This window comes from Nicotiana tabacum, chromosome 21 (genome assembly GCF_000715075.1).
Source record: "Nicotiana tabacum cultivar K326 chromosome 21, ASM71507v2, whole genome shotgun sequence".
Taxonomy (NCBI): domain Eukaryota; kingdom Viridiplantae; phylum Streptophyta; class Magnoliopsida; order Solanales; family Solanaceae; genus Nicotiana; species Nicotiana tabacum.
The window spans coordinates 58,568,142-58,640,230 of NC_134100.1; the positions used below are offsets into that span (position 1 = coordinate 58,568,142).

The following is a 72,089-nucleotide window of genomic DNA, read 5'->3' on the forward strand; positions in this document are numbered from 1 at the left end:
TGAGGAGAGTGTATGGTATGAGTTTGAGGGGTTTTGGAGGTCCACCGCCGCCGTAGGGCGATTTCCGGCGGCGGGGCTAGGGTGGCGTTAGGGTTTCGGTTGTTTTTAAGGGTTAGATTTGTTAATTGTTTACGGGTTTTTGGGGTGAGGTGATGTTTAGAAAGTGTAAAGGGATAGAATAGGGTGGATCTTAGGTGATTTGGGGTGGTTTTAGGTTGGAGGAAGATGGGGGCGGCTAGGGTTTGGAGTGGAGGGTGGAGAGACGGGGGGTCGTCTCTTAGGGTTAGAGAGAGAGATGTGGGGGGGGGGGGGAGAAAAAATGAGGGGGGTAGGAGTCGTTTAGACACTTATATACTAAGTGTCAGGCCAGTTCCGGACCGTTAGATCTAGTGAAGATCAACAGCCAGGATCGCCTGGCACTTAAACGACGTCGTTTGGTTTAGTGATGGGGCGGATCAGATTCTGGATATTGGGCTCAGGTGTTTGGGCTAGATTTTAGGGATTGGGCTGGTTTTTACACTGGCCCAGTCCGTTTTTAGGCTAATTTAAACCCCATTTTGTTTAATTAACTTTTAAAAATCTGTTTAATTTAAAAAAATCCTAAATTTTCTTAATTTGTAAAATTAAACCAACTATCTATTTGTATTATTTACATAATTAGTTAATCTTCAATTATTAAAAGGAAAAATTACTAATAAACTATTTTTGTGATTTTCTTCTAATACGATCAAATCATGTAATTAAGTGCTAAATTCAATTAAAAACCTAATAATGCTATATAATGAGGATTTAAATATTTTTGTTGTTTTCTATGATTTCAAAAATGAAAAATGCAACTAAATGCAAATAATTTCAAATAATTTAACAAATATCTAAAAAAAATATGAATAATTTATTTATTAATTTTGTAGGAATATTTTGGTAGGGTAAAAATTACATGCTCACAGCTGCCCCTCTTTACTCGGAAACACGAAGAGTTTTCGGGTAAAGGCAAAGTGAGTAGTCATGGACCAATTTTACCCGTTTTGATACTCCAGGGAAGCGTTTTGAAAATATTTGATCGAACCTTGCTTCAAAGGTTGCCTACATATCTTTGGCTATAAAGAAATCTGGTCAGTGTAGTTCTGGAAGTTTTGGTAGCTGGGACTACCGAAAAACTATGATTTCACTGTTGTTGTTGCTGTTACTGCTGCTGAACTCCTTATTACACCAAAGTAAAAAATGAAGAAAACTAACTAAGCCTATCAGCTACAAGTTACAAGATTCCTATTTGTAAATTTTTCGAAGCTTGGTCTTGAGTCTTGGCTGGCTCTTTATGCAGACTCTGATCTGAATCTTGATGCTTGTTAGCTGCAGGTGGTAGTTCAATCTTCTTCATCTTTTTGGATCAAGATGGGACATGCAAAACTTGGGACTTCAATCTCGTCTTGAGCAGCCCATATCTTCTCCGCTTCTGTACTTTGGGTTTTTCTATTTTCTTCTTTTCTTTATTCCGAATTAAAATGTCTTCTTTTGGTTGTCTCGAACCCAGTACTTTAAAGTATAACCTGCTCAGGAATCAAAACAAACGAACAAAATTTTCTGCCCCAGTTTTCACTAGGAAAATTTCTTGAATTATTGTAACAAAATTCTATACTACTTTATTATCAAAAACGATAAAAAACGGGAATGGTGTACCCGGAGTAAACGTAGACTAGGGAGTGGAGACTCTATGTCTAAAAAGTAAAATCAACTAGGGATTGGAGACCCTATATTGGGAAAAATCACCAGGTTATGCTGGTATCAACTAGGGAGTGGGACCCTATGTTGGAAAGTCATCGGGTTATGCTGGCATCAACTAGGGAGTGGGACCCTATATTGGAAAGTCATCAGGTTATACTGGCATCAACTAGGGAGTGGGACCCTATGTTGGAAGGTCATCAGGTTATGCTGACATCAACTAGGGAGTGGGACCCTATGTTGGAAAGTCATCAGGTTATGCTAGCATCAACTAGGAAGTGAGACCCTATGTTGGAAAGTCATCAGGATTTGGTGGCATCAACTAGGGAGTAAGACCCTATGTTGGAAAGCCATCAGGTTATGCTGGCATCAACTAGGGAGCGGGACCCTATGTTGGAAAATTTCAGGTTATGCTGGCATCAACTAGGGAGTGGGACCCTATGTTGGAAAATCATCAGGTTATGCTGGCATCAACTAAGGAGTGGGACCCTATGTTGGAAAATTATCAGGTTATGCTGGCATCAGCTAGAGAGTGGGACCCTATGTTGGAAAATCATCAGGTTATGCTGGCATCAACTGGGGAGTGGGACCCTATGTTGGAAAGTCATCAGGTTATACTAGCATCAACTAGGGAGTGAGACCCTATGTTGGAAAGTCATTAGGTTATGCTGGCATCTACTAGGGAGTGGGACCCTATGTTGGAAAATCATTAGGTTATGCTGGCATCAACTAGAGAGTGGGATCCTATGTTGGAAAATCATCAGATTATGCTGGCATCAACTAGGGAGTGGGACCCTATGTTGGAAAGTCATCAGGTTATGCTGGCATCAACTAGGGAGTGGGACCGTAGTTTTGAATTATTTTCAACATTATTTCTTTTTTTCTTCCTTTATTTTTCAGAGGATGAGTGAATGCGGGAACGAATTTTGGAGGAGACTTCCCTTTTGAAGCTGTTGTTGCAAAGCTGTTTCCAGCCTTTGCACGGTTTTCCCTTTGGTTGCCCCTGCTTTTTGCAAGGTTGCTTTCGGGTTGCACCTGTTTCCTGGTTTCTTCAACAAAGAACAATTTTGTCAGTTTGAAATGGCGGTTGGTTTTATGGACTTGATTATTTTGTCACTCGATCTTGGCCCATCTTTTGGACGAAGATTTTGATTGCTTGCTGGCTCGCTGAGGATTGGTTTCATTTCTAAACCTAGAGATCTTGACTTTTCCAAAATCTTACCAGGACGGTTAATCACGTGGGACTTAACCTTCTTTAACTTTATTTTGTCTTTGTGGCACTTTGACTTTAATCCCTTTCCTTTCGGGAATTCTTAATTTCGAAACATCAGCTATCACGACCGGTCGAGGTCGACTCGATGCACCTGCCGAGACTGGGCACTTTTTTCATACTAACTTGTATCAAATTAGAACCTTATAGGTCGGTCTTGCCATCCTTTCTTTGTCTCAATTTAGAATAGAATTTGACCGAAAGGGATTCAAAGAAAATAAAAGACGGAATGGATAAAAGAATGTAGACAAGAGGTATCCCTTTCGGGGAAGGGAAAGAAAGACTTATCTGGAGTGTATGCGGACTTCAATGAACATGACATGCCTCTTGGACTGGATGTCTGATCTGTGCGAACCGTCCAACTCTCATAAATCCACCATAACGTATACTTCAAGATTGAGAAACCTTGCCGAGGACTTTGTCCATATCAGCGACCAATTATCCTTTTTTCGATCAGTGGTGCCCTTTGCGGGTTTTCACCAGCTAACCTCTCTCATTTCTCTTCTCACAATCGCCTTGTAGTGCTCTTTGCGAGTTTTCACTAACGAGGCTCTCTCATTTTCAATTTCTTTGCTTACCGTCACCTCATGGTGCCCGTGTGGGTTTTCACCGATAAGACTCTCTCATTTTATTTCTCTCATTTGAGTTGTATCAGATCTGAGTAACTGTATCCTCCAATTTTGGACATCTTTACCGATTGATCGGAAGGACTTGAACAGGATTTGGGTAGAATTTGAATTGCATTACAACCTTGAAACCTTTCAAGCGAAAGCACCGCCAAACCACTATAAATTCTGCCCCAGTTTCATCTTCTGGGGAATTTGGATTTTTATTTTGATGTGACTGAACCCCAGAGTAAGGCTGCCTATATATCCTTTCGGAATCAAGTCGAACGTAGTTCAAGGAAATATTTTGTTTTTGTTTCATTTTTGTTTTGATTGATTGATTTGATTTGATTTTTTTTTTTGATAATTGAACTTTTAGGTTCCAAGGAGGGTGATCAAAGAAGAGTAACCGACTCAAAGGGTTTACAAAAATTTGATAGTGTTTGGGTAGCAAGAATGAAAGCATTTGTCATCCCAATCGGAGAGTATTAAGACCATGAAAGGGGTTAAACATAATACCTTTTGACCGCATCCGCATTGACAGCTGTTTCGGGGTCATTCCCTTCAATATCTCCCAAGTACAATGCCTCTTTCGGCTACAGTTTTTTATAATGTACAGACTTTTCCAATTTTGAGTAAATTTTCCTTTTGCTTCCTCGTGATGCGGGAGAATACGTCTCAGAATGAGTTGCCCCACTTTGAATTTCCTGGGCTGCACTTTCTTGTTGTAGGCACGGGCCATTCTTTGTTGGTACAACTGCCCATGACAAACTGCGGCCATCCGCTTATCATCAATGATAGTTATTTTTTCCAACCGGGTCTTGACCCATTCATCATCCTCGATCTTAGCTTCAACAATGATTCGAAGAGAGGGAATTTCAACTTCTGCAGGTATTACTGCTTCAATGCCATAAACCAATAAGTAAGGCGTGGCCCCAACCGATATGCGCACGGTTGTGCAATATCCCAATAATGCAAAAGGCAGCTTCTCATGCCATTGTCTAGAACTTTGAATCATTTTCCTGAGGATCTTCTTGATGTTTTTATTTGCCACTTCAACGGCACCATTGGCTTTGGGTCGGTAAGGGGTAGAATTACGATGCGTAATTTTAAACTGTTTGCATACCTCCCTCATCAGATGACTGTTCAGATTTGCGGCATTGTCGATAATGATGGTTTTTAGAATACCAAAATGACAGATAATGTTGGAATGTACGAAGTCCACCACTGCTTTCTTGGTGATGGCTTTAAAAGTGACAACTTCGACCCATTTTGTGAAGTAATCAATGGAAACCAAGATGAACCTGTGCCCATTTGAGGCTTTCGGCTCGATCAGCACAATGACATCCATACCCCAAGCAAAAAACGGCCAAGGTAATGACATAGGATTCAACTCTAAAGGCGGTGCATGAATCAGGTCACCGTGTATCTGACACTGATGACACTCCGAACAAAACTGAAGCAATCCTTTTCCATGGTCATCCAGTAATAACCTGCCCGTAGGATTTTCTTTGCCAGGACATATCCATTCATGTGGGGCCCGTATACTCCTGAATGCACTTCATTCATGATCTTTTTAGCTTCTTTGGCATCCACACACCTTAAAAGATTCAGATCTGGAGTTCTCTCATACAACACTTCTCCGCTTAAGAAGAAACTACTGGCAAGCCTTCTAATGGTTCTCTTTTGGTCTCCATTGGCCTGCTCAGGGTATTCCTTTGTTTTCAAGAACCTTTTAATATCATGATACCATGGCTGGTCATTTGGTTCTACTTCAACTGTGTTGCAATAACCATGTCTTTCTCTGATTTGAATCTCCAATGGGTCAATATGGACGTTGCCCGGATATGGCAGCATTGCAGCTAAGGTAGCTAGTGCATCAGCTAACTCATTATGGAATCGAGGAATATACCTGAATTAAACGCATTTGAACCGTTTGCTAAGATCTTCCACATGTTGTCTATATGGGATAAGCTTGATATCTCGAGTTTCCCATTCGCCTTGTGCTTGCCGAATGATCAAATCAGAATCTCCCATGATTAATAATTCTTCTACATCCATATCAATTTCCATGTTCATGCCCATGATGCAAGATTCATATTCAGCGGTGTTATTCGTACAGAAAAACCGAAGCCGGGCTGTAGACGGATAGTGCTGACCCATGGGCGAAATCAAAATTGCCCCAATCCCAACACCCTTTGCATTTATAGCTCCATCAAAGAACATTTTCCAAGTCTTAGTGTCTCTGGGATTACTTCAATTGAATTTACTTCCTCGTCTGTGAAATAAGTGCTTAGGGGTTGGTATTCATCATCAATCGAGTTCTCAGCTAAATGATCGGCCAAGGCTTAGGCTTTCATGGCCGTGCGGGTGACATAGACAATGTCAAACTCACTGAGAAAGATTTGCCATTTGGCTAGCCTTCCCGTAGGCATTGGTTTCTGAAATATGTACTTCAGGTCTGGTTATGAGATATGTGGTATAAGCCAACAAATAATGTCTAAGATTTTGAGCGACCCAAGTTAAAGCACAACAAGTTCTTTCCAGCAAAGTGTACTTGGCTTCATAACCAGTAAATTTCTTGCTCAAATAGTATATGGCTTGCTCTTTTTTCCCGGTCTCATCATGTTGTCCGAGGACACAGCTAAAAGAATTCTCTAGAACCGTTAAGTACAAGAACAAAGGTCTTCCAGGCTCAGGCGAAACAAACACCGGCAAATTTGACAAATATTCTTTGATTTTGTCAAAAGCTTCTTGACACTCATCCGTCCATTTAATCGCTGCATCTTTCTTTAGCAACTTAAATATGGGCTCACACATGGTAGTAAGCTGATCGATGAACCTACTGATGTAATTCAACCTTCCCAGCAAGCTCATGACCTCTTTCCTGGTTTTCGGAGGTGGCAGATCTCGGATAGATTTTATCTTTGTTGGATCCAACTCAATACCCCTCTGGCTGACTATAAACCCCAAAAGCTTCCCAGATGGAACACCGAATGCACATTTAGCCGGATTCAATTTCAAATCATACCTATGTAGGCGCTCAAAGAACTTTCTCAAATCCTTCACATGGTCTTCCTGCATTCTGGACTTAATGATCACGTCATCCACAGATACCTCAATTTCCTGGTGCATCATGTCGTGAAAAATGCCAGTCATAGCCCTCATGTAAGTTGCCCCGGTGTTCTTCAGACCGAATGACATGTGTAACAGTAAATCCCCCATGGTGTGGTGAAGGCTGTCTTCTCTGCATCTTCTTCATCCATCAGGACTTGGTGATACCCAGCATAACAATCCACAAAAGATTGTATCTCATGTTTGGCACAATTGTCGACAAGGATGTGGATGTTGGGTAATGGGAAGTTGTCCTTAGGGCTTGCTTTGTTCAAATTCCTGTAATCAACACATACTCAGATCTTCCCATCTTTCTTTGGTACTGGGACTCCATTGGCCAACCATGTGGTGTATCGGACTACTCGGATCACACCTGCTTTTAATTGTTTGGCAACCTCTTCTTTAATCTTATCGCTGATGTCTGTTTTGAATTTTCTTTGCTTTTGTTGGATAGGTGGACAACCGGGATAAGTCGGCAACTTGTGTACCACTAGATTGACACTTAGTCCTGGCATATCATCATAAGACCATGCAAACACGTCTTTAAATTTAAACAAGAGTTGGATCACTGCATCTCTAGTTTTTTCCTTGGCGTGAATCTTATCATGGTCTCCCTGACCTCTTCTGAATTGCTCAAATTAACTGGCTTGGTTTTATTTAGGTTTGGCTTAGGCTTATTCTCAAATTATTCCAATTCTCGATTTATTTCCCTAAAAGCCTCATCTTCATCATATTCTGGTTCTTGATTCATTATTTCACAGTTAGATAACGTTTTAGGATCTGGGCATGAAGTCCGCAAGCATGTCATGTTTTTTAAGTGTGCATTATTAGAACTGAAAAGAGAAAGATAAGAAAAATAGCAAAATCAGAAAGAATAACAGGAAAAGATTCATAGACGATGAAATATTGATTTCATTTCATTGAATTTGATGATAGGAGGGTTTACATGGGAATTTAAAAAGACAACAAAAACTAAAAACATTCGAGTTACATTGGGCCTGACTGGGAATGGAGTAGCCTGCCAGTTTTGCAAAAACGAATTTGATGATAACCCGGAATGCAGAAAAGATGGCAAGACTAAACTACCAGGATTCCCGCCTGACTGGGAATGGAGTAGCCTGCCAGTTTTGCAATTTCGCATTGGGCCCCATGTATTGCACCGCAGCAGTGCTCGAGCCTTCGCCCGGTTGGACCATGTGAACTTCATAGAGCATTTGTCTCATTGCTTCACAGATATCCTCAATTTCGTCGGCCGTGAAGGCCTCTTCTTCTTCTTCTTCTATATATCTTGGCTTAACAAACAATTTGGCGAGGTGTGGGATTGGCTGAGGCAAAACCCACCCATCTTTCTTACGTTTATCGGCCCATTTTCCATCGGCATCTGTGGCTTGGAAACGTATGCCAAAGAATTTCTTGTTGGCAGCCAAGGTGACAGGTTCTATGATGCCCTGTAAGGATACCCCGAGCCCTTTTCTAGGCTTGTACCCATGTCTGATCATTTTGCTGGCGACCATGATTGATGCACTTGATAAACAAGGTTGAGGGCATGGGATTCCTTCCTCGCACTGGTCGGCGCGCACAATTTCAAAGGCTTGATAGATGATGTTCTCGCTTCCCTCTCTTGCCTCGAGGTACGGGACTGCCAGGTCCCTATAGATTGACTGTTTATCTTCTCCATGGACCACTATTTCTTGGTTTTCATGTTCAAACTTGACCATTTGATGGAGAGTAGAGGGCACGGCTCCCGCTACATGGATCAATGGTCTTCCTAAGAGAAATTTATAGGAAGTGTCCATGTCCAGAACTTGGAATGTTACTTCAAAATCTGTGGGGCTAATGGTTAGGATTAAGTCAATCTCCCCTATTGTGTCCCTCTTGACACCATCGAAAGCACGCACGCAAACATTGTTTGTTTTGATCATTTCAGTCCCAATTTCCATCCTCTGCAATGTTGATAGAGGGCAAATATCGACTCCGGACCCGTCGTCCAATTTCACATAATATCCTTCACACTTGGCAGTAAAGTGAAGGGCCTTGTTGTGGGCGGCTCCTTCGGGAGGCAAATCGTTTCGGCTGAAGGAGATTTGGTTGACCTCAAAAAATCGCTCTGCCATTTTTTCTAACTGTTCAACCGTGGTCTAAATTGGAACATATGCCTCATTCAGCGTCTTTAGAAGCACCTTTTGGTGTTCGTTTGAGCTCATCAGTAGAGACAAGAGTGAAACCTGGGAAGGGGCTTTTCTTAGTTCATCAATTACAGCATACTCCGAGGTTTTCATCTTTCGGAAGAATTCCTCCGTTTCTTCAGCAGTTACAGGCTTTTTGAGGGGGAAATGCTTCTGCTTAGTTTTGTTCAATTCTTCTGGGTTATGATACTTCCTAGATTGGTTTGTCTCATTCACTTCCCCCTTAACTTACTTCCCTTTATATGTGACAATTGTCTGATTGTAGTTCCAAGGGACGGCAATAGTGTCTTTTATGGGATTTTGTGGCATGCGGATAATGATCAAAGGCTCATCCAGCCTAGGTGGAATGACTGGCCTCCATGCCATGTAAGTCCCTTTTGGTATATACATTTTTGGGCTTAACATGAGCTGTCCCTTTTTGGGGGCTCTTGAGATGTAGAGAATGGCCTCTTTGGCAGGTGTTTCCCCTGTCTTTGCTTCCCCATCCTTTTCTTCATTTTGGGGAGTGGAATTCATCTTTTTCTCATCACTAGCTTGTTTTGCCACCGCTTTGGGTTTCTTTTTGGAGTCAGCGATGGCAATTATAGCTTTTAATGCTGGGTCAAATTCTTTGTCTTCGCAGATCATCCTGATGACCGGCCCGTTTTTGTGGGCCGGTAACTGGTTGTTGTTCACATTAGGGACTTCCTCGTCCCTTAACACTACCCGCTTCTGTTCTATCAGATTATCGACTGCTCTCTTAAGGGTCCAACAATCTTCAGTGTCATGCCCTTCCGCCCCTGAGTGATAAGCGCACCTGGTACCTGGCCTGTAGGATGGAGATTCCGGATTCTGTCTGTTCGGAGGTACAAGCTGTAATAGGCCCATTTGGACTAATTTTGGAAAGCGGCTGGAGTAAGATTCACCAATGGGGGTGAAGTCAGTTTTCCTGGGTGGTTCACGGGGACGGGTGTTATACTGATAACTGTTATGAGGTGGACGGGGATTATACGGAGCTTGGTGATGAGGGTTGTTTCTTGGAGGTGGAGCTCTGTTTTGATTGTAATGTTACTGTGGCCGGGTGTACGGTTGAGCGTTTATTACTGTATAAGGATGAGGGTCCATAACATAAGCTGCATCCTAGTGGGGGTAATAATGTTGCGGGGCCCTGGGAGGTGGACCCGAATAATCCTGGGGTCGCCAAGAGTTTCTTAAGCTCGAAGCCATCATGGCTCCCTCTTCTTTTTTCTTCCGGCTTGCTAAACCACCCAAGACGCTCTGAATGGCTTAGGAAGTGGCTCTTAGAGATGATTGACTTAAGATGCGGCCTGCTTTTAGGCCGTTCTCTACCATTTCTCCAATTTTGATGGCCTCCACGAACGGTTTGCCCATGGAAGACATCATGTTTTGGAAATAATCGGCCTCTTGGGCCTGTAAGAAGACACTGACCATCTCGGTCTCATCCATCGGGGGTTTTACCCTGGCCGCTTGTTCACGCCATTTGATAGCGTATTCTTGGAAACTTTCTGAGGCTTTCTTTTTGAGGTTGGTCAAAGAATTTCTGTCCGGGGCTATATTAACATTGTATTGGAATCGCTTTACAAAATCCCGGGCCAGGTCATCCCATATATACCAATGGTAGATGTCTTGGTCCATATACCATTCAGAAGCAATTCCGGTGAGGCTCTCTCCGAAGTAGGCCATTAACAACTCTTCTTTTCCACCAGCGCCCCTCAGCTGGTTACAGTATCACTTTAAGTGAGTAATTGGGTCTCCATGCCCATCATATCTTTCAAACTTTGGCATCTTAAAGCCCACGGGTAAATGCACATGAGGGAACATGCACAGATCAACATATGACACGCTCTTTTGGTCACTCAGGCCTTGTATATTCTTGAGGCTTTTCTCAATGCTTTTCATATTTTGTGCTATCTCCTCTTGTTCGGGATTCCTCATGATTTTCTCATGTTCTACGAGAGACTCAAATTGTGGGTGCTGAGGATAGGAATTTGGGGTAACCCGAGAGGTGTCCAATTGGAATTGGGGAGCTTAGAAAGTAAAATTTGATGGTTCGAAGGTTTGTCGCAGCAGTGTTGGTTATGCCATGCTAGAGGCTGGTGGTGCTGTGAACACTATAGATGATATTCCTTAAGATGGTGCCTGGGGGAGAAACTAAGAAGGCATACCAGCGAAGTTGGTTGACATGGTGGGGTACCCAAACGGGATGAATGGGTTGGTCACTGGGATAGGGACATTGGTGGTTCCTCCCGTCCTGGGGAGCAATTCAGGGAATTCAGGGATAGTATTGGGCGGTTCCCTATCGTTGGACCAGGCATCCCACATTTCTAGCATACGGTATCGCAGCCTTCTATTTTCCTCAGCAGTTGCTGACTCTGACTGCGGGATAGCCGATACCGGGCTATCCTCGAGCTCAATGATGGGTAGATGACTTTCTGAGGTCATGGCGCTACTTCCTTTAGATCTCATGAAATAAGGGTGTGAAGCCAGATTACTACCAAAAACCAACCACCTAAAAATAGAACCTGTTCTTTTAGCGCACATACAACAAACTGGTTAGTTCGAGACATTTAACATATAAGGAATCGCATATTGGGGAATGCAATGCACCTAAACTGTTAAACGTTTTCCTAAATATTTTGCAACGGCTGTGTGTTTCATCTCGGCTTTATTGTCTCTCTCTTTTGCTTTCTTAATTACTTTCTTTAGGGTTATGATCGAATCATATGTGGATTGCCTACGTATCATGACGCCACATGAATCAAATCATTATGTAGTTCAGGGGATAGGTATGAAGTAGCACATTTTTTCTTCATTTCATTAACAAAGATATCTCTTTTTTTGGTTTTTCATTACAGGGAATTAAAGTACTGACAACTAAAAAGAAAAACAATACAGACTCAAAATAAACGACAAAATAATTTTGAACAAAACTCTACAAAGCAGTAAAGTACAGACTCGAAAACTGGAAAGTCAAAAGTACATGAGAGCCTCTACTGGTTTTCTTGGAGCCTGTGGGGCATTAGCTGGTCTTTGTGCTGGCCTTCGCACAATATCTTCTTGAAGACGGTCTAAGTCATCCATTACCTGGTGGACGAAGGTCATCATAGAAGCGAAAAATATGGACCTAGTCATGTCTTCACACTCGTGACATTTCATCACGACATAGTCAGCTATCCCCTTAATCCTGGTTCTGATAACTCCTTTCTCTTGAAGCAGACGCCCAATTTGTTGTGCCCGGGCCTCCAACACTTGTGCGCTGGTATTGTTTTGGTCCTGTAGTTGTTGGACGCTTTCTTCTAGTTGGAAAATTAGTGTGTAGCAGTGCTCCTTTCCTGTCTTAAAATCTTTGGTTTGCTGGACCATTTCATTCCCAAGGGCAAACAGCTTCTCTTTTAGAATTGTTATTTCTTTTCCATATTTTTGTCTCAAATGGTGGGCCTGTTCTTCTACTCCTTTGTCTAGTTTTGTTTAGCATTTAGCAAATCCCTTTCGGTTTTTATCAAGTCAACTGCATAGTCGTGGACCTTCATTCTTTAGTTGTTGATGATCTTTTCATCCTTCTCGCTTCTTACAGGCATTTCGGCGGCTATCCTCATGTCCCGGAGTTGGGCTCGGAGCGCCTCGTTCTCTCGGGTCAATTTTCTCTTTTCACCTTCGGTTACCTATGCCTGTAAGTCATTGTCAAATGCAAGATTGCTCAACCTTTCCTCTAAGGCATGGATGGTGGCTTGATATTTCTTTTCTTTTTATCCCCAGGCCAAACACTCTCGGATTTTGTCATCAAAAGCCTGAATATGAGGCCTTTTTGCGGGCCTTTCTGGCTCGGGCTTCGGTTCCTCATCAATGCTATTCATTTTTTCAAACCATGCAGTATAGCCCGGATCTACTTCGCCTTTGGCAAGATCAAGTACTTGGGTGTCCTCTTTTAAGTATCGGCACCCATTCCAGATTTGTTGAATTAAAGCTTCGGAAAGTGGGGCTTCGGGATGTAGCTCAATAACTTGGACACTCAAGTCTTCATCCTCAGGCACTACTTGATACCTTCCTAATTGCCTCAGAACCCTTGGGAGTGCATATGGTTGGACACTTCTCAAGCCCATCAATAGCAAATAGTTTTTTGTAGCTGTCATGTATATGAGTTCCCTCACTGGGAGCCATCCTAAAGTCCACTCAATCTGATTCGCCTTTAAAGTTCTCAAGTGGGTGATCCAAGCTTCAACCCCTTCTGGAGAGTTGTAATCTTTTACCCTCTACTCATAACTCTCAATGAAGTTACTCTTTCTTGGGCCATAGCTTATAAATTTTGGATGATTGCGGAGATGTTCAATTAATGACATTTATAGAAGGATATTGCAACCTTCAAAGAATGTCGCCCCAGACTTACACCATGTTAATGCCCGATAGATATCCGACAATATAAGTGGAGCAAGTGTGTGATCTTCTTTGGCAGTTAAGACTTGTGCAATTCTGGCCATACGGATATCAATTGTCCCTTTTTTCATTTGGGAAGACCATGAGGCCCAGGAATGCCACTATGAAAGCAAAGCGACGATGAATTTTCCAAGTATCTTTGCTTTGCTTGTTGTTCAACCCCTTTTCATGCATTTCAAACCCATTTGGATGTCCATACATGGAGTACAGGAAGTAGAAAGAGCAACATCCATCGTTTACTTTGTTCTTCCTCATTTGTTTACTGATGTTCAAGAAATCAAAGAACCGGCGCACAGAGGGAGGCCTTGGGAATATAAGTTGCTATTTTCTCAAGTCCCGGCCGAAACCAGTATATCCGACTATTTCCTCCAGGGTGGGAATGAGCTCAAAGTTCGAGAAGCGGAAGACATTGTAAACGGGATCCCAGAAGGTCACTAAAGCCTTGATCAGATCATTCCAGGGCTTGATTTTCATAATATCCGTGAGAGCACCCAAATATTCTATTACCCAGTCTTGACCATCTTTACCCAAGTCATACCACCACATTTGAAGCTGCAGTGGAGCTTGCTCTACAACATTTAACGGCGGGTTCTAGACAATGTTCATTTTGTACCTGTGAATGGTTAGGGTTAGGGTTGACTCTAGTTCGAAAGACAGACCAGCGGCTTTTGCAAAAACCAGTTTTTGATTTTTCAAAGGGAAATCGCCTGAAGGTGGCTATTTGTGCAGTGTTGGCCAAAATGGTCATCTTTGCAATAATGGCCCCTTCATACTTTCAAATAAAGTTTTGAGGTCGGGGTAAGGCATTTTATGGGAAAAGTGATGCTTTATTGACAGACATGTCCGTTCTTGGCGAGAATAGCCCTTTGACAATTTAAAGGTATTCTAAGGCTATTCCGGCAAAATTGGCGCAGGACTTAACCGAAGCTGGGTCGGTTTTATTTTTTGATCAATGGACATACTTTATTTATTTGGTTGGAAAAAATTGGGGTCGGCACCGATGAGGTTTGCCTACGTATCTCACATCCGGTGAGAATCAGACCCGCGTAGTTCGGTCAGTTTTGACATAACCGGAAAAACATGATATTGACTCATTTTGAAATACATTTTCTTTTTCTAATTTTTTTTGTTTTCAAAAATTTTGGCAGAGTTTCGAGGCATTTCAAATACCGGGATTTTCAGAACCGGGTGAATTTTCTATTCTACCTCACTCTTGGTTTTTCTGTTGTTTGTATTTTCTTAACCGGTCAACAAACAAGCCGAAACAAATCAATGCTCACATAGCACGTAAGATGCATCAGGATGGTCTTTTATTTCGGGTAGACCTGTCCTAGATGGACCCAGCCTCTGTGTTGAGTCCCCAAAGTCAAATGCGCATGATGCAAACAAACGTTCCTACTAGGGATCCGACATGAGGCTATGTTATTCTAGGTTTAAACCTGGGGTGCGTTCTAGACATGGCTTACCCAAGCGGACAGCTTGAGCCGAGGTGGGAGCGACATACCAGGAGCACGAAAGTCTACCCGGCCTAGTGATTGATCCATCCTCGTTCTATTTGATATGACCTCTAACAGAAAAGCGGGCCACGCGTACGTGTGCACCATATTTTTAGAAGACTCAGAAGGGAGGCGTAAGAAGGCAGTTTAATACAGTTCAAATAATATCAAAGCAGTAAATGAGCGGCAATTAGCACATTAGGCCAACAAATACAGTATTATCAACAATGAATAAAGCCAAGTACAAATTACATTACAAGCTCGAATTCAAGACCCCTCCCCAGCAGAGTCGCCAGAGATGTCACACCTCCTTTTTCCCGAGGGGAATATGGAGTTTTTCCAATTTAAATGACATTAATCGAAATTGAATTATTTATTTAGTTTCAGAGTCGCCACTTGGGATAATTTATGGTGTCCCAAGTCACCGATTTATTTTAAATCCTAAATCGATAAAGTTTGACTCCATTTAAAGTTTGCGAAAACCAAAAAACCGGGTAAGGAATTCTGTTAACCCGGAAGAAGGTGTTAGGCACTCCCGAATTCTGTGGTTTTAGCACGGTCGCTTTAATCATACCTGGCTTAATTAGATTGTTTAATTACGTATTTTAGAACCTATGTGTTTTTACCTTTTACCGCTTTTAAATATGGCGTTTATGGATTTAATCTTTGAAACAGACTATATATGTATAAGTCTGCTTTGTTTGGGGCACTAAAATCATGTCACGCGAACGTGTACACAATTAATTGTGCTTTATTAATTTAAGATTGTTTGGCCAAAGTTGCCCGAACGCATACCTCGATTTAATTTTGGATATCGGGATCACATCGCGCGGACATGTACGCGATCACGATAAAAATCCATGCCTAAAGCATTTCTACGAGTGTTTAATTAAGGCATTTTATTTACTAAGATTGTTTGACCATGGTCACGCGAACATGTACCTTGGTTTGTTTTTGACATCACAACTATGTCATGCGTGCGTGTACATAATTATAATAATTAGGTTGATTATAAATACCTTAAGTTATGCTTATGTCTCTAAGCTAAATACTCTATGTCATATGGCTAAGTGTAAAGGTTTGATATTAGGCAATATGTTTGTTTGTATTAGATAGGGGCAGCCTATGTATTATCTGTCAAGCAGGCTTAGATTTAAAGTTTGAGGCCTGATAAGGACGGAGTCCAAATGAACTCTAGCCCAAGACATATATTTGAGTCTAGCTAATGAATTCAGTTCAAAAGAATTTGGGCCTGCTTGAGTCTAATTGATTCTGGCCCAATGCATATTTTAAGGCAGTTAGATGAATTCAGTCCAAACGATTTGGGCCTAGTGATCATGGAGTCCAAATGACCCTGGCCCAATACCATGTTATTAAGCAATCAATCAACTAAACACATTTAATTCAGAAGGATCTGGGCCTGATGATGAGTCCAAATGACTCTGGCCCAATGTTCATTTTTATGGACAACTAAATGAAATTAACTAAAGACATTTGGGCCTGGTGATAATGAGTCCATGTGACGCGGGCCCAACTCAATGTTATTAAGCATTCAATCAATTAAACACATTTAATTCAAGAAGGTTGGGCCTAATAATGAGTCCGGTTGACTCTGGCCCAATATTTATTTGTGGACAAATTACTCAAAAATGATTTGGGCCTAATGATAATGAGTCCAAGTGACTCTGGCCCAGTGCATATTTGTGTGAATGAGTTTGGAATTTATAACAGTAATTATCAGATTTTACCTATATTTGGTTTGTCTTTAAAAACAGAAAACTAAAAAGGGGTCTGGGGATACGAACTAAAAATTAAATTAGGATAATTTTCTATTGATTGCTTAAGTCTCCTATTTCTTATATTAACCTATGTTAAAGTAATAAGTTTTAAAACTCATTTGCATTTGAAAATCTTAAAGTGTAAATACCTCAACTCATTTTATTAGCCAAAGACCCATAGTACAATCTCATGGACCCAATTGATTTGGGCCTGAATTCGTACCCTGATTACTGTTAGGTTTCTTGTAAAATCCATCTTTTTATGATTTTAAACTAATAGTATTGGAATTACTATATTTTAATTGTTTAATGACATAGTAAAACTACTAACTAACGCAAGGCATGAGAGGATATAATATAAAACTGAACTAAATTATCTCGCTAACATGGGCAGTGATAACAAATCTTCCTACTACTCATCTAACAAATTTTTCTAAAAAAATGCTTTTCTTGTTTTTATTATTCGAACGTACCGATCTTATGACTTCATGAAGCTTTCAACAGATTTGATAATTTTTTCAGAACCCTTTAACATAAAGCTAACATAATTTAAATTGCCTAAAACAGTGTAAATGATTAGCTATACATGTTTTCATACACAACTCTCAAACAAACAGCTATATGCAATATTCAAATAGAACACAGATTTTTGATAACCAGTATAGTCATAGTCATGATACAATAAGATTTAAACATTTACATTATTTAAGAAAGTACCTTGATAGCAACAAAAATAAATAAGTAAGAAAATAAGTATCTGAAAGCTTGAAGTAAAGCCGCAGCAACGAATGAAACCCAGTAGAATAAGAAGACGACAAATTTTTAAAATAGAAAAGGAATGTATATTTTGATTCTGAAAGATCAAGGTTGATTTTCAGAAGTTTTTCTTTTGAAAGAGAGCAAAACCTTAAAGCGGTCTATAATGTGTATTCAGATCTAGAATCAATCCCCCTCTAACGAAAAAGGAGGAGTGTATTTATAGAGTGAAGGAGTGAAAAGGGATGAGAATTAGGGTACAAAAGAATCTACCAGAATTCCCTATAAATTAGGAAAATGGCATCTTTCTTAACAGAAATGGACAGCTGTCCAATTTTTAGTACCTTCCTTATCTCAAAAAAGGGACAAGTGTCCAATTTCTGGATATTTTTGGATATTATCCCTACTTTCCTACTCAGAATTGGGACAGTTGTCCCTATTCTAGAAGTTTCTAGTATTATCTGAATAATTGTAAGAATTAGGATTTCAAAACTGACCCTTAAGGGTCTTGGAATTACCTCAGAACTGGATCGGTTATGGGCCTGAGTCAGGTGACTCTGGGCCTAAGGACTTTGGGCTCTTAAACTTTTACAAAGTTATGGACCTGTCTATTCATTCAGACAGGCCCAATTTATGAGCCAAGTAGAACGGGCCACTTCAGTGAGGCCCAGTTCTTAACCAAACAAACAACAGTAAAATAAATAAAATAAAAAAAAATGGCGATTAATTTAACAAAATAAATAACAAAGCAGTAATACTAAAATAAACTCAGAACTAATAAAGATAAAAATAAATAATAAACAAAACAGAAAGCAAAAAAGGATAAAAATAAAAAAAAGCAACAACACAGAATAAAAAGCGTAATAATATAAAAATTAAGGAACACGGAATATTTCTAAGCACTGATTTTATATATATTTTTAGTTTGTTTAATTAAACGATTTAAACAGAATATCAGACAGTAATAAATAAATAAAATAAAGAAAGAAGAACAGTAATCGACACAAAATATAAAGATGAAAAACAGGAAATAATCATAAAGTATACCAAAAAAATAGATCTAGCCGCTAAAAACCCTCATGCCAAGACTCCCGTCTGGGATCTGAGATCCTTGATGGGAGATCTTGGCAGGAGGATTATTAAATGGCCTAGGTTGAAAAAATGGAAAATAGATCTAGGGTTTCGGAGACCCTAGATCTAAGATCTAGGGATTTTGGTGGGGTTTTGGAGAATTTGGTTGGTAAGGCGAGATTCAGGGAGTTGAGGAGAGTATATGGTATGTGTTTGAGGGGTTTTGGAGGTCCACCGCCGCCGTAGGGCGATTTCCCACGGCGGGACTAGGGTGGCGTTAGGATTTCAGTTGTTTTTAGGGGTTAGATTTGTTAATTTTTTTACGGGATTTTGGGGTGAGGTGATGTTTAGGAAGTGTAAAGGGATAGAATAGGGTGGATCTTAGGTGATTTGGGGTGGTTTTAGGTTGGAGGAAGATGGAGGCGGCTAGGGTTTGGAGTGGAGGGTGGAGAGACGGGGGGTCGTCTCTTAGGGTTAGAGAGAGAGAGATGTGGGGGGGGGGGGGGACAAAAATGAGGGGGGCGGGGTTCGTTTGGACACTTATATACTAAGTGCCAGGCCAGTTTCGGACCGTTAGATCTAGTAAAGATCAACGGTCAGGATCGCGTGGCACTTAAACATCGTCGTTTGGTTTAGTGATGGGGCTGACCGGATTCTTGATATTGGGCTAAGGTGTTTGGGATAGATTTTAGGGATTGAGCTGGTTTTTACACTGGCCCAGTCCGTTTTTAGGCTAATTTAAACTCCATTTTGTTTAATTAACTTTTAAAAATCTATTTAATTTAAACAAATCTTAAATTGAGTGCTAAATTATCTTAATTTGTAAACTTAAATCAACTATCTATTTTTATTATTTACATAATTAGTTAATCTTCAATTATTAAAAGAAAAAATTACTAATAAACCATTTTTTGTGATTTTCTTCTAATATGATCAAATCATGTAATTAAGTGCTAAATTCAATTAAAAACCTAATAATGCTATATGATGAGGATTTAAATATTTTTGTTGTTTTCTATGATTTCAAAAATGAAAAAATCCAACTAAATGCAAATAATTTCAAATAATTTAACAAAAATCTAAAAAATAAAATATGAATAATTTATTTATTAATTTTGTAGGAATATTTTGGTAGGGTAAAAATTACATGTTCACAATGAATATATGAATTGTTGAGTTTTGATGCTTGATTCTTGATTGTAAATGTTATTTTGATATTTTGAGTTCACGAAAAAATTCGTATATGGTTATTATACTTGTGTGGATATGTAGAGTGGGGCCCGAGGGGCTCGGAGAAGTTTCAGATTAGTTTTTATCTGTTTTGGAAAGACTTGGTGCTGCAGTCATTGCAATTGCATTGAGCTTCTCGCAAATGCGAGGCTCGCAATTGCGAAGAAAATCATGCATTTGCGAAGGTGGGATGGGGGAGGCCAGCTTCGCAATTGTGAAGCTGCTGTCGCATTTGCAACCCTCGCAATTGCAAGGTATGTGTCGCATTTGGGACATCAAGGTCATTTTTGCATTTTCGAACACGGGTTCACATTTAGAAGCTGCGCAATTACGAACCGTGGTTTGTAATTGCGACATATGCAGCTGGGTTAAAATAGGAGATTTCGGGATTAGCTCATTTTATTCTATTTTTGAAACCTAGACTTTGTGGCAGACGATTTTTGGAGAGATGTTTCTTTTCAACTTCAAGGGTTAGTAGCTTTAACTTGTTTTTGATCAATTTCCATAACTTTTCATGGATTTTCATCCCTAAATCTTAGATTTCATAGAGTAGAAATGGGGTTGGGTAAAAACTTAGGATTTTGTATTTTAGAAATTTATAACTCGATTGAGGTCGGATCTCGTAACAAGTCACATATTTGGACTCAGGGATGAATGGGTAATCGAGATTTGGTCTTGATTTTGAATTTTGACCAGGTGGACCCGGGTTGACTTTTTCAAGTATGTTAACGATTGAACCTTTTTGATACTGAGGTAGTTTCTGAAGCTTGTTTTGACTCATTTGGGCATTATTTAACTATATTCAAGTGGTTTTGAATCTTGTTCTAAAATAAAAGTTGGGTTAGTTTGTTGATTTTGTTTTGAAAAAGGTAAGTATTGTGGTTAACCTTGATTTGAGAGAATTAGGATTTTATTGGGACTATTTGCTACGTGATTTATATGTAGGGAACGACGTTCATGCAAGGTGATGAGTGCATATGTGTTGTCATGAGATTAAACCATGCGGGTGAAACTAGTAACTCCATGCCTTTACTTATTTCATACTTTTACTTGTTAGATGCCCTCATTTTATACACATTTTCATTTGATATATGCCTTTACTTGTTCGATGCCTTGTCACGACCCAAAATCCTAACATGTCGTGATGGCGCCTATCGATGGTACTAGGCAAGCCGATTCTCAAAAATACTTCCAATGTTTCACAAAAGATAAGTCAAAAGCTTTTACATGACAGAGTTTTCGTAAAAGAAAACATGAGTTAAACTCAAAATACAGTGCGGAAAAATAGCCCCAAACATCGGGTGTCACTAAGTCATGAGCATCTAAACAACCAGTCTAAGAAACAGTGTCTACAAGAGTCTGTGTCAAGATACCAATACAGAAAAGAGAAAAATAACAAGGAAGGAGAGACAAGGACTGCGAACGCCGGTAGCTACCTCGTGAATCTTCGATACTCAACCACGCACGAGATCAACGTCCTCCGTGACCAGAAACACCTAGATCTGCACACGAAGTGCAGGATGTAGCGTGAGTAAAATCAACTCAGTAAGTAACAATAATAATTAAGGAACTGAAAGGTAGTGACGAGCTATATAAATACAGTTCATTTAGTAATTTCGGCAATGAAAGTAGACATATTTCAATTCCGGCAATTTAAGATAAGTCAGTTGCACATTACCAAGTTCAGGTAAAATCGGATACAATATTTTCCAGAAGTTTCAGAACAATGGCATAAATCATCTAAGTGCAGCAACAAATGTAACAAGTGCAACCGCTCAGGGCAACAGTACCTCAGGCTCTCTCAATAGCTCAACACTCGGCTCGCAGCCCTCAATACTCACACTCAATAGGTACCTGCGCTCACTGGGGGTGTACAGACTTTGGAGGGGCTCCTACAGCTCAAGCGCTATAATCTGCACGGATAACTCATATGTTGCACGGACAACTCACGTGCTATAGTATCATATCAAGATCCGCACGGACAACTCACGTGCTATGGTATCAATACCTCACAAACAGGCCCTCGCCTTACTCAGTCATCAACCTCTCTAGTCTCATGTCCCTCAGTAATAAAGGGGAATCAGCCCAAAACAGAATGATATAATGTATCAACAGGGAATAACAGAGACTGAGGTATAATATGAAAGTAATACTACAACTGAGTACAAGTAACAATAAGCAGGAAGGTTCAACAGGTATCACGACCACTGGGGTCTTCACAACACCAACACATAGCCTAAGCATGATTTCTAGCATGATTCACTGTCAAATTTCTATAGCACAGAATGGGTACATAGCTAACAACAAACTTATTCAACTTTCCAATTTCACGGAATGGACCAAGTCTCAATTCCCACGGTGCACGCCCACACGCCCATCACCTAAAATGTGCGTCACCTCCAAAATACTCACATAATACAATAATCCGGGGTTTCATACCCTCAGGGCCAGATTTAAAACTGTTACTTATCTCAAACCGAGCAAAACTCTACTCTGAAATGCCTTTACCTCTCAAATCGGTCTCCAAACGTCCCGAATCTAGCCACAAGTAGTACAATACAGTCAATATAGGCTAAAGGGACCAATTCCACAAGAAAAGTACTATATTATAGCCAAAAATCCGAAATCGGCCTGAACCCGGCCCCCGAGCCCACGTCTCGAAATTTAACAAAAAGTCACAAAACCCGAAAGCTCATTCACTCACGAGTCTAACCATACCAAATTTACTCAAATCCGATAACAAAATCCCTTCCAAAACCTCAAAAATCTAACTCAAGAACACTTCCTCTTTTTGTTTTTCCAATTTTCCACCCCAAATCACAAATTAGATGATGGAATTAAAGACATAATCATGGAATTTAGCCAAAACCAAGTAAGAATCACTTACCCCAATCAACTCTATGAAAATCCCTTAAAAATCGCCCAAATCCGTGGTCTCTAGCTTAAAATATGAAGGATGGGTTCAAACCCTCATTTTTGAAATTAAATATCGTTTCCCAGATTTCCTTCTTCGCGAACGCGACCGTCCTCTCGCGTTCGTGTAGGCCAATTTGACTGCCTCTCAGTTTAACACTTCGCGAACGTGATGCTTTACCAACTCTGACCTTCGCGAATGCGACCCATGCCTCGCGAATGCGTAGACCAAAGGCTGGGGGTCCCCAGCTGCCTCACTCCTCTTCGCGAACACGACACCACTCCCGCGTTCGTGATGCACACACAAACCACACCTTCGCGTTCGCGTACAAAATTTCCCAGCTCACAAACATCCTTCGCGAACACAAGGCTCCTCTCGCGAACGCGTAAGAGGAAACCAGAAAAACACAACAACAGACATCAGCCATTAACCAAGGTCCAAAAATGATCCGTTAACCACCTGAAACTCACCCGAGGCCCCCCGGGACCTCAACCAAACATACTATCAAGTCCCAAAATATCAAACGAACTTAGTGGAACCCTCAAATCACCTCCAACAACATCAAAACACGAATTACACACGGATTCTAGCCTAATGAACTTTGAAATTTTTAAATTCTACAAACGATGCCGAAACCTATCAAACCACGTCCGATTGACATCAAATTTTGCACACAAGTCACAAATGAATCCACGAACCTACTGCAACTCCAGAAATCAGAATCCGACCCCGATATGAAAAGTCAACCTCCCAGTCAAACTTCTCAAAAATTCAACTTTCGCCATTTTAAGCCAATTCTACTCCCGACCTACAAATCACAATCCTGACACGCTCCAAGTCCAAAATCACCCAACGGAGCTAACGGAACCATCAAAATTCCAATATGAGGTTGTTTACATATAATTTGGCATCCGGTCAACTTTTTCAGCTTAAGATTTCAATTAAGAGACTAAGTATCTCAATTCACTCTGAATTTACTCCAGACCCGAACCAACTAACCCGGTAAGTCATAAAATAACATTGAAGCACAAAAATGAGCAAAAAAGAGGAACGGGGCTACAACTCTCAAAACGACCAGCCGGGTCGTTACATCCTCCCCCTCTTAAACAAACGTTCATCCTCGAACGAGTATAGAGACATACCTGAAGTGGTGAAAAGATGAGGATAACTGTTGCGCATATCTTGCTCGGTCTCCCAAGTCGCCTCCTCGACTGGCTGACCCCTATACTGAACCTTCATATAAGCAATATTCTTCGACCTCAGCTTTCGAACCTGCCTATCCAAGATCTCCATCGGCTCCTCAACATAAGATAAATCCTTGTCTAACTGGACTGAGCTGAAATCCAACACGTGAGACGGATCGTCGTGATACTTCCGGAGCATAGAAATATGAAATACTGGATGAACTCCTGCTAGACTGGGAGGCAAGGCAAGCTCATAAGCAACCTCCCCAACACATCGCAACACCTCAAATGGGCCGATAAACCTCGGGCTCAGCTTGCCCTTCTTTCCGAAACTCATAACACCCTTCATGGATGACACCCGGAGCAGGACCCGCTCTCCAATCATGAATGCAATATCGCGAACCTTCCGATCCGCATAACTCTTCTATCTGGACTGGGATGAACGCAGTCTATCCTGAATCACCTTAACCTTCTCCAGAGCATCCTGAACCAAATTTGTACCCAATAATCTAGCCTCGTCCGTCTCGAACCTACCTACTGGAGACCTACACCTCCTACCATACAGAGCCTCATACGGTGCCATCTGGATGATCGACTGATAACTGTTGTTGTAGGCAAACTCTGCTAGTGGAAAGAACTGATCCCACAAAACCCCAAACTCCATCACACACGCACGAAACATATCCTCTAATATCTGAATAGTACGCTCAGACTGTCCGTCTGTCTGAGGGTGAAATGATGTGCTCAACTCCACTCTAGTACCCAACTCATACTGTACGACCCTCCAAAACCGTGATGTAAAATACGTGTCCCGGTCAGAGATGATAGATACCGATACGCCATTAAGCCTGACGATCTCACGGATATATACTCGAGCCAGCTGCTTGGAAGAATAGGTAGTCATCACAGGAATGAAATGATCTGACTTGGTCAGCCTATCCACAATCACCCAAACTGCATCAAACTTCCGTTGAGTCCATAGAAGCCCATCAACGAAATTCATAGTGATCCGCTCCCATTTCCACTCCGGAATCTCTAATATCTGAAGCAACCCACCTGGTCGCTGATGCTCATACTTCACCTGCTGGCAATTTAGACACCAAGCCACATACTCCACTATGTCCTTCTTCATTCTCCTCCACCAGTAATGTTGTCTCAAGTCCTGATACATCTTCGCGTCACCCAGATGAATAGAATACCGCGAACTGTGGGCCTCCTCAAGAATCAACTCACGTAGCCCATCCATATTGGGCACACAAATTCGACCATGCATCCTCAGTACCCCATCATCCCCAATAGTCACATCTCTGGCATCACCGTGCTGAACCGTGTCCTTGAGGATAAGCAAATGAGGATCATCATACTGGCGCTCTCTGATGCGATCAAATAAGGAAGATCGAGAAACCACATAAGCCAATATTCGATTCGGCTCAGAAACATCCAATATAACAAACTGGCTGGCTAAGGCATGAACATCCAATGCCAATGGCCTCTCTACTGCTGGAAGATATGCTAAGCTCCCCAAATTCTCTGTCCGGCGACTCAAGGCATCGGCCACCACATTGGCCTTCCCGGGATGGTACAAAATGGTGATATCATAGTCCTTAAGAAGCTCCAACCACCTCCGCTGACGCAAGTTAAGATCCTTCTGTTTGAACAGATGCTGCAAACTCCGGTGATCATTGTAAATCTCACAATGGACACCGTACAAATAGTGCTGCCAGATCTTCAAGGCATGAACAATAGCTGTTAACTCAAGGTCGTGGATAGGATAGTTCTTTTCATGGGGCTTCAACTGGCGCGAATCATAAGCAATCACTCTGCCCTCCTACATCAGAACACATCCAATACCGATCCGAGAAGCATCACAATAAACTGTGTAAGAACCAAAAGTTGATGGTAGAACTAGAACTCGGATCATGGTCAAAGCAGTCTTGAGCTTTAGAAAGCTCTCCTCGCACTTATCCGACCACCTAAAAGGAGCACCCTTTTGGGTAAATTTGGTCAAGGGAGATGTGATAGATGAGAAACCCTCTACAAAACGACGGTAATAACCAGCCAAACCAAGAAAACTCTGAATCTCTGTGGCTGAGGACGGTCTGGGCCAACTCCGAACCGCCTCTATCTTCTTCGGATCTACCTGAATACCCTCACTAGACACCACGTGCCCCAAGAACGCCATTGAACTTAGCCAAAACTCACACTTGGAGAACTTAGCATAAAGCTTCTCCTCCCTCAACTGCCGCAACACGATCCACAAATGATGGGCATGCTCTTCCTAGCTACTAGAGTATACCAGGATATCATCAATGAATACAATAACAAACGAGTCGAGATCAGGCTGAAACACACTATTCATCATATGCATGAACGTTGTTAGGGCGTTGGTCAGCCCAAAAGACATCACAAGGAACTCATAATAACCATAACGGGTCCTGAAAGCTGTCTTAAGAATATCTGAGTCCCAAATCTTCAACTGGTGATACCGTGACCTCAAATCAATCTTGGAGAACACCCTCGCTCCTTGAAGCTGGTCAAATAGATCATCAATACGCGGCAAAGGATAATTGTTCTTGATTGTGACTTTGTTCAACTTCCTATAATCAATGCACATCCTCATAGTACCATCCTTCTTCTTCACAAATAGAACTGGTGCACCGGAAGGTGACACGCTAGGCCGGATAAACCCCTTATCAAGGAGTTCCTGAAGCTGCTCCTTCAATTCCTTCAACTCCGCTGGTGCCATACGATACGGTGGAATAGAAATGGGCTGAGTTCCTGGCACCAAATCAATACCGAAATCAATATCACTGTCAGGCGGCATGCCCGGCAGGTCTGCAGGAAACACATCAGGGAAATCTCGCACCACCGGAACAGAATCAATAGCAAGGGTCTCTGCACTAACATCCCTCACAAAGGCCAGATAAGATAGACAACCCTTCTTAACCATCCGCTGAGCCTTCAAGTATGAAATCACTCTACTAGGAACATAGTCTATAGAGCCACTCTACTCAACCCTCGGCAACCCCGGCATCGCCAACATAACTGTCTTCGTGTGATAATCTAGAACCGCACGACATGTAGACAACCAATCCATACCCAAAATCACGTCAAAATCGACCATACTAAGAAACAATAGATCCACTCTAGTCTCCAGACTCCCAATAGTCACCACACATGACCGATATACACGGTCCACAATAACAGTATCACCCACCGGCGTAGACACATGAACAGGTGAAACTAGAGACTCACGGGGCATATCAAGATAATGAACAAAATACGAGGACACATATGAATAAGTGGAACCAGGGTCAAATAATACAGAGGCATCTCTATGGAAAACTAAGACAATACCTATGATCACAACATCCAAAGCAATGGCATCTGGTCTGGCAGGAAAAGCATAGAAACGGGCCTGGCCGCCCCCTGATCGGCCTCCCCCTCTAGGGCGACCCCTAGTTGACTGAGCCCCACCCCGAGCTGGCTGGACGGGTGGTGAAGCTGTTGGTGCTGGTGCCATCGGTCGAGAACTCTGTTGTGGAGTCCCACCCAACAACCTAGGGCAATCTCTCTTAATATGACCAAAATCTCCGCACTCGAAACAACCCCTCCTCTGACGGATCTGTTGCCCCTCATACCCCGAGAAACTACCAATAGACACCTGAGCTGACGAGGCAGGGTGAGAACTCTATGTTGGTGGTGCACTAAATGAAGACTGGCCCTGCTGATAGCTGTGTGAACCATGACCAGATGATGCACCACGGTGAACTGGGCAAGCCGTCTGAGCATGTCTGAAAGGACGACCCCTACCATGGTGGAACTGACCCCTAGAAGGAACACCGCTAAATCCACCCTATGTACGAGGCCTCTTGGCCTCCTTCTCAACCCGCTCCTGGCTGTGAACTATCTCAATCTGACGAGCAATGTCGACAACCTCATCAAAAGTAGCACCAGACACTCTCTCTCTAGTCATAAGCAATTGCAGCTGAAAAGTGAGGCCATTTATGAACCTCATGATCCTCTCCCTGTTGGTGGGAACCAACCAAACAGCATGACGGGCCAACTCCGAAAATCTCATCTCATACTGCGTCACAAACATATCACCCTGACGAAGCTACACGAACTGCCTGCGCAGCTCCTCTCTGCGGGACTGAGGCACGAACTTCTCCAGGAAGTATCACGACCCAAAATTTCTCACCGATGGGACCGTGATAGCGCCTAACATTTCACTTGCTAGACAAGCCAACGTTAGAAAATCGTTAAACCAATTCCTTATTCCCATTCAGTAATTAACAATAATTAACTAAGATAAAATATAATAAGTGCGGAATATCATAAAACTGTATTAATTACTACCACCCGGATCTGGAGTCACAATTCACAAGCATTCTAGAATTTACTACAAGTAATTGTCTGAAGAAATACAACAGTCTGAATGAAAGAAACCGTAGAACAGAAAGATAGACAGGGACTTCAAGGTCTGTGAACGCCGACAGATCTACCTCGAGTCTCCGGACAGCGGACCAATAGCAAAATCTGGATCAACCCGAGCCGGTATCAAAATCTGCACAGGAAGTGCAGAGTGCAGTATCAGTACAACTGATCCCATATACTGGTAAGTGTCGAGCCTAATCTCTAAGAAGCAGTGACGAGGCTAAGGCAAGGCACCTACAAATCAACCTTTACAATTTAACAGTGTATATACAAATAACAAAAATGAAGAACTAAACAGGAAATGTCGGGAGGGGAAACATACTGAGGGGAATACAAGATAAAGAACTACAACAGAATGATCACCGAAGCAGTCAATATACCATGAATCAACAGGAATAGTGAATACATTAAGGAAAATTGCACAGCATCACCCTTCGTGCTTTTACTCTCAATCTCACCATAAAATTAATAGAAACGGCACGACATCACCCTTCGTGCATTAACTCTCATATCATGGCACGGCATCACCCTTTGTACATTAACACTCACAATATGGCACGGCATCACCCTTCGTGCATTAACACTCACAATATGGCACGACATCACCCTTCGTGCATTAACACTCACAATATGGCACGGCATCACCCTTCGTGCATTAACACTCACAATATGGCACGACATCACCCTTCGTGCATTAACACTCTCCCTTACCATAATGCAATGCATAAATATCAACAGGGAGATAGAATAACAAGTACAAACCTTACTTCAACATTTGGTTCCATAACATCAATCTCAACTTTGAAATAAAAACTCAATTATCACCAGAAAATCCGTAAACATGATAAGAACGATAAATTGAACAACACTAGTATAACACATCGCAATTAGGCATAGGAATGAGACAATATAAGAAAAACTGAGAAACATGGAAAACAGGTAAATTGGCGGCGCATAAGTACTCGTCACCTCACATATATGCCGCTCACATGAATTTCACTTAGTCAAAACTCGAGGTTCGGACCAAAATCTTTTTACCCATTCACCCCCGAGCCCGAATATATAATTAGTTTTGGAATCCGACATCAAATTGAGGTCTAAATCCTCAAATTTTGAAATTCCTAAGTTCTACCCAAAATCCCTAATTTCACCATGAAAATCCTAGATTCTAGGTTGAAATCTTGTAAAAAGGTGTAAAAGATTGAAAGAAATAAGTTAAGAATCATTTACCTATGATTTGGGGAAGAAATAGCCTTTGGAAAATCGCCTCTTGAAGTTTAGGTTTTGAAAAATGGGAGAATGAATGAAAAATCTCGTCTAAGTTCAAAGTTATCAGCTGCAGATGTCGCATTTGCGACCTGAGCTTCGCAAATGCGAAGCTTGCAATTGTGAAGGGGCTATCGCAATTGCGAAGCCTTCACAATCCTGCTGCCTTCGCAAATGCGAGGAAAGTGACGCAATTGCAATCACTGACCTCGCAAATGCGGACAAAAGATCGCATTTGCGATCCATACCCCTCCCAAACTCCCTTCGCAAATGCGAAGAAAAGTTTGCAATTGCGAACACAGGCTGGCCCAGCTTCTCTTCGCATTTTCTATGAGAAGTTCGCAAATGCGACCTCAACAGTGATCGCAAATGCCAACCCTGACCTCGCATTTGCGAGGTCTGAGGCCTGCAACACAGCTGAAGCACACCAGCTATTTTTCTAAGTCCAAATCACTCCGTAGCCTATCCGAAACTCATTCGAGCCCTCGGGGCTCCAAACCAAACATGCACACAAGTCTAAAAACATCATACGAACTTGTTCGCGCGATCAAATTGCCAAAATAACACCTAGAACTACGAATTTAGTACCAAATCAAATGGAATTCTCAAGAACACTTTAAAATTTCTATTTTCTCAACTGGACGTCCGAATCACATCAAATCAACTCTGTTTCTCACCAAATTTCACAGACAAGTCTTAAATATCATAGTGAACCTGTACCAGGCTCCGGAACCAAAATACGGACCTAATACTAACAATGCCAAATATCAATCAATTCTTAAAAACAAATAATTTTCAGACTTTTAATTTTTATCAAAAATTCATAACTCAAGCTAGGAACCTCCGAATTCAATTACGGGCATACGCTCAGGTCCCATAATTCGATATGGACCTACCGAGACCGTCAAAACATGGATCCGGGCCAGTTTACCAAAAGTATTGACCGAAGTCAACTAAAATCAACTTTTAAGGAAAAAATTCTTATTTTCATTAGTTTTTAACATAAAAACTTTTCGGAAGCCTGCCCGGACTGTGCACGCAAATCGAGAAGGGTAAAAATGAGATTTTTAAGGCTTAAGAGCGTAGATACGAGTTCTAAAACATAAGATGACCTTTTGGGTCATCACAGGAAGAGAACAGAGAACTGTTGCCAAGTAAGGGGTGTTGCGTTGTCCGGCCTACGCCTCTTGTAAGCCTCCCACCAACTGAAGGCATACCCAGATAACTGAAAGGTAGTGAACGAGACCCCACTGGTCTCTAGAATACGTGCTGTACGGAGTATCTTATGGCACTTATCCAAGAATCCCTGTGCTTTCTCTCCGTCTTTACCACTGAAAGATGGAGGCTGGAGTCTCCCAAACCTCTCCAATCTACGTTGCTTATCATCAGGCATGATAGGAACCACATAGTCCTGAGCGGCTGCAACAGGATGGGTTGGTGGTACCCCCGATGTCTGGAGTCCCTGTACCACCTGCTCTGGTGTGCGGGCGGCGGGAGTCTGAGCATCTCCCCTGGCCTGAGAAGTGGCTGATGTGGCCGAAATAGAGACCGCCTGAGCAAGACTGGTACATGTGGTCAGAATCTAAGCTAAGGCCTCCTGAAGGCCTGGAATCACAATGGGCACGGGTGGTGCCTGAGATGGTCCCACAGGCTCATCCACAACTGGAACCTACTCCTGAACTGGGGCAACTGGTGGATCCGCAGGTGCTGCCCTAGCTGCTGTGTGAGCTGCACCTTTGCCCCTACCGCGGCCTCTACATTGACCTCAGCCTCTCACGGCCCTGACTGGTGGTACTGGTGGCTGTCCATCCTGCCCCGTAGTATGCATCCTCACCATCTGTGAGATAATTAGAACAACAGAAATTTAGTTACCAGAATCAAAATATTCGCACGACAAGAATTCAAGAATGTGAAGTTTCCTAAGGGTTCGGCAGCCTCTCGAAGATAAGTACAGACGTCTCCGTACCAATCCGCAAGACTCTACTAAACCTGCTCATGACTCGTGAGACCTATGTAACCTAGGCTCTGATACCAACTTGTCACGACCCAAAATCCTAACCTGTCGTGATGGCGCCTATCGATGGTACTAGGCAAGCCGATTCTCAAAAATACCTCCAATGGTTCACAAAAAATAAGTCAAAAGCTTTTACATGACAAAGTTTTCTTAAAAGAAAACAGGTGTTAAACTTAAAATACAGTGCGGAAAAATTGCCCCAAACATCGGGTGTCACCAAGTCATGAGCATCTAAACAACCAGTCTAAGAAACAGTGTTTATAAGAGTCTGTGTCAAGATACCAATACAGAAAAGAGAAAAATAACAAGGAAGGAGAGACAAGGACTGCGAACGCCGATAGCTACCACGTGAATCTCCGATACTAAACCACGCACGAGATCAACGTCCTCCGTGACCAGAAACACCTGGATCTGCACACGAAGTGCAGGGTGTAGCGTGAATAAAATCAACTCAGTAAGTAACAATAATAATTAAGGAACTGAAAGGTAGTGACGAGCTATATAAATACAGTTCATTTAGTAATTTCGGCAATGAAAGTAGACATGTTTCAATTCCGGCAATTTAAGACAAGTCAGTTACACATTACCAAGTTTAGGTAAAATCGAATACAATATTTTCCAGAAGTTTCAGAACAATGGCATAAATCATCTAAGTGCAACAACAAATGAAACAAGTGCAACCGCTCAGGGCAACAGTACCCCAGGCTCTCTCAATAGCTCAACACTCGGCTCTCAGCCCTCAATACTCACACTCAATAGGTACCTGCGCTCACTGGGGGGTGTACAGACTCCAGAGGGGCTCCTACAGCACGGACAATTCACGTGCTGCACGGACAACTCACGTGATATAGTATCAATATGTGAATCCGCACGGACAACTCACGTGTTGCGCGGACAACTCACATGTTGCACGGACAACTCACGTGCTATAGTATAAATATCTGGATCCGCACAGACAACTCACGTGCTGCACGGACAACTCACGTGTTATAATATCATATCAAGATCCGCACGGACAACTCACGTGTTATGGTATTAATACCTCACAAATAGGCCCTCGTCCTCACTCAGTCATCAACCTCTCTAGTCTCACGGCCCTCAGTAATAAAGGGGAATCAGTCCAAAACAGAATGATATAATGTATCAATAGGGAATAACAGAGACCGAGGTATAATATGCAAGTAATACTATAACTGAGTACAAGTAATAATAAGCAGGAAGGTTCTACAGGTATCACAACCACTGGGGTCTTTACAGCACCAACACATAGCCTAAGCATGATTTCTAGCATGATTCACTGTCAAATTTCTATAGCATAGAATGGGCACATAGATAACATTAAGCTTATTCAACTTTCCAGTTTCACGGAATGGACCAAGTTCCAATTCCCACAGTGCACGCCCACACGCCTGTCACCTAGCATGTGCATCACCTCTAAAATACACACATAATACAATAATCCTGGGTTTCATACCCTCAGGGCCAGATTTAAAACTGTTACTTAACTCAAACCGAGCAAAACTCTACTTCGAAATGCCTTTGCCTCTCAAATCGGTCTCCAAACGTACCGAATCTAGCCACAAGTAGTAAAATACAGTCAATATAGGCTAAAGTGACCAATTCCACAAGAAAGGTACTATATTATAGCCAAAAATCCGAAATTGGCCCGAACCTGGCCCCCGGATCCACGTCTCAAAATCCAACAAAAAGTCATAAAACCCGAAAGCCCATTCACTCACGAGTCTAACCATACCAAATTTACTCAAATCCGATAACAAAATCCCTTCCAAAACCTCAAAAATCTAACTCAAGAACACTTCCTCTTTTTTTTCCACTTTTCCACCCCAAATTACAAATTAGATGATGGAATTAAAGACATAATCATTGAATTTAGCCAAAACCAAGTAAGAATCACTTACCCCAATCAAATCCACGAAAATCACTTCAAGAATCGCCCAAATATGTGGTCTCTAGCTCAAAATATGAAGAATGGGTTCAAACCCTCGTTTTTGAAATTAAATATTATTGCCCAGATTTCCTACTTCGCGAACGCGACCGTCCTCTCGTGTTCGCGTAGGCCAATTTGACTGCCTCTCAGTTTAACTCTTCGCGAATGCGACCAATGCTTCACGAACGCGATGCTTTACCAACTCTAACCTTTGCGAACGTGACCCATGCCTCGCGAATGCGTAGACCAAAAGGTTGGGGGTCCCCAGCTGCCTCACTCCTCTTCGCGAACGCGACACTACTCCCGCGTTCGCGATGCACACACAGACCACAGCTTCGCATTCGTGTCCTCTTCTTCGCGAATGCGAAGAACAAAAGTTCCTATCTCACAAACATCCTTTCACGAATGCGAGTCTCCTCTCGCGAACACGTAAGAGGAAACCAAAAAAACATAGCATCGGACATCAGCCATCAACCAAGGTCCAAAAATGATTCGTTAACCACCCGAAACTCACCTAAGGCCCCCCGAAACCTCAACCAAACATACCATCAAGTCCCAAAATATCATACGAACTTAGTCAAACCCTCAATTCACCTCCAACAACATCAAAACACGAATTACACATAGATTTAAGCCTAATAAACTTCGAAATTTCCAAATTTTACAAACGATGCCCAAACCTATCAAATCACGTCCGATTGACCTCAAATTTTGCAAACAAGTCATAAATGACCCCGCGAACCTACTGCAACTCCCGGAATCGGAATCCGACCCCGATATTAAAAATCAACCCCCGGTCAAACTTCCCAAAAATTTGATTTTCGTCATTTCAAGCCTAATTCTACTCCCGACCTCCAAATCACAATCCGGACACGCTCCTAAGTCCAGAATCACCCAATGGAGCTAACGGAACCATCAAAATTCCAATCCAAGGTCATTTACACATAAGTCGACATCCGATTGACTTTTCCAGCTTAAGATTTCAATTAAGAGACTAAGTGTCTCAATTTACTCTGAATTCACTCCGGACCCGAACCAACTAACCCGGTAAGTCATAAAACAACAGTGAAGAACAAAAATTAGTAGAAAAGGGTAACGGGACTACAACTTTTAAAACAACCGGCCGGGTCGTTACATGCCTTTATTTGTCACATGCATCTGCTTGTTTCATGCCTTTACTTATTACATGCCTTTACTTGTTACATGCCTTTACATGTTACTAGTTATATGCCCTTCCTTTCTTCATGAATTTACATGGCTCATGCCTTTACATGCTTTATGCCTTACTTTTTTTATGCCTTATTACTCTATGCTACATGGGATTTTGTGACTACTTGATTTTACATGTGCTAATGCCTTGTTGGAGTCCTTGTTAAGATATATATGTGAGGTTAGCTCTAGGATATTGGGTTGGCTATCATACTTTGCTCGTGTTCTTTTTCCTTGGTGAATTAAATATTTTTGTTCTCTTTTATGTTATATTGTGATTTTCTCCATACTTGGTTGTTTATTGGGTTCTTTCACATGAATTGGCATGTTGGATCGAGTTGCACACCGAAACGATATAAATTATTGATGATATTGAGATTTAGGTCGAGTTGCATGCCGCAATGCCATGTATTTGGATCGGGTTGCATACCGCAACAGATATTATATTAGATGGCTATACCTTGGTTGTTGTTCTTCGTTGTGGTGATGTGTTATATAGATATGCCATGATGTTACTTTCCAGGAACCTTGCTATGTATTCCCTTATTTAATGTTATTATTTTATTTATCTATTTCTATATTTCTATTACTTTCTGCTTATTACTTGCACGGGTTTATAAGTAAGTTTCTTGTCATAGCCTCGTCACTACCTAGTCAAGGTTATGCTCGATACTTACATAGTACATTCGTCGGTTGTACTCATACTACACTTCTACACTTCTTGCACAGATCCCAGTATTGGTCCTAGCAGTGCTCCTAGGGGGATTAGCTCAGAGTATTCAGGAGACCTGGGGTAGTGCTACATGTCGTTCGCAGACCCTGAAGTCCCCTCCCTATTCTTTTATTGTTGTGTATTGTTCCAGACATTATTGTATTTTCTTGCAGACGTTATATTTAGTACTCTTAGTATCTCATGTATTTGTGACATCAAATCTTAAGAAATGGATTAGACAATGCTTGGCTTTAGCCTTATTGTGTATTTATGAGTTTTCAATCTTTATATTCATTATTATGTTGTAAACTATCATATTTTCTTTATTTATTGTTATTAAGTGTTGGCTTTCCTAGCAAGCTGTGTTAGGCGCCATCATGACCCCTTGGTTGGAAACTTGTGAATCTAGAGCTATGATACCAACTTGTCACGATCAAAAATTTCATCAAGTCGTGATGGCACCTAACCCAACCTGATAGGTAAACAACCTAACAAATAACACAACTCGAATACAATATTATCAATAATCAATAGAAAAGAAGGATGAATTCCATAAAGTATCCCAAGGATTAGTAATACAAGTCATGAGCGACTAAGATTAAGAATACAACTTTGGTATGAAGAATAAATACAACATCTGCTCGAAGTTTACATAAATATAATTAGAAGCCCTAAACTATCATGAAAAAGTTATGGATCGCTCGTACAACTTCAATGCTAGCCTTCATAATCCACAGCAGCTCAGCTCCGAGATCTGCACACAAGTTGCAAAAGAGAGAAACATGAGGGGAAGACCCTAAGGGGATGGATCCTTATCCACACGCTGCACAAACAAATCACATGCCATAATCATAATCACCGCATGGACAACTCACGTGCCATAATCATAACAACCACATGAATAACTCATGTGCTATAATAACTCAACCTGCACAGACCAATCACGTACTATCAACTCAGTCCATCACACAGAAAGCATATACAAGAATACATGCATAAAAACAATGGATATCAAATCACATTCTCATGGATTGATAAAATAGCATGCTAAGGTATATGCATGTGCAAAATGTACAACTCAGGTTAGGAAAGTGCACCATATAATAATGAGTATCATGTTCAGACAGGAAATCAAGACTTACACATGACCTCTAGCATAATTCGAGAAGTTTACATAGTTATACAAATATATAAAGTATGATAGCAGGAAGCACAATATCCAAAATAAGGCATAATGCAGCCTCAAGATGACATAATCATGAATCATAAATAGCACCCGCATATATGCTTGTCATATCGCATATACGTCGGTTATCACATATTTCAATTAGATAAATAAGGTTATATCCTAAGGGTTAATTCCTTATAAGAATATTAGGCAAAATACTTACCTCATCCGAGCTAGCCTTCAACCTCAAATCATGTAAAATTCTTGCTTTAGCCCTCCAATCACGCAAATCCAATCCAATCATCGACCAAGAAAGTCAAACAATGCCATGGGAAGCAATCCTAATAAATAAAGCTTCAAGTTTTGAAGAATTCTCAAAAAGGCAACAAAAGTCAACTCGGGCTTGCACGCCCAAAACCCAAAACAAATACCAAATCTCGATGGCCCATAACCCTCTTGCATTGCATGAAAATCTCCTTGAAAAATTTCCCCACTCTAAGTCTAGGGTTCAAAATATGAGAGAATGAGTCAAAATTCTGAAATCCCAACTATATATTCTTCCTAGGGATTACCCTTCGCGATCGCGAAGCACAAAAGTTGGTTGCCCAAAATAAGTCTTCACGATCACATTCAACCCTTTCCAAATGCGAAGGTCTCCAGCTCTACCTACATTGCGAATGCGATATCCTAATCACTAAGCCGTAGAACAATCCCCGACCGGCCTCTTCCTTTATGCGAACGCGGACCACAACACGCGAACGTGTAAACCAGCTTCTCCAATAACTGAAATTATACCTATGATCATAGCATCTGAGGCCATTGCCTCGGCCTACCAGGAAATCATAGCAACGAGCATGACTGCCATTGGTCGGACCTCCACCAACCTGACCTTCTTCTCTAGGGCGACCTCTTGCTGCATGTCCTCCTCCCCTAGCTGACTGGGCAGGGGGTAATGTAACAATGTGGGAACTACTGACTAAGAAATACTTCCTCAATGTCCTCCTCCTCTTGTGCCTCTAACAAGCTTGGGGAAATACTTCCTCACATGGACAAACTCTCCACACATATAACAACACCTAGCTGATGAGGCTGATGAGCCTAAATCTGCCCCTGATGTCCTGAATGCCCACAAAAAAACTCTGAATAGACGAAGCACGATAAGAACTTATTAAGAGTACTACAAGATAATGGAACTAGTATGCTGAAGGATGGTCGAGCCACTACACCACGAGCAACATACTATGTAGAATAAGCGGCCTTACAATGATGGCCTCTACCAAACTAACCCTAACTCTAGATGAGGTACTATTGAAACTACCAAAACGATGTGGCCTTTTATCTCTCATCAAGTCCTTTCTACCCTAACTGTGACTACGCTTGATCCTCCGAGCTATCTTTATGACCTGATGGAAGGTAGTCCTAATCTTTGACTCTCAAGCCATATCAACCTTGATGCCATAAGTTAAACCCTCAATAAATCGCTTCACATTCTCTACCTCGGTAGAGTTTAAGAAAGCTACATGACGAGACAACTCTACTATTGGCAGAGCCTACAACAACATCTACCAGTCCAATATTTAGATGACGTCGTATGATGCTTTATATGGTAAACAGTGTCGTTCCCCTATTGGTTGGTTTGAGCCTGGTGAGGCTAGAATGTCAAGTACAGACTCTGTTTGTGATGCCTTAGATAAGGTAAAGTTTATCCAGGATCATCTTCATATAACTCAGAGTAGTTATAAGAGTTATGTAGACAAGAAGGTCCATGATGTGGCTTATATGGAGGGCGAGAAGGTACTTTTGAAAGTTTCACCTAAGAAAGGCGTAATGAGATTTTGGAAAAAGGGCAAGTTGAGCCCGAGGTTAATTTCCCCATTTAAGATCTTAGAGAGTGTTAGAGAGGTTTTTATAGGCTTGCATTGCATCCTCGCCTAACAGGGGTATATCCAATATTTCATGTTTCTATGCTTCAAAAATTTCATGAAGACAAGTCGCATGTATTAGACTTTAGAACAATGCAGCTTGATGATAATATAATTATAAAGAACAGTCGGTAGCTATTATAGATTAGCAATTTTGGAAGTTGAGATCTAAGGAAATTTCTTCTGTGAAGGTGCTTTGGGAAGGTCAGCCGACTGAGGAGGCTACTTAGGAGTTCGAATCCGATTTGAGGAGTAGATATACACATCTTTTTACTAGTTCAGGTCATTTTTATGTCCGTTTGAGGACGAACATTTCTTTTAGAGGGGGAGAATGTAACGACCCGATAGGTAATTTTGAGTTCTAGCTCTCTGTTCTGTGCTTTATGACTTTGAACAACTTTAGTTAATGATTTATGACTTGTGTGTGTGGTGCGTTTTGATTTTCGGAAAGTTTAAATGTGTTTCTTCAAAGAAAACTTGATTTTTTGAACTTTAAAGTTGTTAGAGTTGACTATAGTCAACAATCTTGGTAAATAACCTTGTATCAGTATTTTGATGATTTTGGTAGGTCTGTATGATGATTTTGCACTTATACGTATGTTTGATTGGGGTCCCAGATGACCCGAGGCCGTTTCAACCCTTATTATGGATTGTTGAAAATTTGAAGTTATGAATATATGAATTCTTGAGTTTTGATGCTTGATTCTTGATTGTAGATGTTTTTTTTTTTATATTTTGAGCTCACGAGAAAATTTGAATAAGGTTATTATACTTGTGTGGATGTTTAGAATGGGGCCCGAGGGGCTCGTGAGATTTTCAGATTAGTTTTGATCTGTTTTGGAAAGACTTGGTGTTGCAGTCATTGAAATTGCAATGAGCTTCTCGCAAATACGAGGCTCGCAATTGCGAAGAAAATCATGCATTTGCGAAGGTGGGATGGGGGAGGCCAGCTTCGCAAATGTGAAGCTGGAGTCACATTTGCAACCCTTGCAATTGTGAGGTCTGTGTCACATTTGTGACATCAAGGACATTTTTGCATTTGCGAACATGGGTTCGCATTTAGAAGCTGCGCAATTACGTACCATGGTTTGTAATTGCAACATATGCATCTGGGTTAAAATAGGAGATTTCGGGATTAGTTCATTTTATTCCATTTTTGAAACCTACACTTTGTAGGAGGCAATTTTTGGAGAGAATTTTCTTCCCAACTTCAAGGGTTAGTAGCTTTAACTTCTTTTTGATCAATTTCCATAACTTTTCATGGACTTTCATCCCTAAATCTTAGATTTCATAGAGTAGAAATGGGGTTTTGGGTAAAAACGTAGGATTTTATATTTTAGAGATTTATAACTCGATTAAGGTCGGATCTCGTAACAAGTCACATATTTGGACTGGGAGATGAATGGGCAATCGAGATTTGGTCTTGATTTCAAATTTTGACTAGGTGGGCCTCGGTTGACTTTTTCAAGTATGTTAACGATTGAACCTTTTTTATACTGAGGTGGTTTTTGAATCTTGTTTTGACTCATTTAGGCATTATTTGACTAGATTCAAGTGGTTTTGAAGCATGTTCTAAAGTAAAAGTTGGGTTAGATTGTTGATTTTGTTTTGAAAAAGGTTAAGTATTGTGGTTAACCTTAATTTGAGAGAATTAGGATTTAATTGGGTCTATTTGCTACGTGATTTATGTGTAGGGGACAGCGTGTATGCAAGGTGACGAGTGCATATGTGTTGTCATAAGATTAAACCATGCGGGTGAAACTAGTTACTTCATGCCTTTACTTATGTCATACTTTTACTTGTTATATGCCCTTATTTGATACATATTTTTATTTTATATATGCCTTTACTTGTTACATGCCTTTATTTGTCACATGCTTCTTCTTATTCCATGCCTTTACTTATTACATGCCTTTACTTTTTACATGCCTTTACATGTTACTAGTTATATGTTCTTACTTGCTTCATGCCTTTACATGGCTCATGCCTTTACATGCTTTATGCCTTACTTGTTTCATGCCTTATTCCTCTATGCTACATACCTCATGAGAGAAATCTGTGAGAAGTTCATAATCGTCCCCCGCAATTCCACAGTCTACAGACCACAAATGAATGGGACAGTTGAGGTAGCCAACAAGAATATCAAGAGAATTCTACAGAAGATAGTGGACAATCAAAAACAATGGCACGAGAAACTATCTTTCTCTTTACTGGGTTATCGGACCACCATGAGAACATCCACTGGGGCAATGCCGTACATGTTGGTCTACGGCACTGAAGTTATGATACCCGTAGAGGTCGAAATACCATCTCAAAGGATCATTCAAGAGGCAAAATTGGATGACGCAAAATGGATACGGGTCAGACAGGAGCAACTCATGCTCACCGACAAGAAAAGAATGGATGCAGTATGCCATATGTCAGCTATATCATAATAGGATGGCCAGTGCATTTAACAAGAGAGTGAAACCTCGCTACTTCGCACCGGGGCAGTTGGTCTTGAAGAAAATCTTTCCCCACCAAAAAGAAGCCAAAGGAAAGTTCGCACCAAACTGGCAAGGTCCTTACATGGTTTACCAAGCACTATTGGGTGGAGCTCTAATCTTGGCAGAAATGGATGGAAGAATCAACACGAAGCCCATCAACTCAGACGCAATCAAGAGATATTATGCTTGAAGACAAATAGAGTTAGATTTTGCTGTAATAGAACTATGTTCAACCTGACTTCCCATGGAGGGATACGTAGGCAACCACGTAGCGTTCGGTTTCTCTCCCTCTTTTCTCTTGTAATAGAAAAACCAAATATCACTTTTGTATGTTGCTCAGGAAGTATGCTAACTTGATTTACTTAGAAAGGAACACGTAGGCAGTTCTTATGGGATTCAGTCGTCTTTTGTAATTGAACTACGTTCTGACCTGATTCCATTTGGGTACGTAGGCAGTCTGAGTCAAACTCGACCATTTTCATTCTTAAACTCATCATTTTGTATCTGTTGTAATCGAACTATGTCTTGACCTGACTCCATTTGGATACGTAGGCTGCCTGAGTCAAGCTCGATCATCTTCATCATATTTTATCATAATCCACGAACTACGTTCAGACCTGATTCCATTTTGGATATGTAGGCAACCTGAAAGGGTTCGGTCATAACCTTAGGAAAATCTTTGTAATGCATTAGTTTGAATTAGGGCGCAATCGCAACAGCCAGTAGTCGCGTTGTCAGAAGTATCATAGAAGATCAACATCAACAAGATAAAGTTTTCAAGAGGATACGCTCGCGTGTGGAGAACCTTTCGTAACATGTCATAATCCGGAACGACGACATTTGCCTTAAAAATAAATTATTTTTAAATGTTTTTCCAAAACATACAGTAATTTGTTCCACCAACCGAACTTCGTGGCACAACCATGTCAAAGGATGGGGCAAACCAACACTGTGGTCGGCACAAACCAACATCCCCGCCCCCACTAAGAATTTTTCTTTGAGTGTCGAGTCAATAGGAAGTAAGGAAGCACTAAGACCACACTGGGGCAAATGACGGATCCGCCACTTGCCTAAGATTATCTCTCTTTCTCCTTTACTTGAACTTTTCGGGTACAACTAGGGCTAATCCTTTAATCCTTTATAGGTACCTCGGAGTCAGATAGCTAATACGGAAAAACATGTACATAGCAAACTGCCTGCTCAAACAATTGGAGCACTTTGTACAAAACGGACCATCGGCTTCACCAATTAAAGTCCTGTATATAGCAAACTGCCAGCTCAATCAACCAGAGTGCCCTGTACAAATCGAACATCGGCTTCGCCAACCGGAGCCTTATATATAGCAAACTACAAACTTTGCCAATAAAGCAATTCACATCGCTGCTCCGTTGCAATGGACGCCGGAATAGACAGCCGCAAACCTCGTCACCAACGTTCTGCCAATCGATGACTGCAACTTAGCTTCGCAGTCAAGAGTATCTCTTGGGCATGCTTTCGTTTTCTTTGCTATTACTTTGAATGTTTTGACGTTTTTCCTCATGCAGCTTCAAGCATGATTACGGTTTTAGTCAATCATTCCCAAGCAGAGATTACTTTACATTTCAGTGCAAAGCTCTCCCAACAAGCGGAGACATTTCGCAGTGCAAAGCTCTCCCAACAAGCGAAGACGCACTTTATAAATCAAGCTCTCCCAATAAGCAAAGACAATTTTCAAATGCTCTGACAGCTGCGGAACGGTACACAGCCCAGCTAACAAATCGAGTCAAGATCAAGTATCCCATCATCTAGATCCTAAATAACGGCTCGCCGGCAGCCAGGCATCATCATTCCTGCATTATTTACATCGCATCTTAATATATCCCTCATTGCAATATATTGGTATGCGTGTATTTCATTTGTTTTGCAGGAACAAACATCGCAGCATGGAACTTTTCTAAGAATCATACCAAACTACAATGCTATAAGGGACATCAAACCCATTAGCGGGTCAAGGATCCAAGTTCAAGCACAAAACGACCAGTGAAACTCAAAATTTTCAAATCCTTCAAATCAAGCCGCAAAATTCAAGTTATCATGAGTACCCAATCCTCCGTCTCACCGTATCGTCATAATATGATACTGGAGCAATTCTTGCAAGTGTCGCTTCCCCAAAATCTTTACTCCAGAACTACATGAGGCTTAATCCTCGTTAAGCCCGAGGTATGTAAGCAATTCAAAGCAAGAATTCGACCCCAATCTCTCCAAAATCCTCCCCAAAATCCTCCCAGATTCTTCCTTAACTCAATCTTGCAACTCATAATCTTCATGCCACTCCTGCAATGCATTGCCTAAAAATTGGCTTTGTTTCAATTTCTTTGCCCGAAAACTATTTCATCGTCTCCGGTCAAAGAGAGGCAGCTGTTAACGGCCAATTTTGACCCTCCCTTTTAAAATTAATTTATTTATACATAATAATTTACAATAAATATTTTAAAAGTACTTTCTAGTAATAAATACCTATTTTTACAAATTAATTAAGTATTAGTATTATACTATTTGCAAGTCATGTGCAAATAGACTTTCTCAAGGATCATGGTTCTTAGTTCTTTTTGTATTATCAAAGGAGTGTTTTATATATGACTTTGATATTAGGATTCATGTATTTCTCCTGACACATTTTTGTTTTATTTTGATTATTAATAAAAATACCACTAGGCAACCAGTCTAGTGGTATATTTGCTTTAAAAAATATACTTACTAATTTAAGATTATTAAAATGACCTTTATATACATCACATAGGCCTTATAATTAATTTGACAAATTACTCCTTAATTTCTAGTAAATTAGGTTACTATGTTAATATTTTGAAATTAGTGTTATAATTCGAAAAATAAAATATTTATAAATAATTAATTACAATAGTTAGCAATGTATATAATAATTATAATTTTATCATATTTTATTGAAAATTATTAAGCTTATTTAATTTAATTATAAAAGGTATCAAAAGAGGCTAAAGGCTATAATTGCAATTCTCAACTAAATACAAAGTGGCTATTCTTTAAAGTAATTTCAGCCCAAATGGCCAAGCCCAGTCCGAAAATACCCAATCCAAACAACCCCTTCAATCCATGTTGGCAATCCTTGCCATCACTTTTTAAGCAATCATGATCTGTCACATCACCTGTATCTCACACTCACAAAACAAACACAAATCATCTGGGTCGTCCATTACTTAAATCAACATCCCACGATTTTTAAATCTATTTTCTCCTTAATTTTTCAAGCACCCGGAGATTTAATCTCAACCGTTGGATCACAAGGATCCAACGGCCATCAAAATTCCCCATAAAAATCATTTAAACCCAAAATGTTTGTACTGTTGATCTCAAAGATCAACGGTTCAGATCCCATCTCCCTAACTTAAACCTAGAGACCCCCCCCCCCCCCAAAAAAAATATCTCAAACCCTAATCATCTACCACACTCCCATGCCGCCTCTCTTTCCCTTTCCTCTCTCTTTTCTCTCATCCCTTCAAACCCCATCAGTCATGAAACCTTGCACAAATCAGTGCAAGGTCACAAAACCTTCACCAAACCGTCCTTCCCTGCTTCTCCGTCCCCGAATCCGGCTGATTTTCTTTTTTTGCTCTTCAAATCTGAGACACCAGACATGACCAGTAAAGTTGAAGCACCCATTTCACCTTCATTCTTTCAAATCCAACTTGCAGGTTTGTCTGCTTTGTCCCTAGGTTGTGAGGCCAGCGATTCAGTTTCCATTTTCATTGATTAAATTCAAAACCCCCAATTTGAAACCCTAGACCTAAATGATCAAACCTCAAATCATCTGATTTCTCTCGTGAGTTATCAAAATCGGAGCATGCATGGAGTCTTTCTCAGGGTTCATCATGAGTATTCGAGGTCCAGAGGTCAAACGCAATGACCTCTGGACATTAGGGTTTAACTGCTGGTCCAAAGGTTTCAACGGTCGACCTCCTCATGCTCAGGTAAACTCGACACTATTTTTCCCTCTGTTTCTTTTCGATTTCACTCAATCATGCTCACATCATCTACCATCCGTCATCTTCCACTCACGATTTTGAATCTGTTGATACCCTAGAGCCTTAAATGGCACTATAAATAGGGGCTTTAATGTTCTCACCTAAGACAAACAACCTAACAGAGAAAACAATACCAAGAACACCTAACAAAAGCAAAAAATCAATATAGTAGTGTTTTAGAACTTCTTCGACTAAGGCTAAGTTCTTATTTGATTTCTGATTTTGCTTTGAGGTACTCATTGGTTGAAGTTTTTGAGTTCTTGGATCCTAAACGGCTAAACAAACTCTTATTTGGTCTGCTGCCCTAGAGAAGGTCAGTACACCTTCACGCTCCTCTCTTTTGATTGTCTTACTTGAATATCATGAGCATGCTGTTATATTTCGTCAATTATGTTCGTTTATGATGTTTATAATTAGTGTATAGATGTCATCTCCAATTCATGATAGTGTGTTGTTAACTTATGGTCATATGTCATACTTTGAATGTCTCTCATAAGTGTTGATTAAGCTATTATGTGACCTTAATGAATCTCATTTCTGAATCCAAATAGTCTACATGATTAAGTTTCCTTAATGTGCCTTAATGACTTCTCATATTTACTCAGACTTCATAGTTTCCATTTATGTTATGATCTCTATCCCTACACATTGTTTTCCTGTATTCTATTGCTTTGTCGTTGAGATTATTATTGATAATCATAATTAGGATAAACCTGAAAGTTCATAGGTTTATATCCTTCACCATTTAACTGAAGCATGAGAAGTGTAAGTGTTTAAGTGCTCTCTTTCTCTATATCTGTATATGTTAACTCTGAAAGTAGCTTTTTGAGTTATTATGATAGTCTTATGTTCATTGATGGTTGCACATAAATGAAACAACCTTACTAATCTGAACTCTTATGAATATCAATAACCCTTCTGTGTATGCTCTGTTAAGATTAAGTTATCCATTTTTCATAAAAATAGATCATAGTTATGTTGTTGTAGTTGAATGGTAATTGTTGTTAAGCTAAACATAACAGCCTCGTGTTTAGATGGAACTCTCAGTTACATGGCTGAGTTAAACCTGCTTGGTATAGCACTTTTCTTGTCTTTAATCTCTTTTATGACATTGTTGACTTTGTGAAGTATACCCTGTCTTCTATAAGATTATAAACTCATTTAAAGTATCTATATGTAGCTGATTCAAAATGTTGTATGTATCTCTGTTTGTCTGCATGACCTCTTGTCCCTATACTTTGTCCTGAAATTGCACCTGGTCCTTACTTTCCCTACTGGTGAACTGAACTTAGTCTGTAAACCCTAAGAGAATTTCCTATTGTTGTTTCTTGGACATAATAGTTTACCTAAGGTTAATATTATGGAGATGTGATTCTGTCCTAAATTCCAAAAATGAAGTAAGATTGTTATTCTGTGATCCTGTTAAGCATTCTAGGAATTCCACTATTTAAATCTGAAAATCAGTAGTCCTATTAAGAGTTTTGATCATGTTCTGGTACCTCTAACAACATCTGTAAAAGTTGTTAGTTATAATTGTTTTGTCTGAACCTTTACTAATGCCCTTTTAAAAAGTTCCAAGTAATGTTATTAATCTATAAATGTGCTAATGGCAAGGCCTAAGCTAACCAATCTGTAGTTAGTTTGTCAAGGCAGAAGTATCTATATTTCTGGGCTGCTGCATATCTGAATTGTGTGTTCTTTACCTATTCTTTGAATGTGATCCCAAGTGTGTAGATCTTTAACATTGATATTATAGTGTTTATGGTTCTCTCCCATATGTGCTTGAAATCTGACCTTTAGACTTGCTTAATATGTGTATTATTCATTTGGTACTAGAAATGTAGTCATATAATAAAATTGTTCTTATGTTCTTATATTATTCTGTCAAAGGAAAAGTATACTTATGTGGTAGGAAGTTTTGTGGTTGTTAGTTTACATTGAAAGGGCCTCATTAGCACTTAAACCCATAGGAAAAATGAGTCATTAATGGTTATGGGTATTTGGGAGTGGAGTTTAACTCTAGGTTGGGCTGCTCTCCCCGGCACAAGCATTGCCCTGGGCCTTGAGACCCTTGGGAACTTTGAAGTGTTGGGGGATTCAAAGGGGGCATCGACCTTGGGCAGAACTCTCTCCTTAGCCCTTAATTCATTGACACTTGCTGTTCTTTAGGGGTTTAGTGCTTAATGACAACGAAAGGTTTTCAACGAAACTGTTTGCCATGTATAACCACCACATCAGTATAAGTTTCTCATGGTACTTGAGTATTGATAGTTTGTTATATTTTTGCTCCAATCATTTGTTTATATGTTTCATACATAATTGAATATGCATAATCTGTATCTAATAACCTTTTTTTAACATGTACGTCTGTTTGGGCCTGCTGTGTTCCTAAGGAACACAGGCCCAAGCCCAGCACTGCTACATTTTCTGGAACTCTGAAGTCAGTTGTAGCCGTATCTTTTACTGATGGGCCTGACTCTTTGAGGCCCAAATACCAGAGTCCAGTCCTCTTTCTCTAAACTCCTTTGTCATTTACTGCTTCGTTGCTGTAATTTACTGCCTTGTTGCACTTTGTCGCATCTTTTGTTGTTGTCTTTATCTCACATGTATACAACACTTATATATTAGATTGCATGCTTTATTTTATACCTTAAGTAATATAAAACTTAGGCAAGCACTAAATAACATAGGATTAAAAAGAATTAGTTAGTAACTAATCTCCCATTCGCTAATTACAATTTGTTTATATCTTTACTATATTTTTGCTCACCTTCTTGTCTTAAAGATTTTGAAGCCCAAAACTTAGCACAAATAGCAGCCCCACTTTCAAAAGGAAAATCAGATCAGAAACTCAAGTTTTGTCTCCAAAAGGATTTTCAAAAATGGTTTTTTCTTCAAGTCTAAAAAGATCAAGGTACATTTAGGCCTACTTATGCTTTAGAACAAGTGTTTAATTTAGTCCCCCTTTCACATACTTTCTTAAATACAAACATCCTATATCTTTTTTTTCAAAAGTCCTTTTCAAGTATATATGCACTAATGCTATTTTCCTCTATAAATCCATACCCTTTTTAAACTACACCCACCATTTGTAAGAATTATGTCCTAATATACGGTAAACCATATCTTTAGAATACTAGTTAAGGCATAGTATAAATAATTGATTCTAAACCTAGTCTAAGTCCTATGGAGCTAGTTCAGATAGATTTTAAGGGGTGCCTAACACCTTCTCCTTAGAAGAACAAGAACCCTTACCCATATTCTCACCGGTTAGAAGACTAATAAAGAATATGACTTAATAATTAAATAGGTACCCTAGTATACCTTTAAATATTAGGTGGCGACTCTCTTTTATCAACAGCAGAAAAAACACAAGTTGAATCTTGTTTTGACTAGTACAAAATAGGGTGCAACAATAACCACTCATCATATCAACAAGTCATGGAGATCTCTCGCTCGATAAGATCCATTACCAAATTATAAGTTGACTTCCTATATTATCTTTCAAATCATACCGTAATCAAATCCAATAGCACTCATTCCAGGTCCAATGACCTCGTCTCATCAAAAACAAGCTGCTCAACTGACATGTCAAACCAATACTACCTAGAGCCACAAACTGTGTGATCCACGCACCAATAAGCAACAACTCAAATGTACCCAAAAATGGAAAATGACTCAAATGAGAGAACCGTCCCGCAAGCTCGACAGATACCACCACAAGCGCAATGCTAGGAACCCATCACCCAAAGGAGAACCAAAACACACGAAATTAACACAAAAGATCATATCCCAACATAACTCTGCCGCGATGTGTGACCCAATCTAAACACCGGTCCACATGAAATACCTCGAGTCATAATGCCTAAAATCAACAACCATACGCTAATCAACATCAAATACATGAAGTGCATGACCATAACCATGGAGAAATGAATAGCACAATATACCACAACCCGGAAAGACCATAACCAAGGCTCAATCAACCATTCAACACCCCAAGAACCATCTCGCTCAAATTTTGCCACAAGACCCAGACAGAACACACCATGTGTGCAAATACCCAACTGATCACAACCCATCGTAGCATAGAAGAGACATACATGGAACCAACAGATATGAATAAGATCAACTTTAACCAATGACACACCCTCCAACAATAGTTGTGCTGAGTAAACAAATTCGACCCGGTTGGCGACCACGATCGTGATTCAAAAGAATTCTAGCACAGTTTCTACCCTTCGCGATCATATTCATGTCCCCGTGATCACGATGAACAAACTCCAACAAGCTTGCCCAACTCTTCCAGACAACCTCTAATATAATGGCCATAACCTTTTGTACAAAACATCAAATGACAAATGGTTTAATTTTCCGAAAATGAGACACAAAGGGCTATAACTTTCAATTTTGGATCATCTCCAAATTCCTTATATATTGCAAGATATAAGCTTCTAAAGTCAGTCATGTGACAACACAAATTCTTCTATGTGATCGCAAGAAAGGCTTCCACGATCGCGATTCATAAGGCCCAAACATCAATTTACTCTTCACGAACGCAACCCAAAGGTCTGCGATCGCGATTCACACCCCTGTAGCCAACAACCAGCAACTAAAAAGGGACTAGAAATGGTCTGAAACCACCCCGAAACTCACCCGAGCCTCTCGAAAAACCGTCCGAACATACCAGCAAGTCCCAAAACATAATACGGACCTACTCAAGGCCTCAAATCACACATAATATCATCAAAACCACGAATTGTTGATCAAGATCAATCTCTTAAGTTCATAAACTTCAAACTTCGAACCAAGCATCTGATTCAAGCCTAACCAATCTGGAATGAACCCAAATTTTGCATACAAGTTCAAAATGACATATCAAACCTATTCAACCTCCTGAAACAACAATCTAAATCTGATATTATCAAAGTCAACTCCTGGTCAGACTTATGAACATCCCAAACCTTTAAATTGCCAACTTTCGCCAATTAGCACCAAAATCTTTTAGAAATATCCAAATGCAAATCTGGGCATATGCCCAAGCCCAAAGTCACTATTTGAACCTAACGAACCCATCAAAACTCCGATCTGAGGTCAAATACACAAAAGTCAAAATTGGTCAACTCTTCCAACTTAAAGTTTCCTAGTTGAGAATCATTCTTCCAAATTAATCCTGAATCACCTGAAAACCAAAACCGACGATTCACACAAGTCATAATACATCATATGAAGCTACTCAAGACTTCAAATAGTTGGACGAAATACAAATGCTCAAACCGACCAATTGGTTCATTACAGTAATACAACTAAAAGCAGAAGGTGACTTTGAGGTATGCGAACGTCGAGTAGGTGTACCTTGAATTCTCCGAAAATAACTGATCAATCACAGGCGTCCGACACGAGCGAATGTACATGGATCTGCACCAAAATATGCACCAAAATATGCATGACCCTTGTATCTATTCTGAAATTTTTTTTCCTGAAATAGCTACACGTGTTTTATCCCTCTTATTGCACTGCATGGCTTCAAGTAATTCCCTTACTAGCAACACGTGTATAAATACTACCTTATCTCACCTCATGCATATCAACCCATATCCTTATACCACCACATGCGTATCAATATCACAACACAATAATCAACTCTTACCACATGTGCCCATATGCCATAACACTTGCCAAAAATCAACAATATCAATGTTACCACAACATATAGCCCACGGCTTAACCACGATGAGACCAAGAATCTCAATAATAATAAAATGAATATGAAATACTCAACGAGGGAAGATATCTTAATAATTAACAACTTCAAACAAGAATAATTCAACAATAAAAGATGTAACAAGACAATAAGAGAGGTAACCACTTCAACTAAAGCATATAAGAGCAAACTTGACAATAAAATATAGAACATGTGCTAACAATGTCAAATATAGAGCATGTGAGAGAAAATTTAATAATGGAAGATGTAACATGTTATGAAAGTTTCAATTAAATGCATCGAAGAAGCCTAAGAGTCTAAACCGGTCAAATTACCACATATAATCCCATGTACACACTCGTCACCTCGTGTACATGTATTCCACATAATTCAAATAACACAATCAACTCAAATCCTAAGTGGTAGTTACCCCAAACAAACTTGGGCAAGATACTTACCTCAACTAGGCCAAATCAACCCTTAAAAATAGCTTTTCCCCTACAATTCGCCATTGCACGACTCAAATCTAAACAAAAAATGACTTAATATCATCAAACAAAGCAAGAGAAACCAATTACGATAGATAAAACTATAATATTTACACAATTCTCCCAAGTTAACAAAAGTCAACCCCGGGCTCGCTCGGTCAAAACCCGAGTCCAAGGGTAGATCTTGACTATCCATAACCCCACAAGTCTATATATATATTTTATTATCAAATCCGAGTCCAATTCGACTCTCAAATATCAAGTTTTCATTTTTCAAAACTTAGACAAAAATTCCCAAATTTTCTCTTTGATTCTCATAAATTTGATATTAAATCTCATATATAATCATGAAATATAGTTCGAAACTGATTAAAACTACTTACCCAATGATGGTAGGTAAAAATCCCCTCTCCAAATCGCCTCATACCGAGCCTAGGGTTCTAAAATGAGAGAAAATGAGATGAAATCCCGACTTTCCAGCCCTTTATTCAGTTGCAGATGTCGCAATTGCGACACACGGTTCGCAATTGCGAAAAAAGTTTCGCAATTACGGCTACTGACAGCCTAAGGGGGAAGTGGCAAATGCGACATTGGCTTCGCATTTGCGAAGTTTGTCCCCATCGCAAATGCGGCGAAAAAATCACAAATGCGATACTACCCAGCCCAGGTGCTACTTCACAATTACGATCCAGGCATCGCAAATGCGACACCTGAGACCCTCATGCTAAGCTTGCAATTTGTGATGTTGGTGTTCACAATTGCGACACCTGAGGCATTAGTACACCATCATTCTTGATTCAGTGCAAAACTATTTTGAAACACGTCTGAAACTCACCCGAGCCCTCGGGGCTCCAAACCAAATATCCACACAAGTCTAAAATCATCTAACGAACTCGATCGTGTGATTAAAATACAAAAATAACATCTAGAACTATGAATCGGGCATCAAAACACATGAATTTCAAAAGAAAATTTAAAAACCTCTAGAATTGCAACCTAGCGTCTGAATCCTATCAAACCAACTCCAAATGACATCAAATTTTGCAAACAAGTTCTAAATAGAAAAAAGACCTATTCTAAGTCCCAAAACCAAATTCCGAACCTAATAGCCAAAAAGTCAACCTATGGTCAAACTTGGAAAAACTTCTAAACTTCAAATTGCCAACTTTCGGTGAAACAAGCCAAATCCACCTAGGGACCTCTGAATTTAATTTCGGGCATACGCCTAAATCCAAATTCATGATACAAACTTATCGGAACCATCAAAATATTGTTCTAGGGTCATTTTCACAAAAGTCAAACTTAGATCAATATTTCCAACTTAGGCTTCTAAACCAAGAACCAAAGGGTCCAATTCAATCCAAAACCTTCCCGGAACGAAACTAACCAATCCCGCAAGTCATAAAATCAAAAATACACATGTGTGAAGAATCAAAAGGAAAAACGGGGCTCAAATACACAAAATGACTGGTCGGGTCGTTATATTTTAGGTACGCGTTTCATAGTAATTGTCACAAGATATTCGTGCAAAGCACGAACATAGAGACTAGTTATATTAAAAGCACGAAGGCTTTTAGCGAAATATCATTCGTCTTTTTACCCTTTAAAATATAAAGTTCACATTGAGTAACTAGTAATTTTAGTATTTCATTAATATTTAGAAATAATCGTTTAATTAATCTTCCTACAATTTAGGAATACTTATTTAATTATTTCCTATTATTAACAGTATAGGAAAGTTAATAAATTTTTTCCTAAATTTTTGCCTCTTCGTTCAACTCCCTACTTTCAGGTATTATATGACTTTATTTTGCAGTTCATACCTTTTAGGTTTACGAAATATTTTTTAATTAAAACTTTTTGCCTATTTCTAATACACGGTTTTTTTTCTTATTTGTTAGGAGTTTTTATTATTTGATAAAAAATTTGAAGGACTAATTTTTCGTAACATCGTTGTCATATTTAAAGACTAATGAAAAATATTTCCTCCTTCCTATAGTTCATTTGATTATCTCTCTAATATTTAGGACTTTAAAACTAACTAAAATTATATCATACAATTGGGATAATAATAAGAAAAGATCTAAGGCATCTAATCATATCCATAATAGCTCAATTAGAGAACTAAGGGGACCGTAAGCGAAGCCCCTAAAAGATTAAGAGAAGAATTAAGGAGAAGTTAAAAACAAGAAGCAAGTGACAACAGTATAGGGGAACCTGCAGAAGATACAGTTAGAGTGCAATAATTAAGTTAGACGGCAACGTCAGCCATATAAATGAAATACAATAAAATAAATTAGGTGGCTTAGACAACCATAATCCAAGAGTAATATAAAAATATAAACTTGATTAAAAATTATTATTCAAACTGAAAATTTGATATTACAAGTAAAAAACTTATAATAGTAAGTGTAACGACCCGACCGGTCGTTTCGAGAGTTATAGCTCCGTTTTCCCCATTTTTGCTTCCTTTTGTGCTTTTCAGCTATATTATGATATATCGGGTTAGTTGGTTCGGGTCCGGAGTGGTTTCAGAGTGGATTGAGACATTTAGTCTCTAAAGTAGAAGCTTAAGTTGGAAAAGTCAACCGGATGTTGACTTATGTGTAAACGATCTCAAATTTGAATTTTGATGGTTCTGTTAGCTCCATTATGTGATTTTGGACTTAGGAGCATGTCCGAAATGTGATTTGGAGGTCCGTAGTGGAATTAGGCTTGAATTGGCGAAAGTTGGAAATTTGGCAATTTCGATCGGCAATGGAAAATTTGATATCGGGGTCGGAATGGATTTCTGGAAATTGGAGTAGGTTCGTGGTGTCATTTGTGATGTGTGTGTAAAATTTGAGGTCATTCAGATGTGGTTTGGTAGGTTTCGGCGTCATTTGTGAAATTCGAAAGTTTAGAAGTTCTTAGGCTTGAATCCGACGGTAATTTAGAGTTTTGATGTTGTTTTGAGTGATTCGAAGGCTCGACTAAGTTTGTATATTGTTATATGACTTGCTGGTATGTTTGGTTGAGATCCCGAGGGGCTCAGGGTGAGTCCGGGTGGTTAACGGATTATTTGAAGTTGGAAAAATGCAGTTGAAGCTGTTGCTACTGGTATTTTTGCACCTGCGGAAGGGGAGCCGCAGGTGCGAGGTCGCAGGTGCGCATGGGAGTTCACAGGTGCGGACAGTATTGAGGTAGGCTGGTTCCGCAGGTGCGTAAGAGAGGTCGCATCTGCAAGTCCGCAGATGCGGATAGGTACCTGCAGAAGCAGAAGTGAGGAGGTCAGGCAGTGGCCGCAGGTTCGAGGTATTTTCCGCACCTGCGTGGTCACAGATGCGGATATGGAGCACAGGTGCGAAGTTAGGGGTTTTAATGATTTTCCGCAGGTGCGGAGGTTCTTGCGCAGATGCGGCACCGGAGGTGCGCATATTTAGCCGCAGGTGCGAAAGACCTGGGCAGAAACTATAAATAAAATACTTCGCGAATTTTGGTTCATTTCCACCATTTTCAAGTCGGTGTTTGGAGCTTTTGGAGTGATTTTTAAGGGAGATTCAAGGGTTTTCAGTGAGGTAAGTTGCTTGGGCTCTAATACTCCTATCTATGGTGTTTTCCCATTGTATTATCGTCTAATTAGTGGAATTTAGTGGTGAAAATAGGGGGTTAGGGCTTGAGATTTTGGAGAGATTAATTTAAGGATTTGAGGGACCAAATGATGTCGGATTTTGATAAATTTCATATGTATGGACTCGTGAGTGAATGTGCTTTCGGGTTTTGTGACTTTAGTCAGATTTCGAGACGTGGTCCCGGGGATCGGATTTGAGTGAATTTCGGGATTTAGCCTATAAATTGGTATTTTCCTTATGGGATTCATTGCTTTAGCTCATATTGATCGTATTTTATTGCTCGTTGCTAGATTCGGGTCATTTAGAAGCCGGTTCGAGGGGAAACGGCATTTCGGAGTAGGAGTTCTACGCGGTTGAGGTAAGTAACAGTTTTAAATCTGGTCTTGAGGGTATGGAACCCAAAGTTTGGTATAATGTGATTGTTTGGAGGTGGCACCCATGCTAGTTGACGGGCGTGTGCGTGTACGCCGTGAGGGATTGAGACTTGGTCCATTCCGGGAGACTATAAAGTCTAATAGCCTTTATTTGTGTTCATATACATTCCTGTTTGCTAGAACTTGACTGTCTTTCATGTTAGAGATCATGCTTAGGCTATATTCCTGCTCATGGTAGTTATATTCAGTCATAGTGATTCTTGTACATGTTTACCTCAGTCTCTGTTATTTTTCCCTGATGATATACTGTAACATTATGATTTGGGCTGCTTTCCCTTTCTTTATTGAGAGCTATGACACTAGAGAGGTTTATGACTGAGTAAGGTCGAAGGCCTGGCTGTGAGGTATTGTTCTATGGCACGTGAGTTGTCCGTGCAGATCCTTATATTTATACTAGGGCACGTGAGTTGTCCGTGCGGATCCAGATATTTATACTATGGCACGTGAGTTGTCCGTGCAGCACGTGAGTTGTCTGTACAGATTATAGCGCTTGGGCTGTAGGAGCTCCTCATGAGTCTGAACACCCCCAGCGAGCGCAGGTACCTATTGAGCATGTGCATTGAGGGCTGAGAGTTGAGTGCTGAGTTGTTGAGGGTTTGAGTGACTGTTGCCCTAAGAGGCTGTACTTGCTTTTCAATTGTTGATGCACTTAGTTTCTATCTGTCATTGTTGTGAAATTTCTGAAAGTTTCTATATCCGAAGTACCTACACTTTAACTCTATAAAACTGATTTGACTTAAATTTCCGAATTTGAAAGTATGTCTATTCTTTGCTGGAATTATTGAAAATGAACTGTACTGTATAGCTCGTCAATGCTTCTGAGTTCCTTATTTATTTATGTTACTTGCTAAGTTGGTTGTACTCATGCTACACCATGCACTTCATGTGCAGATCCAGGTGTGTTTGATCACGGAGGTCATTGAGTTCGGGAGTGATCGAGTACCGGAGACTACGAGGTAGCTGCCGGCGTCCGCATGACCTTGTCTATCCTTCTATATTTCTTTCTGTCTTGTATTGATACTTAGACACTGGTTGTATTAGTTTGTTTGTCTAGATGCTCATGACTTAGTGACACCCCGATGTTTGGGGCTAGTTTCCGCATTTTGATTCTATATTGAGTTCAACTTTGGTTTTTATGAAACATTTCTGATATGAAAAAATTTTAAACTACCTTTTCTATTGAATTACTTGAGTATTTTGGGAACGTCGGCTTGCCTAGTACCATCGATAGGCGCCATCACGACATGTTAGGTTTTGGGTCGTGACAGCTATATTCATTTTCCATTCTTGTAGAGAACAACATCTCATTCTTTATTAATAACATTGTTCACAAGTAATGGGGAGCTATTTATAGTCAAAAACTAAAAATAAGATAGTGTTTCCTAATGTCATGGATGATGTCACCAGGAGTAAATGGTTGTTGATGTCATAGATGATGTCAGTTGTGGTGATGTCAATATATTGTCATGCTGATATAATCCCTGATTATTTTTCAAGAAAATTATATCAGGGTCTTCTTCTATGATGATGATGATTTTTCAGACGAAGATGCTCGACATTGTTGACTTGAAATTTATGTCTTGATTTGTTGAAGAATTTTTTTCATTTGCTGGATAAAATCTAACTTGCTGTTGGAGCTGGCTAGTTGTGCAGCTGCAATAGATTTTTGTTGTAAAAATATAATTTGGGCAGCATCTATTAGAGTTAGATATTGTGGATTGGCCAAAAACTACTTTTCTATTGCTGGAACATAGGCTTCAGACGTATCCCAATTTTTATACCACTTGCAGTGGCCTTGGAGGGCTAACCATGGTAGTCCTTTGTGTCCTTCTAGTTTGTGAAACAAAATTTTCTGGGAGTAGATCCACAGGATGTGGAATCTATGGGAAAATTGGAGGAGTATGGATATTTGTTGCTCATTAGAAAATCTGTGGCAAAAATAGTCATATCCTTCTTTTACTGGTGAATGGAGAATTTCAATCTTATGACCATAAGCAGGACACCACTAAGGGAATTCAGAGGTTAATTATTTTACCCCAGAGGATAAACCTTCAATGTTTTCCGAGTTGGTTTTGGAAGGTGAAAGCATTCATCCATGATACCTGGTAGTCATAATAATTATAAATTTGTGGATCAAAAGGCTAAGAAAGCTTTTTGTATTTTGTTGGATGGGTGCCCTATTATTTTGATGAGATTATTTTATTAATCCACATTATAGCATGTGACTGGGTCTGCTTATCTTTGTGGGGTTTGAATAAGCAGGATCTGGTGTCTATGAGAATGAACTCATAGTATTTTTGGGTATAACTGGAACTCTTTTGTATGAAATTAGTTGAAGGGCTAAGTATTTGCTTAGCTACCTCTTGAGGGTTGGGGTTCCAGAATTCTGGTTCAATTTGAATAAGTGGGTAGTCATTTTCATTCTTAATGTAAGTGTATTTTTCGGAGGAGGAACCTTTGCTTAAAGAAATAGATTGGGTGTCAATGCACCGTGCTTATGTTTTGTGGGATGTTGGATAAACATTCAATGAAACCACAGGATGTGAGGAGGTTGTGTGGCTCTGGGATGCCACGAGATTGGAAGAAGATGTGTGGCTTCATGCCGCCATATTGGTACAATAATTTTGATATAATTGATACTGATCACTTAGTTGTTTTCAATAAAGGTCAGGCATGGTCATTGGATATTTGAATCCCATGAGTTACACCAATGCATGGATTCTTTATCCGACCTAGGAGAAGACATGGTCTGGGCAAGTTGAGATTGAACTTGTTGAGATTCTTCTTCCTCAACTAATCTTCCCATTTATTTGGATTAGAAATTGGAATGGGCTCTGAGTTTTCTATGAGATACGTTTGAGGAACTCCGTTCATGACATAGTTTGATGGTTTTCTGTATTTGGGCCGGATTGGTCCAGCTGTGTCTTTTGAAAGTTGCTTGGAGGCAACTGAAATGGCTTGTTGTTGGGATACAACATCTATTTGGGACTATTTGGGTACAACTTCAGTCATATCTTCCTCTGGCGGAGGAAGAGCATGAATTTAAGAATGTGAAAGCTCCGTCGTCTTTTTCCTAGGCATCTTACCTTCCCTGCAAGAATTCTCGGGTAAGAAAATCTGGAATAGAGTTTGAGCTCCCTTTGATATGCTCTATATCAAAATAAAAAATAGATAAAATAGACTGTCATCTAGCAACTATATGTTTAGAAGCAAGGTTTAGTACATCTTTTTGCAAAACAGATTTTGCAGGTTTACGATCAATTTTTAACAAAAACTTTTGATTTAGTAAATCGGCTTGAAATTTGGAAATGAATAAAAAAATTGCTGGAAAAAAAAAATTAATTGTAGGATAATTTTGTTGAGAATTATTTCAATGATTTGATGTAAATGCAACAATATGTTCCTTGCCATCTTTTTCTGCTTAAAAATTCCATCACAACCAATGTCTGGTGCATTAACTTCAACTATTTTAAATGAAGAAGGATCAAAGAGAGAAAAGCAAGGAAGGTCTTTGACTTTCAATTTTATTTCCTTGATAACATTAGTGTGGACGGGAGTCCACGATGGAGGAGGTTTTTTCAACCAATCATGGAGAGGTTTTAGCAAATTGCTAAGACTTGGAATGAAATCTGAAACATAATTAACACATCCAAAAAAATCTTTGAAGTTGAGTTTTATCTAAGATTTGGTCAGAAAATTTGTCGGCGAATTGTATGGACCTTCGAATAGGGACAATTGTTCCCTGCTGGATAATGTGCCCAAGAAATCAGATGTTGATTTGAAAAAGACCATATTTAATTTTTGATAAAACAATCCATTTTCTTTAAACAACATTAAAGAAAATCTTTAGATGTTTAAAATATTGATCTATGCTAGTAGAAAATACTAAAAAAACATCAACATAAATAATAATTGTAATGACTCGACCGGTTATTTTGTGTATTATAGTCTCGTTCCCTCATTTATCACTTCTTCTACGCTTAATTATGGTTATGTGACTTGCCGAGGTGATTGGATTGGTTCCGGGGAGATTTTGGAGTGAATTGGGACACTTAGTCCCAAGGTTGAAGGCTTAAATTGAAAGAGTTGACTAGGTTTTGACTTTTGTGTAGACGAATTCGGAATGGAGTTTTGAGGGTTCCAATAGATTCGTATGATGACTTTCGACTTGGGCGTATGTCTGGATATTGATTTGGAGGTCCGTAGGTCGTTTCGGCTTGAATTGGCGAAAGTTGGAAAGTTAAAGGTTTGGAATTTTGAGAGGTTTGACCGAGAGATGACTTTATTGATATCGGGTTCAGATTTTAGTTCTGAAAGTTGGAATATGTCCGTTGTGTCATTTTTGACTTGTGTGCAAAATGTGAGGTCAATCGGAATTGGTTTGGTATGATTCGGCATTAGTTTTAGAAGCTTAAAGTTCATTAGTTCACTAGGCTTGAATTGGGGTGCGATTCGTAATTTCGATGTTGTTTTATGTGATTTTAGGCTTTGACTAATTTCATATCATGTTTTAGGACCTATTGGTATGTTTGGACGGGATCCTGGGGGCCTCGGGTGTGATTCGGACCAAGTTCGGCTTCATTTTGCTCTTAAGGAACTGCTGATCTGATATATGGTGTACTCTTCATTGCGATCGCGACACGGTGGTCACGTTCGCGTAGTGTTACTAGGTGGAAAGTGGTTTTGTTCTTCGCGTTCACGTAAAAGGCGACGCGTTTGCGAAGATTAAGAGGGGCTGTGCATCGCGATCAAGAGTGGAGTGATGCGTGCGCGTAGAAGAGTGAGGCCGGCTTGGGCACCAGGCCTTAAGCCTTCACGTTCGCGGTCGGGGAGACGCATTTGCGTAGGCTTAGCACTGTGAGGCATCGTGTTCTCGAACTACGTATCACGTTCGCGTAGGAGGTTTTGTCAGATGGTATCTTTTGTGCTTCGTGAAAGCGAGACATTTTCCGCATTCGTGAAGAGGAGCATCTGGGCAACAGATTTAAAAACCATAATCAAGGGTTAGAGTATTATTTTATTATTTTGAGTTGTAGAGCTCGGTTTTGGGTGATTATGGAGGTGATTTTCAAGATTTGGATCGGGAAGTATTTTTGACTCAGATTTGTTATTATTTCATGATTCCATCTTTGTTTTTAGCATCAAATTAGTGGATTAAAGTGAAGAAATGGGGGATATTGTGAAACTTTTCAAAAATGAAAAATGAAGGTTTGGAGGTCAATTTGAGGTCGCAATTGAATAATTTTGGTATGGTTAGACTCGTAATCAAATGGGTGTCCAGAATTTGTGAATTTTGTTAGGTTTCGAGGTGCGGGCCTGCGGTTGACTTTTTGATTTTGATAAAGATCGAAACTTTATTGTTTGAAGTTGTTTCCTACGGCATTATTTGTTGATATTGAGTTGTTTATGACTAGATTCGAGTTGTTTGGAGGCCGATGCGCGAGGGAAGGGCTTGTTGGAGTTGTGATTTGCGCATTTTGAGGTAACTAACACATCTAAACTTGGATTTGAGGGTATTCAACCTTGAGAACTATGTTGTATGAAAGATATTGGGGTGACGTACGCGCTAGGTGACTGGCGTGTGTGCGTGTATCGGTGTGCACATGATTTGGGGAGGCCTTTAGGCTATTACCGGGCCTTTTTTCTCTGATATCATGTTGTCCCTGCATTCCCTTACCTTGTTTGATTATTTGAACTGTGAATCATGATAGACATCATGTCTAGTTATGTGATAAATGTTTGAGACTTGATAGGGCTATTCTTGCTGTTTCTGAGTTATATACCTTATTTGCACACATGTTCTTAGTATTGATACTATATCCGTGTATGATATCTCTGTCTCAGTACTTCTTATTTTGATTCCTCACATGTCGTTGATACCGCTTAAGGGTAAAACTGTTAAACTGAGTATTTGAGATGTGTTTATCTAAGACTCAAAAGATAAATGACTGAGTTTGGGCCTTAGAGCAAGTTTGGTACTGATTTTAAGGTGGCGCGTACGCCAGGCCCATATTGGGCTAAGTGTTAGTATTTTGGGGCGACGCGTGTACCAGGCCTCATTACCGGGCTAAATGATTATAATTAGCGCTTGGGTAGGATCCACCCCTCCGTAGTCTGACATGCTAGCAGTGGGCATACGCACAGTATTTCACATATATGCTTGATGATGGGCAGTTATGCTAGGCACCCGTACAGTGCTAAGTGTAAATATTCTTGATGGATCCACTGTGATATTGTTGATTGACATGAATACCTGACATGTAGGCATAGAGATGTACTTTCTCATGCTACCTGATAATTGACTTGCTTTATCTTTGTTTGGATTTAACTGTTATACTTGAAAGCATGCCTAAATTACTGAAATGTGAACAAGCTGAACTTGATATTATTGAGCTATTGTTTCTACGGTTTATCCTTTATATTCTGAATTGTTATCGGTTATTGGTATTGGTATTGGATTGTTGTTCTAAGCTCGTCACTGCTTTCACCCCAAGGTTAACATTGTTGCTTATTGAGTGCATTGGGTCATTTGTACTCACACTATACTCTACACTTCATGTGCAGTTCCAGGTATATCTGGCCGAGGTGAGTTTTAGACTTGAGTTATGCCAGCTTTTGGGAGACTACGAGGTAGCTTCCATATCATCTGCAGTCCTTGAAGTTCTCTCCCTATTATCTTTATCTTTACTGTTCTTATATTCAGACAGTTGTATTAGAGAATTTTGCTTGTACCTTGTTATTCAGTAGTGCTCGTACTCGTTGACACCAGATTTTGGGGTTGGTTGTAGTGGCATTTTGGTTTTATTCTCAGATAGTTTATGGTATTCTTTTGCTGTTGAGTAATTAGACCATGTTATTTCATTTTCATTGATATCATGTGACTGTTGGCTTACCTAGCTGGTTAGGTTAGGTGCCATCACGACTTGTGGTTTTTGGATCGTTACAATTTGGTATCAGAGCACTAGGTTACTTAGGTCTCACGAGTCATGAGCAGGTTTAGTAGAGTCTTGCGGATCGGTACGGAGACGTCTGTACTTATCTTCGAGAGGCTGTCGAACTGTTAGGAAACTTCACTTTCTTGTTTTCTTGTGGTGCAGATTTGTTAATTCCGGAATCTGAACTTCTATTATTTTATTCTCTCATAGATGGTGGGGACACGTACGACCGGATCAGGCGGATGAACACCAATACCACCAAATAGGGCCGCGAGAGGCTGGGGTCGCGGTAGAGGCTGGGGTTGTGGTAGAGGCTGAGGTGTGGCTCGTACTACAGCCGGAGCTACACCTATGGAGCCACCAGTTACTCCAACTGAGGAGCAGATACTAGATATGGTTGAGCCGGTGGGACCAGCTCAGGCACCAGCTGTGCCCATTATTATCCCAGGCCTTCAGGAGGCCTTAGCCCAGATTTTGACTGTGTGCACAAGCCTGGCTCAGGCAGTCTCAATTCCAGCTGTACCGGCCACTTCACAAGCTGGGGGAGGTACCCAGACTCCTGCCGCCCGTACTCTAGAGCATGTAGCAGAGGGACTCCAGACACCGAGGGTACTACCATCCCAGCCAGTTGTTGCTGATCGGGTTGAGGTTGGCTTACCTATGAGTGATGAGGAGCAGAAGAGACTCAGGCGGTTTGGGAGGATTAATCCTCCAGATTTCAGCGGCGAGGAGTCAGAGAATTCTTAGGATTTATTAGATCGGTGTCAGCGGATTCTTCACACACCGGGCATTTTGGAGACTAGTGGAGTTGCATTTACCACCTTTCAGTTGATTGGGTAGCCTACAGATGGTGGCAGGCCTATGAGTTGAGCAGGCCAGTTGGCACAGCACCACTTTCATGGCATGAGTTCTCCATTCTCTTTTTAAAGAAGTTTGTCCCACAGATTCGCAGGGAGGACCTGCATAGAGATTTTGAGCAGCTATGCTAGGGAGATATGACTATGACCCATTATGAGATGAGATTTGCGAATTTGGCCCGTCATGCTATATGGTTGGTTCCCACAAAGAGAGAGAGAGAGAGAGAGAGAGAGAGAGAGAGAGAGAGAGAGAGAGAGAGAGAGAGAGAGGATCAAGAGGTTCATTGATGACCTCAACTATGGCCTACGTTATAGTTTGGCCCGAGAGGCCGAGACGGATGCTAGGTTTGACCAGGAAGTCGAGATTGCTAGGCGCTTGGATTTGGTTTGTATGCTTGAGCGTAAGGAGAGGGAGGGCAAGAGGCCCAGTGGTTTTGGTGGTTTTAGTGGTACCACATCTGGAGGTCAGTCACATCACAACAGAGGTCGTCCTTACAAGACCGCTCAGATGGCTCGTCTGGTTCATCGTGGTATATCAGCTAGTCATGGTTCATACAATGCTCGTCCAGGTTAGTCATCTTTCAGTGCCCTCCCAGATCAAAGTTCATCTCGTACTCCATCAGTTCACGGTTCGTTAGTACCGGGTTTTTCCAATGGCTATTCTAGTTCTCGGGGTCCGATTCAGGCCCTGCCATCATTTCCAACTCGAGGCTGTTACGGCTGTGGAGAATTGGAGCATGTGAGGAATTATTCCCTCGTCACTACAAAGGTCCAGTGCAGTAGGGAGGCCAGTCTATGACCCCTACACCATTTGCTTCATCACCCGCTCAACCAGCTCGGGGTGGGACTTAGGTAGTTCAGGGTCACCCTAGAGGGGGAGGTCGAACAGGTGGTGGTCAGGCTCGATGTTATGCTATTCCTGCCAGGCCAGAGGTAGTTGTTTTAGACGCGGTGATCACATGTATTGTTTTAGTGTGCGACAGGGATACTTCCATATTATTTGACCCTGGTTCCACTTGTTCATACGTATCATCGTACTTTGCTTATTATTTGGATATACCCCGTGATTCCTTAGTTATGCATGCTCATTTATCTACACTGGTGGATGATTCTATTATTGTGGACCATGCATATCGATCGTGTTTGGTGACTATTGGGGTATTAGAGATGAGATTTGATCTTTTACTGCTTAACATGGTTGATTTTGATGTGATTTTAGGCATGGATTGGTTGTCAACATATCACGCTATTCTGGATTGTCACGCTAAGACTGTGATGTTGGCGATGCCGGGATTACCTAGGGTTGAGTGGAGAGGTTCTCTAGACTATGTTCCCCGTAGAGTGACTTCATATTTGAAGGCCCAACAGATGGTTTAGAAGGGATGTTTGGCATATTTGGCCTTTGTGAGGGATGTTAGTGATGATACTCCTACCAATATGTCCGTTCTGATAGTGAGAGACTTTCCGGATGTGTTTCCTGAAAACCTGTCAAGCATGCCACCCAGCGGGGATATTGATTTTGGTATTGACTTGGTGTCGGGCACTCAGCCCATCTCTATTCCTCCATATCGTATGGCACCAACAGAGTTGAAGGAATTGAAAGAATAGCTTCAAGAGCTACTTGATAAGGGATTCATTAGGCCTAGTGTGTCGTCTTGCGGTGCACCGGTTTTGTTTGTGAAAAAGGATGATGGTACTATACAGATGTGCATTGATTACAGGCAGTTGAACAAAGTTACAATTAAGAATAAGTACCCACTACCGCGCATTGATGACTTATTTGACCAGCTTCAGGGTGCTAGAGTATTCTCTAAGATTGATTTGTGTTCTGGGTATCACCAGTTGAAGATTCGGGATTCTGATATTCTAAAGACGGTATTCAGGTCCGACTATGGTCACTACTAGTTTCTTGTGATGTCTTTTGGGCTTACAAATGCCCCAGCAGCATTTATGCATCTAATGAACATTGTATTCCAGTCATATCTTGATTCTTTTGTCATAGTATTCATTGATGATATACTGGTGTACTCACACAGGCAAGCCGATCATGAGCAACATCTGAGGATTGTACTCCAGACATTGAGGGAAAAGAAACTATATGCCAAATTCTCCAAGTGTAAGTTTTGGCTTGATTCTGTGGCATTCTTGGGGCACATAATGTCCAGTGAGGGGATCAAGGTAGATCCAAAGAAGATTGAGGCAATTCATATTTGGCCCAAACCATCTTTAGCTATTGAGATTCGGAGTTTTCTTGTCTTGGCTGGATATTATCGTCGTTTTGTGAAGGGTTTTTCGTCCATTGTTGTACCTTTGACTAGATTGACCCAGAAGGGTACCCCATTCAGGTGATCTGATGAGTGTAAGCAGAGCTTTCAGAAGCTCAAGACTGCCTTGGCCATAACTCCAGTTCTAGTTTTGCCTTTAATATTGGGTTCTTATACGGTTTATTGCGATACTTCAAGGATTGGTATTAGGTGTGTCTTGATGCAGAAAGGTGGGATGATTGTTTATGCTTCGCACCAGTTGAAGCCCCATGAGAAGAACTACCCCGTTCATGATTTAGAGTTGGCAACTATTGTACACGCACTGAAGGTTTGGAGGCACTATCTCTACGGCGTGCCTTGTGAGGTATTTACAAATCATCAGAGCCTACAACACTTGTTTAAGCAAAAGGATCAAAATTTGAGGCAGCGGGGGTGTTTAGAGCTGTTAAAAGAATATGACATCACCCTTTTGTATCATCCGGGGAAGGCCAATGTCGTAGCCGATGCCTTGACTAGGAAGGCCGTGAGTATGGGTAGACTTACATATATTCCAGTTGGTGAGAGACTGCTAGCAACAAATGTCCAGGCCTTAACCAATCAGTTTGTGAGGTTAGATGTTTCAGAGCCTAGCCGGGTTCTAGCTTGTGTTGTTCTCGGTCTTCTTTGTATGAGCACATCAAAGAGCGTCAGTATGATGACCCTCATTTGCTTGTCCTTAAGGATACAGTACAACGCGATGATGCCAAGGAGGTTTCTATTGGGGATGATGCAGTGTTGCGGATGCAGGGTTGGATTTGTGTGCCCAATGTTAATAGGATATGTGAGTTGATTCTTAAGGAGGCCCGCAGTAGCGGTATTCCATTCATCCAGGTGCGTTTACGATGTATTAGGATTTTGAGGCAACACTATTGGTGGAGAAGAATGAAGAAAGATATAGTAAAGTATGTGGCTTATTTCTTGAACTGTCAGCAGGTGAAGTACGAGCAATAGAGGCCAGGCGGTTTGCTTTAGAGACTTGAGATCCCCAAGTGAAAATGGGAGCATGTTACCATGGATTTCGTTGTTGGGCTCCTACGGAATTTGAAGAAATTTGATGCAGTTTGGGTGATTGTGGACCGGTTAACTAAGTCTGCACATTTCATTCCGGTTGTGACTACCTATTCTTCAGAGCGTCTGGCTGAGATCTATATCCACAAGATTGTTCATCTTCACGGTGTGCTGATGTCCATTATTTCTGATCGGGGCATGCAATTCACATCATATTTTTGGAGAGCAGTGCAACGAGAGTTGGGCACATGGTTTGAGTTGAGAACAACATTCCATCCCTAGATGGACGGACAGTCCGAGCGCACAATTCAGATCTTGGAGGATATGTTATGCGCTTGTGTTAGGGATTTTGGGAGTTCGTAGGATCAGTTTCTACCACTTGTAGAGTTCGCCTACAACAACAGCTACCAATCGAATATTTAGATAGCTCCTTATGAGGCCTTATATGGAAGGCGGTGTCGTTCTCTAGTTGGTTGGTTTGAGCCAAGAGAGGCTAGGTTATTGGGCACTGATTTGGTTCGGGATGCCTTGGAGAAAGTCAAGTTGATTCAAGATCGGCTCCGTACAGCACAGTCAAGGCAGAAGAGTTATGTTGATCAGAAGGTTCGTGATGTTGCATATATGGTGAGAGCGAAGGTGTTGCTCAGATCTTCACCCATGAAGGGTGTGATGAGGTTCGGGAAGAAGGGCAAGTTGAGCCCTCAGTATATTGGTCCTTTTAAGGTGCTTGAGAGGATTGGAGAGGTGGCCTACAAGCTTGCATTTCCACCTAGTCTATCTGGTGTTCACCTAATGTTTCATGTTTCTATGCTCCAGAAGTATTATGGTGATCCGTCTCATGTATTGGATTTCAGCATGGTTCAATTAGATGGGGATTTGACTTATGATGTGGACCGGGTGGCCATTTTGGATCGGCAGGTTCGAAAGCTGAGATCAAAGAATATATCTTCAGTGAAGGTTCAGTGGAAAGGACAGCCAATCAAGGAGGCTACTTGGGAGACCAAGTGGGAGATGCAGAGCAGTTATCCACACCTATTTGAGGCTCTAGGTATGATTCTAGACCCGTTCGAGGACGAACATTTGTTTAAAAGGGGGAGAATATAACGACTCGGCCGATCGTTTTGTCTATTATAGCCCAGTTACCCCATTTATTGCTTCTTCTATTCTTATTTATGGTTATGTGACTTGTCGGGGTGGTTGTATTGGTTCCGGGGAGGTTTCGGAGTGAATTGGAAAATTTAGTCCCAAGGTTGAAGGCTTAAGTTGATCGGGATTTGACTTTTGTGTAGACGAGTATGTAATGGAATTTTGAGGGTTCCAATAGCATCATATGGTGATTTTGGACTTGGGCATATGTCTAGATATCGATTTGGAGGTCCGTAAGTTGTTTCAGCCTGAATTGGCGAAAGTTGGAAAGTTTAAGGTTTTGAAGTTTAAGAGATTTGACCGAGAGTTGACTTTATTGATATCGGGTTCAGATTTTTGTTTCGAAAGTTGGAATAGGTCGGTTGTGTCATTTATGACTTGTGTGCAAAATTTTAGGTTAATCAGAATTAGTTTGGTACGATTCGGCATTAGTTTTAGAAGTTGGAAGTTCATTAGTTCATTCGGCTTGAATTGGGGTGCTATTCGTGATTTCGATGTTTTTTATGTGATTTAAGGCTTCGACTAAGTTCATATCATGTTTTAGGACATGTTGGTATGTTTGGACTGGGCCCTGGGGGCCTCGTGTGTGATTCGGATGAAGTTCGGATTCATTTTGGTCTTAAGGAACTGCTGATCTGATATCTGGTGTACTCTTCATCGTGATCGCGACATGGTAGTCACGTTCACGCAGTGTTACTAGGTGGCAGGTGATTTTGTTCTTCGCGTTCGCGAAGAATGCGACGCATTCACGAAGGTTAGAAGGGGATGCGCATCGCGATCACGAGTGGAGTGATGCGTTCGCATAGAAGGGTGAGGCTGACTTGGGTACCGTGCCTTAAGCCTTCACGTTCGCAGTCTGGGAGAAGCGTTCGCGTAGGCTTAGCACTGTGAGGCATTATGTTCACGTAGGAGGTTTTGTGAGCTGGTATCTTTTGTGCTTCACGAATATAAGGCATTTTCTGCGTTCGCGAAGAAGACCATCTGGGCAGCAGATTTAAAAATCCAAATCGAGGGTTAGAGTATTATTTCATATTTTGAGTTGTAGAGCTCGGTTTTGGGCAATGGATTAGGGGATTTTCAAGATATGGATCAGGGTAAGTGTTTTTGACTCAGATTTGTTATTATTTTATGATTCCATCTTTGTTTTTAGCATCTAATTAGTGAATTAAAGTGAAAAAATGAGGGATTTTGTGGAAATGTTTCAAAAATGAAAAATGAAGGTTTGAATCGGAATTGGATGATTTTGGTATGGTTGGACTCATAATCGAATGGGTGTCCGGAATTTGTTATTATATCAGGTTCCGACATGCGAGCCCGAGGTGGAATTTTTGGGTTGACTTTTTGATTTTGATAAAGATCGAAACTTTATTATTTGAAGTTGTTTCCTACGACATTATTTGTTGATATTTAGTTGTTTATGACTAGATTCGAGTCATTTGGAGGTCGATATGCGTGGGACGGGCTTGTTCCAATTGTGATTTGTGCGTTTTGAGGTAAGTAACACATCTAAACTTGAATTTAAGGGTATTCAACCTTGAGAACTACGTTGTATGAAAGATATTGGGGTGACGGGCGTGTGTGCGTGCACCGGTGTGTTCATGGTTTGGAGAGGCTTTTAGGCTATTACCGAGATTGTTTTACTATCATATCATGTTATCCCCGCGTTCCCCCTACTTGTTTGATTATTTGAACTGTGAATCATGTTTGACATTATGTCTAGGCTATGTGCTAACTGTTTGAGACTTGATAGGGCTATTCTTGTTGTTTCTGAGTTATGTACCTTATTTACACACATGTTCTCAGTCATGATACTATATCCGTGTATGATATCTCTGTCTCAATACTTTTTATTTGATTACTCACATGTTGCTGATACCGCTTAATGGTAAAACTATTAAACTGAGAATTTGAGATGTGTTTATCTAAGACTCAAATGGTAAATGACTGAGTTTGGTCCTTAGAGCCGATTTGGTACTGATTTTGAGGTGAAGTGTACGTCAGGCCCATATTGGGCTAAGTGATATTGTTTTGGGGCGACGTGTGTACTAGGCCTCATTTCTAGGCTAAATGATTATAATTAGCGCTTGGGCAGGATCCGCCCCTCTGGAGTCTGACATGCCAGTAGTGGGCGCAGGCACAATATTTCATATATGTGCTTGATGATGGGGATGTTATGCCAGGCATCCGTATAGCGCTAAGTGTAAATATTCTTGATGGATCCACTGTGACACTGCTGATTGACATGTATACCTGACATGTAGGCATAGAGATGTACTTTCCTCATGCTACCTGATAATGGACCTGCTTTATCTGTGTTGGGCTTTAACTGTTATACTTGAAAGCATGCCTAAATTACTGAAATGTGAACAAGCTGAATTGATATTATTGAGCTACTATTTCTACGGTTTATCCTTTATATTCTAAACTGTTATCGGTTATTAGTATTGGTATTGGATTGTTGTTTTGAGCTCATCACTACTTTCAACCCAAGGTTAACATTGTTACTTATTAAGTGCATTGGGTCATTTGTTCTCATACTACACTCTACACCTCGTGTGCAGATCCAGGTACATCTGGCGGAGGTGATTTTCAAACTTGAGTTATGCCAGCTTTTGGGAGACTACGAGGTAGCTGCCATATCATCTGCAGCCCTTGAAGTTCTCTTCATGTTATCTTTATCTTTACTGTTCTTATATTTAGACAGTTGTATTAGAGGATTTTGCTTGTATCTTGTTATTCAGTAGTGCTCGTGTACTCGTTGACACCAGATTTTGAGGTTGGTTGTAATGGCGTTTTGGTTTTATTCTCAGATAATTTATGGTATTCTTCCGTTATTGAGTTATTAGACCATGTTATTTCATTTTTATTGATATCATGTGACTGATGGCTTACCTAGTGGATTGGATTAGGTGCCATCATGGCTTGTGGATTTTGGATTGTGACAATAATAAATTTTGAAAAAGGATTAAAAATATCATTCATTATCCTTCGAAATTCGGAAGGAGCATTTTTTCAATCAAATGGCATTACATTCCATTATATTGCCCAAATGGTACAGTAAAAGCAATTTTATACCGCTCATTGGGATCTATTTGAATTTGCCAAAATTCTAATTTTAAATTAAATTTTGAAAAGATAGTTGCAACATAAAGTCACTGAATTAAATCCTTTTGTTTGGAATGGGATATCTAATCTAGCGGAGTGCTTTGTTCAATGGTTTATAATTTATGACTAATCGAGGGACACCTCGTTCAATCTCTATATTTTTATTGACGTAAAAGGAAGCACAACTCCAAGGGGATTTGCTTGGAGAGATGATGCGTTTATCAAGAAGATCATTGATTTCTTTTTGATAATGAATATTAGCTCGCGATTCATTTGGATAGGACGAGCTTTTGTGGAGATGTTGTTTTCATCAAAGTCAGGTTCGTAAGGAAGCCTAACAATGTGTTTCTTGAGATTCCAAAAGGTTGTAGGTAAATCAACACAAAGTTTTTCCTGGATTTTGGTTTCTAAAGTTATTATTTTGGATTGGAGAGAAGAATCTTGAAGTTGTTGTTGTAATCTCTGGAATGCAATTTCTTCTGTGAGAAAGTTGATATGCGTTTCTTTACTTTTTATGGTCGGAGGTTTATCAAAGGGAAGAAAAGGTTCTACTTCCTATACGTTCGATTAGAATCTGTTCGTTGGTTACCATGAAAGGTATGAGCTCCTCGATGAAGGGAGTACCCAATATAACTGGATTAGTAAGGTCTTTTACTAATAGAAAGGAACTTGAGGCTGACAAAGATGAATTTTCTAAAGAGGTTCTGACTTCAACATTGGAGAGTTTGAAGTTGATTCCTAGTTTTTTGCCACTGGCAGCTCTACTCTTTGGATTTTTCAAAGAATTTGGTTGGAATGAGTCATTTTTGTATGCAGTTAAGATATGCACCTGCATCAATAAGGCAACGATATCTAAGGTAAAGGATTTACTGGCAATTAGGGTAATTCTCATATGCCATTTCCGTATGAAAATTCTGGAGAGGTGGTTGATGAAAACTTCTTGGTCAATTGGCTTGGTTTCAGTTTGTTTGGGCTCTTCAAATTTGGTAGAGAGTTGTTGGAAAATCAGATGATCTATCTCTTGTCTAGCCTTAATTTCCCGAATTTCTTCCTTAAGGAGTGCTATCTCAGTTTGGAGATCTTGGATATTTACTACCTTACGTTTCTGGGGAGGGAATCTACTGAGGATATCAGTAATATTATAGGTATTCACAACTTGAGGATAATTGGAAAAGACACTATAGAAAGATGTAGAATGTTTATTTATAGTTCGTTTGAACTGCTCAAGATAATCCTTCTTTTGTTCAGAGTCTTGAAGGTTGCTTATTATCTAAAGAAGAAGATCATGTTCTTTGGAGAGAACATTAATCTCAGGTTGGCTATTTTGGTCTTCTTGACTAGACTGAGATAAAGATGATTCTGTATCATCTTCTTCGAGTTGGTTGAATTATTGTTCAAGTTCATCATCAGCAATATTAGAAGTGTCACTATCTTCTAATAGAAGTTGCTCAATCTGGTTAAGAATGGACTTATCTAAATCAAGGCTTCTAACTTTGTTAGACAACTTGCAGTACTTGGCGATATACCCTAGTTTGTGGCACT

The 72,089-nt window shown here is 40.4% G+C and overlaps 2 protein-coding genes across 2 annotated transcripts; both read right to left on the minus strand.

Annotated features, from left to right (window-relative positions):
* Positions 1–2,615: 2,615 nt before the first annotated feature.
* LOC142175244 (uncharacterized) lies at positions 2,616–5,820 on the minus strand. The gene is made up of 3 exons (XM_075241826.1): positions 5,606–5,820; positions 5,110–5,506; positions 2,616–2,768 (listed from the first exon to the last, which is right to left on the minus strand). Exons 1-3 carry the CDS (start codon positions 5,818–5,820, stop codon positions 2,616–2,618), a joined length of 765 nt encoding a protein of 254 aa, XP_075097927.1.
* A 7,826-nt stretch (positions 5,821–13,646) lies between these two features.
* On the minus strand, positions 13,647–37,427 carry LOC142175245 (uncharacterized). Its single transcript, XM_075241827.1, has 7 exons — positions 37,393–37,427; positions 26,771–26,900; positions 26,416–26,707; positions 25,682–25,923; positions 24,533–24,775; positions 23,713–24,076; positions 13,647–13,894 (listed from the first exon to the last, which is right to left on the minus strand). Exons 1-7 carry the CDS (start codon positions 37,425–37,427, stop codon positions 13,647–13,649), a joined length of 1,554 nt encoding a protein of 517 aa, XP_075097928.1.
* Between the last annotated feature and the right edge of the window lie 34,662 nt (positions 37,428–72,089).

Coding starts and splice junctions, on each gene's coding strand:
- LOC142175244 (XM_075241826.1), bottom strand. CDS start 5,820: ATGTTCTTTGATGGAGCTATAAATGCAAAGGGTGTTGGGATTGGGGCA. Junction 5,507..5,605: donor GATTCTGATTTGATCATTCG/GCAAGCACAAGG, acceptor CGTTTAATTCAG/GTATATTCCTCGATTCCATA. Junction 2,769..5,109: donor ACATGAATGGATATGTCCTG/GCAAAGAAAATC, acceptor TCTTTGTTGAAG/AAACCAGGAAACAGGTGCAA.
- LOC142175245 (XM_075241827.1), bottom strand. CDS start 37,427: ATGCAGCAAGAGGTCGCCCTAGAGAAGAAGGTCAG. Junction 25,924..26,415: donor CCGGCCTAGCGTGTCACCTT/CCGGTGCACCAG, acceptor TGGCGTTCTTGG/GGCACGTGGTGTCTAGTGAG. Junction 24,776..25,681: donor TTCTAAAGCTCAAGACTGCT/TTGACCATGATC, acceptor ATTCCGGAGTGG/AAATGGGAGCGGATCACTAT.